Source organism: Salmo salar, chromosome 13 (genome assembly GCF_965601325.2).
Source record: "Salmo salar chromosome 13, fSalSal1, whole genome shotgun sequence".
Taxonomy (NCBI): domain Eukaryota; kingdom Metazoa; phylum Chordata; class Actinopteri; order Salmoniformes; family Salmonidae; genus Salmo; species Salmo salar.
Window position 1 is genome coordinate 22942654 of NC_138303.1, and position 72089 is coordinate 23014742.

At 42.2% G+C, this 72089-nt stretch overlaps 4 protein-coding genes across 12 annotated transcripts in view; 3 read left to right on the forward strand and 1 right to left on the reverse strand.

Annotated features, from left to right (window-relative positions):
* Positions 1-2109, forward strand: part of kctd6b (potassium channel tetramerization domain containing 6b) — a 2422-nt gene extending 313 nt beyond the window's left edge. Inside the window, exons 2-4 of one of the 4 annotated variants that reach the window (XM_014134781.3) lie at positions 104-205; positions 755-874; positions 1118-2109. In XM_014134781.3, the coding sequence (XP_013990256.1) occupies positions 848-874; positions 1118-1804 (714 nt within the window). In that variant the 5' untranslated portion in view covers positions 104-205; positions 755-847 and the 3' untranslated portion in view covers positions 1805-2109. 4 annotated transcript variants of the gene reach the window in all.
* Positions 2110-8824: 6715 nt separating this feature from the next.
* On the forward strand, positions 8825-60355 carry LOC106566658 (coiled-coil domain-containing protein 71). 6 transcript variants are annotated; one of them, XR_001319918.3, is made up of 4 exons: positions 8825-9040; positions 45587-45750; positions 58529-58895; positions 59020-60355. XR_001319918.3 is itself a non-coding variant. In XM_045693033.2 (3 exons), exon 3 carries the CDS (start codon positions 41954-41956, stop codon positions 43004-43006), a length of 1053 nt encoding a protein of 350 aa, XP_045548989.1. In that variant the 5' UTR covers positions 8831-9040; positions 31441-31828; positions 41927-41953; the 3' UTR covers positions 43007-44465. The 6 variants fall into 6 exon arrangements, 3 of the variants coding, with proteins under 3 accessions (XP_045548989.1, XP_013990371.1, XP_013990370.1); XR_006758508.2 differs by lacking the exon at positions 45587-45750 and having other exon boundaries at positions 8828-9040; positions 58529-58866; XM_045693033.2 differs by lacking the exons at positions 45587-45750; positions 58529-58895; positions 59020-60355 and adding exons at positions 31441-31828; positions 41927-44465 and having other exon boundaries at positions 8831-9040.
* A 7852-nt stretch (positions 60356-68207) lies between these two features.
* uqcc5 (ubiquinol-cytochrome c reductase complex assembly factor 5) lies at positions 68208-69564 on the forward strand. The gene is made up of 2 exons (XM_014134894.3): positions 68208-68532; positions 69113-69564. The coding sequence occupies exons 1-2, from the start codon at positions 68376-68378 to the stop codon at positions 69202-69204; spliced, it is 249 nt and encodes an 82-aa protein (XP_013990369.1). The 5' UTR covers positions 68208-68375; the 3' UTR covers positions 69205-69564.
* A 21-nt stretch (positions 69565-69585) lies between these two features.
* The window catches only part of ognb (osteoglycin, paralog b), a 2626-nt gene continuing 122 nt past the window's right edge, over positions 69586-72089 (reverse strand). Inside the window, 6 exon segments of the mRNA NM_001140684.2 lie at positions 69586-70279; positions 70451-70543; positions 70728-70930; positions 71055-71219; positions 71522-71603; positions 72002-72089. The exon segment at positions 72002-72089 is cut by the window's right edge and continues 122 nt beyond it. Coding sequence (NP_001134156.1) covers positions 70109-70279; positions 70451-70543; positions 70728-70930; positions 71055-71219; positions 71522-71603; positions 72002-72089 — 802 coding nt within the window. The 3' untranslated portion in view covers positions 69586-70108.

The following is a 72089-nucleotide window of genomic DNA, read 5'->3' on the forward strand; positions in this document are numbered from 1 at the left end:
TTGCAATGCAATTTCAAACGTTTAACGAGTGTTTAATACAATGCCATAGATCGTTAGCTAACTCTCCAAATCGTTGCTCTTGATGTCTACGTTGCCAATATAGCCTACTAGCAGCTAGCCAGTTGATGATGTGGGGATGCGCATCTGCACCGTGCTCGCGCTGGACGTGTTTTTCTGCATCAATGGCGCCACACTAGTACGTGCGGTAATGGTGCAATGTATTTTACTATTAATATTACACACGGTAATGAGATTATTTGAACTGTGTTCTCATTTCTCTCTGTACTAACAGGTCACATCAACAGTACTGTAGCTAGTTATTCAGCTTTGCAAAACATATTTTAGTTTTTCATGCTCAAAGTCTGTCAGTCTAAGCTTCATTTTGGGAAATCACTAAATTGTCCTCAGTCTGTCCACACATTGATCTGCCCGAAAATCACAACATTATAAATTCCCTGCTAATTCGAAGGTTTAAAGACATCTGTGATGGGTATCTAACAATAACTCTGCTCAGGCTTTGTCCCACCTCAAGCTGATCAATATGTAAGTCGATTCTCTTGTTGAGTGAAGCATGATCTTTGATTCTATGAATAAACTCGTCACAGACCGTTTGGTCTTAAGCAAATCGTGAATTGGCAGATACAGTTTGGAGCTTGTTTTGCAGTCTTTGACCAAGCCAACTCACCTGGCTTTGCTGAACACACCAGTGTCAATATGATGACATTATATCTTGCTTTGTGACTTGTTTTCCCAGGTGATATTGAAGACAAGACATACTGCACTAAGTTTCTGATCATATCAGCAGCCTTTCTGGGTTTGATCTTGAAGTGGGCTTTTCTGTTTACAAATGGAGAATGGAGACTGGGGCCATAGGGTATGTAACACAGGACAACCTGAAGTCAAGGCTACCTTAAAATTCAGGGCAGATTAAGAGTAATGTTGATGGCTACTGAGATGAGTATGTTGACCAGTACCACAGTGGTTAGAATTAAATATGTTTGATGCATTGCCAGATGTTTTTGTTCAACATATCTTGCTGTTGTTTCTTGATTTATTCATATAGCTATATTCATGTTCTTGTCTAATTCCACAATGCTAATGTATTATCACTCTGTAGATGACTAACCCAGTGACCTTGAATGTGGGGGGCCACCTGTACACCACCTCCCTATCAACCCTGCAGCGGTACCCAGACTCCATGCTGGGCGCCATGTTCCGCGGGGATTTTCCCACAACGCGGGACGCCCAGGGAAACTACTTCATCGACCGCGATGGGACGCTCTTCCGGTACGTGCTGAACTTCCTACGTACGTCCGAGCTCACGCTCCCTGTGGACTTCACTGAAACTGACCTCCTGAGGAAGGAGGCGGATTTCTACTTGATCGAACCGTTGATCCATTGCCTCAACGAACCCAAGCCGCTCTACCCTCTGGACATCTTTGAGCAGGTGGTTGAGCTGTCCAGCACACGGAAACTATCCAAGTATTCAAACCCAGTGGCCGTCATTATCACACAGCTCACCATAACAACCAAGGTGCAAGCCCTGCTGGAGGGCATCTGCAAAAATTTCACCAAGTGGAACAAACACATGATGGACACAAGAGACTTCCAGGTGTCCTTCACTTTTGGACCGTGTGACTACCACCAGGAAGTGACCCTCAGGGTTCACCTAATGGACTATATTATGAAGCAGGGCTTCACCATCCGGAACACTCGAGTGCATCACATGAGCGAGCGAGCCAATGAGAATACAGTGGAGCACCACTGGACATTCTGCAGACCGGCTCGCAAAGTAGAAGACTGATGACTGTGCCACAGCTGTAGTAAATGGAGTCACTTCCATACAGTTTCCATCATCATCGCTCTAAAATGGCAACATACTGACATTATTATGGTATTGTTGAAAGAAAAAAAGAAAAGCTGGTTGGTCTGGTTGTAATGAGGTTTCATTGCCATGATGATAAGAAATCACTGTGTATAAGACAATATCCTATAATGGGTTCATCCTTCACAATGGAAGAGAGAAGGTGCAAATAACAAGTGATAAATTCATGCCCTAATACTATAAACACACTTTGATTGTGAAAATAAATAATGCATAATAATCAACAGTTCTTCTGTAAATATATGGATACATCTGTCTTATCTGAATGTTAACAATGTCTGTTTAGGCATAAATTGCATATGGTTACGATATCTGCATGGTGCAATTGAGAATCCAGGCATTATTGCATTTTCAATATGAAGTATTATATTTCAACATTCTTGAGCTCATGTCATCAGTGATGTAGTTTGTCTTAGAGCTGGGGGATATGGACAAAAAAACATACCGCCATAGATTGCATGAATTGATGCGATAATGATAAATAGCTAGATAAGTTTAGAACCATGTGCACCACCATTTAAAAAAAAATATCCTTTAAATTACTACTGCTATTATATTAGCAAACTTATTTCATTTCAATCTTCACATTTCTCTAGTATAGGCTACTTATTTGATCAAATTTGATTTCTTGTAATGAACGATATCAGTAAAATACTTGCGATAAGTGATCGGTATGGTCGGTGTCGATCATTTTCCGTTTATCGTCCCAGCTCTAGTTGGTCTATCCGACAAATAAATCCATTTGTCATAATCTGTTTCATAGATGGGAATATTCTTGGTTTAGCCTACCTTCAATAGTACCCAGGGTAAGCAATTTATTTTTATCTAGTCAAACACCTGATTCACTTAATCAATGGCTTGGTGATTAGTTGGTGAGTTGAATCAGATAGGTAATGCTGTGTTCATAACAGGTGGGGAACTTTAAAGAAACTACTTGTAAACTGGAAGCAACGAGTTGTGTGCGTTCACACCAAATCACATTTCATTGGTCACATACACATATTTAGCAGATCTTATTGCAGGTGTAGTGAAGTGCTTGTGTTCCTAACTCCAACAGTGCCGTAGTATCTAACAATTTACAACAATACACAAATCCAAAAGTAAAATAATGGAATTAAGAAATGTATAAATATTAGGACGAGCAATGCCGTAGTTGCATTGACTAAAATACAGTAGAATAGAATACAGTATATACATATGAGATGAGTAAATCAGTATGCAAACATTATTCAAGTGACGAGTGTTCCATTATTAAAGTGGCCAGTAATTCAGTAATCCATGTCTATGGATATAGGGCAGCGGCCTCTAAGGTGCAGAGTTGAGTAACCGGGTGGTAGCTGGCTATTTAACAGTCTGATGGCCTTGAGATAGAAGCTGTTTTTCAGTCTTTCGGTCCCAGGTTTGATGCACCTGTACTGACTGCGCCTTCTAGATGATAGCGGGGGGAACATGCCGTGGCTTGGGTGGTTGATGTCCTTGATGATCTTTTTGGCCTTCCTGTGACATCGGGTACTGTAGGTGCCCTGGAGGGCAGGCAGTGTACCCCCGGTGATGTGTTGGGCAGACCGCACCACCCTCTAGAGAGTCCTGTGGTTGCGGGCGGTGCAGTTCCCGTACCAGGCGTTGATACAGCCCGACAGGATGCTATCAATTGTGCATCTGTAAAAGTTTGTGAGGGTCTTAGGAGCCAAGCCAAATTTCTTCAGCTTCCTGCGGTTGAAGAGGCGCTGTTGTGCCGCCTTCACCACAGTCTGTGTGGGTGGACCATTTCAGATTGTCAGTGATGTGTATGCCAAGGAACTTGAAGCTTTCCACCTCCACTGCGGTCCCGTTGATGTGGATAGATACATGCTCCCTCTGCTGTTTCCTGAAGTCCACGATCAGCTCCTTCGTTTTGTTGAGGTAGAGGTTATTGTCCTGGCACCACTCTGCCAGGGCCCTCACCTCTTCCCTGTAGGCTGTCTCGTCAATGTTGGTAATCAGGCCTACTACTGTTGTGTCGTCTGCAAACTTGGTGATTGAGTTGGAGGCGTGTGTGGCCACGCAGTCATGGGTGAACAGAGAGTACAGGAGGGGGCTGAGCACACACCCTTGTGGGGCCCCTGTGTTGAGGATCAGTGAAGTGGAGGTGTTGTTTCCTACCTTCACCGCCTGGGGGCAGCCCGTCAGGAAATCCAGGACCCAGTTGCACGGTCATTTAGTTCAGTTACCTTTGCTTTCTTGGGTACAGGAACAATGGTGGACAGCAGACTGGGATAGGGAGAGATTGAATACAGTTGAAGTCAGAAGTTTACATACACCTTAGCCAAATACATTTAAACTCAGTTTTTCACAATTCCTGACATTTAATCCTAGTAATAATTCCCTGTCTTAGGTTAGTTAGGATCACCACTTTATTTTAAGAATGTGAAATGTCAGAATAATAGTAGAGTGATTTATTTCAGTTTTTATTTCTTTCATCACATTCCCAGTGGATGTGAAGTTTACATACACTCAATTAGTATTTGGTAGCATAGCCTTCAAATTGTTTACGGTGTTTAGCTTGTCCAGGAGCAAGATGTTGGTGTCCTGGTTGGTTTTCCTTTTGTAATCCGTGATTGTCTGTAGACCTTGCCACATAAATCTTGTGTCTGTACTGACTTTTTCCCTGTTCGATTGCCTTACTGAGGGAGTAACTACACTGTATTCAACCATATTCCCAGTCAACATGCCATGGTTAAATGCGTTGGTTCACGCTTTCAGTTTTGCACGAATGCAGCCATCTATTATTCTTGGTAAGGTGAACAAAAGGACTTGAGTTTCTGTATGTTATCACACTAAACATGAAATAATGCCTTTCTTCACAGAGAGTTCTTTATTCCTGCCTGCGCAATGTACTGAGAACCCAGCTGGCTGTATGGACAGACAGTATATCCCGAGAGTGCCATGATTCTGTGAAACAGAGTATGTTATGGTCCCTGATGTCTCTCTGGAAGGAGAGATGCTATGAACTTGTTGAGAACGCCAATTGGCTAATGGCAAACAAGCTGCGGCAACCATAACCTAAAAGTACAGCTATCATGCTCGCAAACAGTGTAGCGTTGGGTAAATGCAAATAAACACCATTTACATAATATATTTTTATTTTGCACAAGGGTTTACCCACCTTTTGCGGAAAAATGCATTAAAGTGTTAGGTAGTGTCACTTTATTCACCACGAACGGCGATCAGTTTAACTTTTTTTTTTACCACATCACTGTTCAATGTAACAGTATTGCTTCCGTCCCTCTTCTTTCCCCAACCTGGGCTCGAACCAGGGACCCTCTGAACAACTGCGTCCCACAAAGCATTTACCTACTGTATCGCTCCACAAAAGCTGCCCGATTGAAACACTACTAGCGCGCACCGCTAACTAGCTAGCCATTTCACACCAGTTACACTTGCAAACAAATTGTTTTTTCCCCCTTTTATTTAACTATGCAAGTCAGTTAAGAACAAATTCTTATTTTCAATGACAGCCTAGGAACAGTGCCTTGTTCAGGGGCAAAACAGCTGATTTTTACCTTGTCAGCTCAGGGATTTGAGGTTTTGAAACCACTAGGCTACCTGCCACCCCCATGTGGGACAATTCCGAGCTCAGAGATGATAGACAAGTTTCCCACTAGTAATTACCAGTTAGAGGGGCGTTCAAGTGGATTTTTCCCAGTCATATGCTGGTATTTTCGAATTTACGAGATGTTATGAATGAAGCATTAATGTTGTGCAATAGGGCAATAACAACAGGGAAACACTTGAATCTTGTCAGCTCCATTTACTGTATCTGGAACACTGATTACACCCAATGGTTTATGCCTTGTTTAAAACCTGGGGTTCAATTAGTATTTTATGCAAATAGTGGAAATGTCTACAGCTGACTATAAACAAACTCAACTTCCAAAAACAAACCTTATATGGAAAGATGAGTGAATAGGATTCTGCATGTAGGTTCCAGGGTCAGGCTGACCTCGTGAACAACAAGGGGTATGTCTCCAAATGGGGTTAATTTTCCATTTCCAAATCTGCTCTATTCACATTCTAATCTTTTATGTTCCATCTAACACCCGTCTATAACCCCTCCCACTGCAGTGTTCGGTCTTCTTCAACATTTCACCTTGTTTTTTGTTTTTTTACAAAGTCTTTCTATTAAGTCTAAAACCGACCCTCGGCATTAACCACTATTCAGGACAGTTTTTATGCGACTAGTCATACAATATATTTCTTTAAATCATACAATTATAAATGCGGACAGATAATTTGTTCGTTCTACATGGTGGGAACTTTCTGTCAGTAAAACGTATTATGCGAGAAATGGCGGTGGAAACGCCTTTATGCTAAAATATTGATATAATAACCACCAAATCGAAGTAAACTTCGAGTCAAGCGATATGGTGTGTGGTCCTCCCATTACGACTCGGGAAAGCATGGAGTTTTATGCTAAATCTTAAATAAATTACGAAATTCACAGGGTGGTGAAAGAGCACGGCGATGAGCTTTGCTCCTTTCCAATAAATAAAAAACCTAGCTTTCCATCGAATTGGCGACATATTTTCATGCGGATATTCTAAAATCCACATAAAAACAATATGCCCACCAGAGAGGTCTCCATCTAACTGACTTGTTGCAGGCTGTGCGTGATGACGTAGCGCACATACAAATACCCTTTTCAATTAATCCCATGTATCTAATAAAGAATACAAATGAAATGGGTTTCCATCGAATTTTCAACTCTACTGGTGGTTTCTCAGGTAAAAAAAAAAAAAAGAGAAGCGTTTTGTAGCCAGTGTGCCCACTCTGGTATCGGTACTGTCATCTTCGCGCTGCTGTTTAGAGTGTATGTACAGCCTACATGAGATTACATTTGTGTCAAAGCCAAGCATTGGTGATCATGTCACCAAAATAAGACCCACGATATGTATAGGAAAGCAGCATCAAGCTCATCACCTTGAATTTTCACCACCCTGTGAAGTTCATCATTGATTGAATCTGTGGCCTAATAAACTGCATGGTTTCCTGAGTTGTAAAGGGAGCACCACACGTCATCGCGTGACTCCAAATTATGGTTATTAGGCTATCAATATTGCCACCGACATTTCTTGAATAATTCATTTTACCGACACAAAATTATCCCACCTTGTCTAGTGTGTTTTGCCGACATTTGGAAAGTCTACCTAAACATTTTCTGTTTCCATCAGGCCCGTCTTTACATTTTTTTTATCCGATTTCTACTTTTCGGGCTTAAAAAGGTTGGAGCGAACTCTCCCAATAAATAACGAGGCAGACATGCGAGAACGTTGCGATTCTAAACCAAAGTTTGCAGGCAAAACCTTAAGTGGTTTTGGTGAGGTAGTTGACTCAAACTAGCCACTTGTGAAACGCAGTGATTAAAAATAACCTCCGTGATCTCCATTTTGCTAGCTACTATTTTGCATTTTATTCAAGCGGATAAAGTAGTGACATAGTTACTATGCCAAACTGATGTTATAATACATACAGACGGTGCCGCTTTCAAGACAACTCGGAACTCGGAAAGTCGGAAATGTCCGACTTGGAAACTCGTAGACAAATGAGCTCCGAGTTTTCCGATATTCCGAGTTGTTATGAAAGCATCATTAAGTCAATTGAAAATTGTGGGAGCAACCCGGATGTCTCGAAGACTATCTTTTTATCGGGGGACATCAGCATTACATTTCAGAAACATTACATTTTGTATCAATTTCTAACAACCTCCCAGGCAGCAAGCACTTGGTTGCCTGTGGTAGGATCAAGGTTCTCCTCATTCCTTGGTTTCATTTAAGATATCATTTTCCAGGGAAGCATATGTAGACATTTATGTAAATACATTAAAAAAAATTCAAAACTATTAAAGCACTATGCAGTAATTACACCTCATATTCACAGTCTGTAGCAGCCATTTTGATTATTCTTGGCAGCCATTTTGTGCCATACTGCTCACATCTGTCATCACAGTGGAGAGACGAGAAATGGGGGAGGGGAGGTTTAAAAAAGCCTGGCTTCACAATAACTCTAAACTTTTCAGTGTCGTAACAGTCATTCCTATAACCTTTGGACAAATAATAAGGTGATAACATTGACTACATTAAACCAGAATTTCTTAATCTAAGTCTACTTGTCAGTTTTTTTAAATTTTATTTTACACTGAATGGTTGCATTATATAATTGTGAAATTGAGCTGCTTATTAATGCAGAGGTCCTCTTTCTATTGCTATCACCTAGCTTAATATTTCTGTAAATGGCCGACAAACGAATACAATGCTTTATTATTGCCCCTTCAAAGACTGCATCCTTTAATGCAGCGTTCAGATGCTCGTCGGGAAACCACGACTTGGTGTCATGCAGCGTTCATGTGCTAGTTGGAAACTTTCCGACTTGCTAATTGGTTATAGCTATACACGTGTCACGTTTAACCAGTTAGCAAGTTGGAAATGTCAGAGTTTTCTAGTTCTGATTAGCATCTGAACGCGGCATCATTCATGTGCTTTTTGGTCGGAACCAATTGTTCAATTCTTAAAATAAGCTAGCTAACATTCCATTTTGTTGTATGTCAAAATTAACATACATAAAAAAAACATGTTTAATCGTTATCCCATTCATGAATTTAGAAACATAAATACATATTAATCTAATGGCTAAATTAACACTTAAAATGCAATCATTTAAATTGTCCTTTCAACCCCTCCATTATCTCACAAAGATTGCTAGCTAGCTCACTGCTTACCTTTTTTTCACAAAAGGCATGGGAAGTTCGCCTCCCTTAAATTTGCCCAACCCCTTTCCTGTTCCTGACCACGCCTAAATCACGCCTTCTTTCCCTTTTTTCTGAGCACCGATCGGACACTGATAAGGTCTAATGGGCGTGCTTAGCTTGAAGTGCCGTCCCTATTGCATTCTAAACTCCGCCCCTCTTCTCTTTCAGGTCTTCAAAACGGAAACACCCCCAACGGTTGCCATTTTACTTTGGCCAACGCTTGACTGGAATTGTAGCTGTCAAAGCAATATTCCAAAGAGTGCACTTCCCGTTAATTGCTGTATGAAGAAAGTGTGGCTCTGCTTGTATTTGATTGAAGTTATCGGCGCTGCTGAGTGGTGCAAGGGAGCAGCGGTTCGCACAACAAAAAGGTAGCTACACACATTCAGTACCTATGATGTGAGGGGAAATGATAGCAAGCCATGGTGGCATGGTGTTTAAATGGCTGGCTTTACAACTAGATAACGTTAGTTACTCGCCGGTTTGTCAGTACAGTATTGTGTTATCTCTTGTTCCTCGACTCAGGAATGTGTGTCTGGCCTCAAGAAACGTAGCCAGCTAGTTAACGTTACATCGGCTCTTGTTTCGAATGTTCTTGCCAGCTGAACAATGCTGCTAGCCGGCTAACGTTATCTACTTGGCTTGTTTGCATGTTGATGACTTTGCTCACTTTTAGTGTCTACTAGCAACTCAAATAATCGAACGAGGGTAGGGACGTATACTTAGCGAGTTAGCTATCTGACTGAATTCAAGTCATGTTTACTCTCTATCACAGTAATATTTTTACAATGTTCGATTTTTCTTCTGTCCAATCTTTTTCGATTATTCGGAAGGACATCAAGCACGTCATGCCATTGCATTTCCATAGAGGAAAAGGCAGAAAGGTGCTTTTTAAAATGTCTGTGTGATCAACCAACACTACTTTTGTATTGAGTGAAATGGTGCCTTATATTATAAACTGTCAATTGTAACGTTTAATTATGATCTGTCAGTGGAGGCTCCTCAGAGGAGGAAGGGTAGGACCATCTTTCTCAGCGAATTTCATAAAAATAGTAAATCAATAAAATGATACTTTAAAGAGAACTGTACAAAATATATTCAAGTCACCAAATTGATTAAAACCCACTGTTTTGCAATAAATGTCAGTACCCTACAGAGTGCTGTTGAGGCTCACCATGGTGTAGCTGGAGGACAGCTAGTGTTCCGTCCTCTTCTGTGTACATTGAGTGCAATACAAAACCTAGGAGGTTCATTGTGCTCACCCCCTTCCATAGACTTAGACAGTGATTATGACAAGCTCCGTAAGACAGCTTCCAACCTATCAGAGCTGAAAGGATCAGAGAATGAATCTAGTACTGAAATCATGAGTTACAGCTAGCACTGCAGTGCATAACATGTGGTGAGTAGTTGGCTCAAAGAGAGAGACTAGTTGGACAGTTTTGAACATGTTCATTTCTTCAAAAATGAGAGCGATATAAATAAAAAATATTATATTTCTTAACTTACCTAGCTAGTGAAGCGGCTAGCTAGTTTAGCCTACTCAAACTTCTGGCTCAGAGAGGGATGTTAGCTAGCTGGCTATGGATATCCAACACTGGAACTCTATTTGTTTAATTCATTTATTGCCACCGGGGCCTGCCGGTGTAACTGCTAAACTGCTTACTGTTCACTGTACTGCATGATTGTAGCGGGTTTATTAACACATTAGTTCTAGAAGCTAGCTATGTTGACTATGACGTTAGCTAATATGGTGACAACGATGTAGGATGTGTGAAGATTTGACTTGGAAAGGTTTTTCACCTGGTCACAGACACCTGTTGTATTGTGCACAGAGGTCCACAAGCGAAGGGGAAAGGTGAGAGGAAGAGGGCGCCTAGATGCGAGAAGGAATTATAAATGAGCAAATGATCATGCTGTTTGTATGTGGCTGCTATGAAAGTGAACTGTTTGCAGAGATCAAGGTTCATTTGTTTCAGCGACTCTGAAAAACGTATCTTAACCTCTCTAGGCTAGGCGGGACGAATTCGTCCCACCTACGTAACAGCCACTGCTATCCTGTGGCGCGATTTTCAAAACCTTAAAAATCCTATTACTTCAATTTCTCAAACATATGACTATTTTACAGCCATTTAAAGACAAGACTCTCGTTAATCTAACCACACTGTCCGATTTCAAAAAGGCTTTACAACGAAAGCAAAACATTAGATTATGTCAGCAGAGTACCAAGCCAGAAATAATCAGACACCCATTTTTCAAGCCAGCATATAATGTCACCAAAACCCAGAAGACAGCTAAATGCAGCACTCACCTTTGATGATCTTCATCAGATGACAACCCTAGGACATTATGTTATACAATACATGCATGTTTTGTTCAATCAAGTTCATATTTATATCAAAAACCAGCTTTTTACATTAGCATGTGACGTTCAGAACTAGCATACCCCCCGCAAACTTCCGGGGAATTCGCTAACATTTTACTAAATTACTCACGATAAACGTTCACAAAAAGCATAACAATTATTTTAAGAATTATAGATACAGACCTCCTCTATGCACTCGATATGTCCGATTTTAAAATCGCTTTTTGGTGAAAGCACATTTTGCAATATTCTAAGTACATAGCCCAGGCATCACGGGCTCGCTATTTAGACACCCGGCAAGTTTAGCACTCACCATAATCATATTTACTATTATAAAAGTTTCATTACCTTTTGTTGTCTTCGTCAGAGTGCACACCCAGGACTGCTACTTCAATAACAAATGTTGGTTTGGTCCAAAATAATCCATCGTTATATCCGAATAGCGGCGTTTTGTTCGTGCGTTCCAGACACTATCCGAAATAGTAAAGAAGTGTCACGCGCAATTCGTGACAATAAAATTCTAAGTATTCCATTACCGTACTTCGAAGCATGTCAACTGCTGTTTAAAATCAATTTTTACGACATTTTTCTCGTAGAAAAGCGATAATATTCCGACGGAATCTCCTTTTCGGCAAACAGAGGAAAAAATCCCAAAGGCGGGGGCGGTCGGGGTCACGCGCATAAGCCAGTGTCTCTTGATCGGCCACTTGAGAAAGGCGATAATGTGTTTCAGCCTGGGGCTGGAATGACGACATTCTGTTTTTTCCCGGGCTCTGAGCGCCTATGGACGACGTGGGAAGTGTCACGTTAGAGCAGAGATCCTTAGTAAATGATAGAGATGGAAAAGAAGTTCAACAAATGGTCAGACAGGCCACTTCCTGTAAAGGAATCTCTCAGGTTTTGACCTGCCATTTGAGTTCTGTTATACTCACAGACACCATTCAAACAGTTTTAGAAAATTTAGGGTGTTTTCTATCCATATGTAATAAGTATATGCATATTCTAGTTACTGGGTAGGAGTGGTAACCAGATTAAATCGGGTATGTTTTTTATCCAGCCGTGTCAATGCTGCCCCCTAGCCCTAACAGGTTAAATGGATCGGAACAGGGATGAACATACTTTAATTAGTCCAATAGAAACTCTGGTTTAACTTCTTATGGCTTGAGGGTGCTATTTTCACGTCTGGATGAAAAGTGTGCCCAAAGTATACTTCAGCCTCAGAAGGTAGGATATGCATATAATTGGTCGATTTGGATGGAAAACACTCTGAAGTTTCTAAAACAGTTTGAATGATGTTTGAGTATAACAGAACTTATTTGGCAGGCGAAACCCCGAGGACAAACCATCCAGGATTATTTTTTTTTGAGGTTACTTTTCCATGGTTTTCATTGAGAATCTAGAATTCTAAGCGAGTTGCTTGCAGTTCCTATCGCTTCCACTGGATGTCAACAGTCTTTAGAAATTGGTTGATGTTTTTCCTTTGTGTAATGAAGAAGTAAGGCTGTCCAGAACGAGGCTCGAAGGAAGTGTACTTTTGATAGAGGCGCACGACCTGAAAGCACGCTCCACTTTGTTTTCCTCCGGTATTGAACGCAGTTTATCCAGTCTTAAATTGTATTGATTATTTACATTAAAAATACCGAAAGTTGTATTAGGAAAGTTGTTTGCTGAAAATTGTCAAAGATTACAGGTAACTTCAGAGATTTTCTAGTCATGTTGCGCAAGTTGGAACTGGTGTTTTTCTGGATCAAACGCGCCAAATAAATGGACATTTTGGATATATAACGACGGAATGAGTCGAACAAAAGGACCATTTGTGATGTTTATGGGACATATCGAAGTGCCAACAGAAGAAGCTCGTCAAAGGTAAAGCATGAATTAATTATGTTATTTGAGTTGTGTCGCGCCTGGCGGGATGACATATGATTGTCAGTGTTTGTTTGTTGGGGTGCCATCCCCAGATTATAGCGTAATTTGCTTTCACCGTAAAGCCTTGTTGAAATCTGACACGGTGGCTAGAAATGCAAGAAGTTCAGCTTCAATTTGGTGTATTGCACTTGTGAATGTATGAAAGTTAAATATTTTTAATAATTTTTTAATTTGGCGCTCTGCCATTAACTTCTATGGACTAGGACCTGCGGGACACAGCCAGTGAAATATCAGGGCGGAAAATTCAAAAACAATATATGTTTGAGAAAGTAGAATTATGACAACTATTTTACACCATTTTAACCTGTTGGGGCTAGGGGGCAGTATTTGCACGGCTGGATAAAAAAATGTACCCGATTTAATCTGGTTACTAATCCTACCCAGTAACTAGAATATGCATATACTTATTATATATGGATAGAAAACACCCTAAAGTTTCTAAAACTGTTTGAATGGTGTCTGTGAGTATAACAGAACTCATTTGGCAGGCAAAACCCTGAGACATTTTCTGACAGGAAGTGGATACCTGATGTGTTGTATTACCTTTAAACCTATGCCATTGAAAAACACAGGGGCTGAGGAATATTTTGGCACTTCCTATTGCTTCCACTAGATGTCACCAGCCTTTACAAAGTGTTTTGAGTCTTCTGGAGGGAGATCTGACCGAACAAGAGCCATGGAACGATGATGTCCCATTAGACACCTGGCGCGCGAGTTCATGTTGGGTACCCTCGTTCCAATACGTTATAAAAGAGAATGCATTCGTCCACCTTGAATATTATTCATGTTCTGGTTAAAAAAGGCCCTAATGATTTATGCTATACAACGTTTGACATGTTTGAACGAACGTAAATATATTTTTTCCCCTCGTTCAAGAAGTGAAGTCCGGCGGGCTTAGATCATGTGCTAACAAGACGGAGATTTTTGGACGTAAATTATGAGCTTTTTTGAACAAAACTACATTCGTTATGGACCTGTGATACCTGGAAGTGACATCTGATGACGAGAATCAAAGGTAATGGATTATTTACATAGTATTTTCGATTTTAGATCTCCCCAACATGACGGCTTGTCTGTATCGCAACGCGTATTTTTCTGGGCGCAGTGCTCAGATTATTGCAAAGTGTGATTTCCCAGTAAGGTTATTTTTAAATCTGGCAAGTTGATTGCGTTCAAGAGATGTAAATCTATAATTCTTTAAATGACAATATAATATTTTACCAATGTTTTCTAATTTTAATTATTTAATTTGTGGTGCTGACTTGACTGCCGGTTATTGGAGGGAAACGATTTCCTCAACATCAATGCCATAGTAAAACGCTGTTTTTGGATATAAATATGAACTTGATAGAACTAAAAATGCATGCATTGTCTAACATAATGTCCTAGGAGTGTCATCTGATGGAGATTGTAAAAGGTTAGTGCATCATTTTAGCTGGTTATATGGTTTTGGTGACCCTGTCTTTGAATTGACAAAACATTACACACAGCTATTGTCAATGTACTGTCCTAACATACTCTAAATTTATGCTTTCGCCGTAAAACCTTTTTGAAATCGTAAAACGTGGTTAGATTAAGGAGATGTTTATCTTTCAAAGGGTGTAAGATAGTTGTATGTTTGAAAAATTTGAATTTTGACATTTATTTGGATTCAAATTTGCCGCTCTTGAAATGCACCTGCTGTTGATGGAGTGCACCACGGGTGGGACGCTTGCGTCCCACCTAGCCCATAGAGGTTAAAGAAACTTCTCATTAACCTCTCTGGGGTAGGTGGGACGCAATCGACAGCCAGTGAAAAATCAGAGCGCCAAATTCAAAACCACAAAATGTCATAATTCAAAGTTCTCAAACATAGGACTATTTTACACCATTTTAGATGCACCTCTCCTGAATTGAACCACGTTGTCCGGTTTCAAAAAGGCTTTACAGCGAAAGCAAAACATTAGATTATGTTAGGAGAGTACATAGACACAAATATCCACACAGCCATTTCCAAGCAACTAGCATGCATCACAAATACCCAAAATACAGCTGAAGGAAGCACTAACCTTTGACGATCTTCATCAGATGACACTCCTAGAACATCATGTTACACAATACATGCATTTTTTGTTCGATAAATTTCATATTTATATCTAAAAACAGCATTTTACATTGGCGCGTGACGTTCAGAAAATATTTTGCCTCCAATACTGCCAGGGAATCAGCGCCACAATTTACAGAAATACTTGCCATAAACATTGATACAAAATTAAACTGTCATTCCATGAATTATAGATGAACATCTCCTTTATGCAAACGCTATGAAAGATTTCAAAAAAGCTTCACGAGGAAAGCACTCTTTGCAATAATCTGAGTACGGCGCTCAAAAATACACTAGGCAATACAGATACCTGCCATTGGAGTCATCTAAACGATTAAATAGCATTAGAAATATTCACTCATCTTTGATCTTCATCAGAAGGCACTTCCAGGAATCCCAGGTCCACAATAAATGTTGTTTTGTTCGATGAACTCCATAATTTATGTCCAAATAGCTCCTTGTTGTTTGCGCGTTCAGTTCAGCTACTCCAAATGTAGGAAGCGTGCCAAAAATGTCACGAAGAAAAGTAAAATAAAAAATCTATTTACGTTCGTTCAAACGCTGTAAAACATCAATCTTTAGGGCCTTCAGAACGTGAAGATTCAATAATATTTCAGCCGGGCAGTTCCTGTGTCTTGAAAAAGGTTTTGGAACGGGAGGATCCTCCCTCGTGAACGCGCCCCAAGAAGTGATGTCACCCCCTGCCTCAACAACTTCCCCTCGTCATTCGGGCTTTGTTCATCGTAGCAGCTTAAAACAACTTTGTAAAGACGGTCGACATCTAGTGGAAGCCGTAGGAAGAATTATTACTACGTCACTGTGTATTCAATAGGAAACGACTTGAAGAGAGCCCATGCATCCAGATTCCACTTCCTGGTAGGATTTCTCTCAGGTTTTTGCTTGCCATATGAGTTCTGTTATACTCACAGACACCATTCAAACAGTTTTAGAAACTTCAGTGTTTTCTATCCAAATCTACTAATAATATGCATATCCTAGCTTCTGAGTTTGAGTAGAAGGCAGTTTAATATGGGCACATTTATATTTTCCAAAATTGTCAATACTGCCCCCTAGCCCCAACAGGTTAACGGGATCGGGATCCGGTTTAATGGCAAAGCGCCAAATAAAAAAAATTATTAAAAATATTTAACTTTCATACATTCACAAGTGCAATACACCAAATTGAAGCTGAACTTCTTGCATTTCTAGCCACCGTGTCAGATTTCAACAAGGCTTTACAGTGAAAGCAAATTACGCTATAATCTGGGGATGGCACCTTAACAAACACTGACAATCATATTTTTACATTTTACATTTTAGTCATTTAGCAGACGCTCTTATCCAGAGCGACTTACAAATTGGTGCATACACCTATAATATCCAGTGGAACAACCACTTTACAATAGTGCATCTAAATCTTTTAAGGGGGGGGTTAGAAGGATTACTTTATCCTATCCCAGGTATTCCTTGAAGAGGTGGGGTTTCAGGTGTCTCCGCCAGGCGCGGCACCTCAAATAACATAATTAATTCATGCCTTTGACGAGCTTCTTCTGTTGGCACTCCGATATGTCCCATAAACATCACAAATGGTCCTTTTGTTCGACTCATTCCGTCGTTATATATCCAAAATGTCCATTTATTTGGCGCGTTTGATCCAGAAAAACACCAGTTCCAACTTGCGCAACATGACTAGAAAATCTCTGAAGTTACCTGTAATCTTTGACAATTTTCAGCAAACAACTTTCCTAATACAACTTTCGGTATTTTTAATGTAAATAATCAATACAATTTAAGACTGGATAAACTGCGTTCAATACCGGAGGAAAACAAAGTAGAGCGTGCTTTCAGGTCGCGCGCCTCTATCAAAAGTACACTTCCTTCGAGCCTCGTTCTGGACAGCCTTACTTCTTCATTACACAAAGGAAAAACATCAACCAATTTCTAAAGACTGTTGACATCCAGTGGAAGCGATAGGAACTGCAAGCAACTCGCTTAGAATTCTAGATTCTCAATGAAAACCATGGAAAAGTAACCTCAAAAAAAAATAATCCTGGATGGTTTGTCCTCGGGGTTTCGCCTGCCAAATAAGTTCTGTTATACTCAAACATCATTCAAACTGTTTTAGAAACTTCAGAGTGTTTTCCATCCAAATCGACCAATTATATGCATATCCTACCTTCTGAGGCTGAAGTATACTTTGGGCACACTTTTCATCCAGACGTGAAAATAGCACCCTCAAGCCATAAGAAGTTAAATAAAGGTATTAAAAAAAAAATATATATATATATATATATATATAAAAGTGTGCCCAAAGTATCCTCCATGCTCAGAAGGTAGGATATGCATATAATTGGTCGATTTCGATAGAAAACACTGAAGTTTCTAAAACAGTTTGAATGATGTTATATAAATAAAATCGGGGTCCAAAAATACTGATTTCCGATTGTTATGAAATCGGCCATTCCGATTTAAATCGGTCGACCTCTAGTCCCAGGGTCCTTAGTAAACACCTCCAACTGGATCCTTGCCGACGATTCAACAGTGGTAGGCCTGATCATGAACAACAATGAGACAGCCTATAGGGAGGAAGTCAACCTGGCAGTGTGTTGCCAGGACAACAACCTCTCAACGTGATTGTGGACTACAGGAGAATGAGGGCCGAGCACGCCCCAATTCTCATTGACAGGGCTGTAGTGGAGCAGGTTGAGAGCTTCAAGTTCCTTGGTGTCCACATCACCAACAAACTATCATGGTCCAAACACACCAAGACTGTCGTGAAGAGCACATGACACCAACTTTTCCCCCTCTGGAGACTGGAAAAATTTGGTCATGGCTCCTCAGATCCTCAAAGTTCTATAGCAGCACCATTAAGATTATCCTGACTGGTTGCATCGCCGCCTGGTATGTCAACTGGTCGTCATCCTGCCGCAATTGAGAGTAGTGCATACAGCCTACTACATCACTGGGGCCAAGCTTTCTTCCATCCATGACCTCTATACCAGGCAGGCTCTGAATTGTCAGACTCCAGCCACCCTAGTCATAGACTGTTCTCTCTGCTACTGCATGGCAAGCGGTACCGGAGTGGGAAGTCTAGTTCAGGAAGGCTCCTTAACAGCTTCTAAGACTGCTGAACAGTTAATCAAATGGCTACCCCCCCGTAGTGTACATATTACCTTGGCTAACCTGTACCCACGGACATTGACTCGGTATACAGCCTACATACCCCATCGTTATTGTTTTGTTACTTTGTTTACTTATTAAATATTTTCTTAACCAACAATTCAGTTAAAGGCTTGTAAGTAAGCCTTGTTGTATTCGGCGCGTGTGACAATTTTTTTCTAAAATCACATTGTTTGCACGCTGTTCAAATCGTTCATTTTATTTAGTACCCAGTTAGCAATGAGCACTGAGACCGGCGTCCCTCATTCACGGGACGCCCGCGATAGACTGCTTTGTCAAGCGGCAGTCCTGCTCGTGCCATTCACATGCTGTTTTCCCTCACAGCCCACCCGCCCTTCTCCCGACGCCAGTTACACTACAGCTGCCAGTCGAAGACCACTCTTTTTTTGCCTACTCCCTGTGGCCACTTATTTGTATATTTTTTTTATTTATTCAAGATGCATTTGGAAAAGTACTATAAATTATTTTGTGTACAAAATCTAAGATAACGAGGAGAAATAAAATCCAAATCCAGTGAATTAAATTGTCATGTACTTGCAGGCTTCTTACACAGTGCAATGTATTGCTGACTGAAATGAGTTGCTTATTTGGTCCGTAGGCTGTTGAGCGTATCACAGTGCCATCCGTTTTGTCACCAAAGCCCCATATATGACCCACCACTTCGACCTGTACGCTCTCGTTGGCTGGCCCTCGCTTCATATTCGTTGCCAAACCCACTGGCTCCAGGTCATCTACAAGACCCTGCTAGGTAAAGTCCCCCCTTATCTCAGCTCGCTGGTCACCATAGCAGCACCCACCTGTAGCACGCGCTCCAGCAGGTATATCTCTCTGGTCACCCCCAAGGCCAATTCCTCCTTTGGCCGTCTCCTTCCAGTTCTCTGCTGCCAATGACTAGAACGAACCTCAAAAATCTCTGAAACTGGAAACAATCTCCCTCACTAGCTTTAAGCACCAGCTGTCAGAGCAGCTCACAAATCACTGCACCTGTACATAGCCCATCTATAATTTAGCCCAAACAACTACCTCTTCCCCTACTGTATTTGTTTATTTTGCTCCTTTGCACCCCATTATTTCTACTTTGCACTTTCTTCCACTGCAAATCTACCATTCCAGTGTTTTACTTGCTATATTGTATTTACTTTGCCACCATGGCCTTTTTTGCCTTTACCTCCCTTATCTCACCTCATTTGCTCACATTTTATATAGACTTATTTTTCTACTGTATTATTGACTGTTTGTTTTACTCCTTGTGTTACTAACTCTGTATGTGTCGAACTGCTTTGCTTTATCTTGGCCAGGTCGCAATTGTAAATGAGAACTTGTTCTCAACTTGCCTACCTGGTTAAATAAAGGTGAAATAAAAAAAAAAATATATATATATATATATATATATATATATATATATATATATATATATATATATACATATTTACTTTTGTCCAGGAGGGAACTAATCCATTGTGGAGGCCTAGACTAAAAGACAATTTATGCTTGATCTGAAAATCTGGTCGGTGGCAACATATGGAGGAGGGTGTGACGCAATTGCGGTGCCTCCAGAGGCATGCAGATGCCAAATTGAGCTCTGTACAGCATCGCCATGCGGCTCCCAAATGTTGTAACCATGCGGAGGGCTTTGTATTAGCGCCACATTATCATTGGTAGGTGGGTGCGATACATAAACTCACTTCTTTGACAACAGCTCTGCACTGCTCCGCAATGTACAAGAACTATGAATTCCCTGACTTCTGCAGAGGCCATATCACCGTAAATTCTGTATGGCCAATGCAGACATCAGATTGACCATGCAGCGCCCAGATGCACAATGCACTCCAGAATGTGCGCTCTCCTGCCAATTAGTGCACAGTCATTGTTTCACAACTTAATTGTGTAAATTGTCAGTGTATATCATTTCACCATTGTATTTTGACCCTTTTCACATTTGTTTACATTACAGCTTTATTCTAAAATTGAATTAATTGTTTATTCTCCTCAAACTAAAAACAGGTTTTTAGAAATGGTTTATATTTTTTTAAATAAATTTGCAACTATCACATTTACAAAAGTATTCAGACCCTTTATGCAGTACTTTGTTGAAGCACCTTTGGCAGTGATGGGAGCCTCCAGTCTTCTTGGGTGTGACGCTACATGCTTGGCACACATGTATTTGGGGAGTTTGTCTTATTCTTCTCTGCAGATCCTCTCAAGCTCTCCAGTTGGATGGACAGCTATTTTCAAGTCTCTCGATGTTTGATTGGGTTCAAGTCCAGGCTCTGGCTGGGCCACTCAAGGACTCTCAGAGACTTGTCCCGAAGCCACTCCTGCATTGTCTTGGCTGTGTGCTTAGGGTCGTTGTCCTGAGTGCTCTGGAGCAGGATTTCTTCAAGGATCTCCCTGTACATTCCTCTGTTCATCTTACCCTCAATCCTGACTAGTCTCCCAGTACCTGCCACTGAAAAACATCCCCACAACGTGATGCTGCCACCACCATGCTTCCCCATAGGGATGGTGCCAGGTTTCCTCCAGATGTGATGCTTGGCATTCAGGCCAAAGAGTTCAATCTTGGTTTCATCAGACCAGAGAATCTTGTTTCTCATGGTCTGAGAGTCTTTAGGTGCATTTTGGCGAACTCCAAGCGGGCTGTCATGTGCCTTTTTTACTGAGGAGTGGCTTCCGTCTGGCCACTATCATAAAGGCCTGCTTGGTGGAATGCTGCAGAGATGGTTGTCCTTCGGAAAGGTTCTCCCATCTCCACAGAGGAACTCTGGAGCTCCATCGGAGTGACCATCGGGTTCTTGGTCACTTCCCTGATCAAGGTCATTCTCCCCCTGTTTGACCGGGCGGCCAGCTCTAGGAAGAGTCATGGTGGTTCCAAACTTCTTCCGTTTAAGAATGACGGAGGCAATTGTGTTCTTAAATGCAATTTTGACCTTAATTGCCGCAAACGTTTTTTATTACCCTTCCCCAGATCTGTGCCTCGACACAATCCTGTCTCGGAGCTCTAGGGACCGTTCCTTCGACCTCATGGCTTGAATTTTTTTTAAATTTTTATTATTTTTATTTCTTCCTCTGACATGACTGTCAACTGTGGGTCCTTATATAGACAGGTGTGTGCCTTTTTCTAATCAAGTCCAATCAATTGAATATACGACAGGTGGACTCCAATGAAGTTGTAGAAGCATCTCAAGGATGATTAATGGAAACAAGATGCACCTGAGCTCAATTTCGAGTCTCATAGCAAAGGGTCTGAAGAGTTATGTAAATAAGGTATCTGTTTTTTATTGGTAATAAATTAGTGAGAACTTGTTTTCACTTTCTCCATTATGGGGTTGTGTGGATTGTTGATAATTGTTTTATTTAATCTTTTAGAATAAGACTAGGGTGGAAGAGGTAAAGTGATCTGAATATTTCCCGAAATGCATTGTTTATCATCAGTAGTACATTTACTGTTAATTCCTATTATTTCTAATCTACAATGTTTGTTTGGTTATGGGAATTTCTGTTAATGCATTCAATATTATTCCTTTTACCATTGTTGGAATGGACACATTGTTTGCAGAGTGCACAACCTATGCATGACTTGTGAGAAACAAGTTTTGGTTTATTTCAATCCATTTGAGTTTTGTCAATTCAGTTTAGTCATTGTCTTTTGTTTGGAGTGCTATTGTCAATGTTGTAAGGACCCACACATTATTTATATTTTGATGTAGGCCTATAGGCTTCCTGGCATGTGTTCAAATGTAGGCATATAAATGTGCCCATTTGGGGATCTGATATATTATTTCTGATTTGGCTTAGTACACCTCCACTAATGACCTTCAGAGCTTCTCAAAGTAATGTTTTCTTCACCTCAAACGGCAAGCACATTTTAAGTCTTTTTTACATCACATTGAGGAACTGTCATTCTCAATGATTTGAAAAATCTTTCTAGCTCTCTCCCTTTTTTGATAACCACTCGGCGTGAAAGGGGAAAAATGTCATGCTCTGATCCAGTGGAAACGTCATAAAATAGGCCCACCTGATTTACTTTTTTTGCAGGACTGAAATGGGTTTCTTTACTCATTTTGGGTGATGGTGCAGTTTTATATTTAGGTGCAGGTGCTCCACAATATGTTTGAGCTAATATTCTATAAGAGGAACAGGAGCAAAAGCAGTTGAACCTTGATGTCGGTGCTCTGCTCCGGTGAGCTCCTGCCCAAGTCGAGCACTGATTTCTTATCCTTTGCGCAAATGGCCTACAGCTGTGTCTGTCCCCAGCTCACTGGTGCAGGTAACTTGAGGGGCCCAGAAGATTTTCTACAATGTTTCAAGTTCATTGCAGACAGGCTAAACGTAGCCAATGTGATTTTATAGGATATTTTATTTTTATCTGGGTGTTTTCTACTGGCAGGCTAGTTTTTATTTGTTGGCTCTATGTAGGCTATTTTTACCTAGTTGGCAATAGTTATATTTTAGGTTAGTATCGTTTTTCATTTGGAGAGGAGTTTGATTTATCCACATGACAATGAATTTAAGATGAAGACGTTATTATGAAAACTGCACCACAAAAAAATGTGGGTATGTAAACTAACTGGCACGCAGATCGGTTGAAATGTTAAGATAAATTGGCATTCCACATGAGGTTGCAGGCTCCTCATGTGGCCTTATACCAGCAACTTCAGGAGAGTAATGGCAGAACCTATGAAAGCCAGCAGGAGCTGGGGGAGAGCAGTTGGGTCAGGTTATCTAGCTCTGAGTCATTTTGTGTCTTATTTCATCAAACGGTAAGCTTAAATAGTCAGACAAGCTCAATGTACAGTGCCTTCAGGAAGTATTCAGACCCCTTTTCTTCCACTTTCATGTTACAGCCTTACTCTATAAACAATTTAAGTAGTCCCTCCACATCAATCTATACACAATACCCCATAATGACTGAGCAAAAACATGTTTTTAGAAATGTTAGCACATTTTCTCTATCCCCCCCAGAAATATTACATTTAAGTATTCAGACCCTTTATGCAGTACTCTGTTGAAGCAGTGATTACAGCCTCAAGTCTTCTTGGGTATGAAGCTACAAGCTTGGCACACCTTTATTCGGGGAGTTTCTCCCATCTCTGCAGATCCTCTCAAGCTCTGTCAGGTTGGATGGGGAGTGCCGCTGCACAGCTATTTTCAGGTCTCTCCAGAGATGTTTGATCGGGTTCAATTCCAGGCTCTGGCTGGGCCACTCAATGACTTTCAGAGACTTGTCCTGAAGCCACTCCTGCTTCGTCTTGGCTGTGTGCGTAGGGTCGTTGTCCTGTTGGAAAATGAACCTTCATCCCAGTCTGAGGTCCTGAGTGCTCTGGAGCAGGTTTTCATCAAGGATCTCGCTGTACTTTGCTCCGTTCATCTTACCCTCGATCCTGACTAATCTCCCAGTCCCTGATGCTGAAAAACATCCCCACAGCATGATGCTGCCACCACCATGCTTCACTGTAGAGAGAGTGCCAGGTTTGCTCCAGATGTGATGCTTGGTATTCAGGCCAAAGTGTTGAATCTTGGTTTCATCAGACCAGAATCTTGCTTTCTCATTGTCAGTCCTTTTAGGTGCATTTTGGCTAACTCCAAGCGGGATGTCGTGCTTTTTAACTGATGAATGAGATTGGAGAAATTCCTTGCTTTTGTCTTTAGAATTACCTCCTAGTTAAATGGCTTGCCTAGGGATTATAGCTTTCCTATGAGTGGGGGCTACCCTCAAGATTCTATTGTCTTGAACGGCGAACTCCGCTCTCCCCGCTGGCGGTAGGCGTGTATAGTCTTGGGTGTAGGGAGTTCGGAAAATAGCAAGCCAACACTTTTTGTTGTTGAGTACTGGGTATATGAGCTTTCAGCCTAAATAGTGGATCCTAAGTAATTCCCATGGATTCACTCATTTAAAAAAAAGAGTTAACTTGAAGGCAAAAAAAGGGAAGCAGGATGTAAGATGCGAACCTCTTATTCCAACTCGGTTTAGGTTTCAAATCCCAAGACTAACCACGCCACCACAGCATTTTGATAAATTTACCAAGAGTTTTAATCGTTATTTTTCATGGCTATCCATTTACCACCACAAACCGATGCTGGCGTGAAGACCGCACTCAACGAGCTGTATTAAGCAAACAAAATGCTCATCCAGAGGCGGTGCTCCTAGTGGCCGGGGACTTTAATGCAGGGAAACTTAAAACGCTAGACCACCTTTATGCCACACACAGAGATGGGTTAACCTGTTAGGGCTAGGGGGCAGTATTGACACGGCTGGATTAAAAAAACGTACCCGATTTAAATCTGGTTATTACTCCTGCCCAGTAACTAGAATATGCATATAATTATTGGCTTTGGATAGAAAACACTCCAAAGTTTCTAAAACTGTTTGAATGGTGTCTGTGTATAACAGAACTCATATGACAGGTCAAAACCTGAGAAGATTCTGTACAGGAAGTACCCTGTCTGACCATTTCTTGGCCTTCTTTGCCATCTCTATCCATTACAAAGGATCTCTGCTGTTACGTGACACTTCCTACGGCTCACATGGGCTCTCAGAAGGCGGCAAAAAGCTGAATCGTGGCTTTGCAGGCTCTGGTTGAGAAAAAAAGTAGCGCGTTTGGGTAGTGGCTGGTTACAGTACTGTGAGACTCAGGCGCGTGCCCGTGTCGCCCGAATGCTTTGCTTTGTTTTCTTTCCTCTGTTTACCTAAACGGAGATTCCCGGTCGGAATATTATCGCTATTTTACGAGAAAAATGGCATAAAAATGGATTTTAAACAGCGGTTGACATGCTTCGAAGTACGGTAATGGAATATTTAGAATTTTTTTGTCACGAATTGCGCCATGCTCGCGAACCTGATTTACCATTTCGGATAGTGTCTGGAACGCACGAACAAAACGCCGCTATTTGGATATAATGATGGATTATTTTGGACCAAACCAACATTTGTTATTGAAGTAGCAGTCCTGGGAGTGCATTCTGACAAAGACAACAAGGGTAATCAAACTTTTGTAATAGTAAATCTGACTTTGGTCAGGGCTAAACTTGGTGGGTGTCTAAATGGCTAGCCGTGATGGCTGGGCTATCTACTGAGACTATTGCAAAATGTGCTTTCACCAAAAAGCTATTTTAAAATCGGACAGAGTGCATAGAGGAGTTCTGTATCTATAATTCTTAAAATTATTGTTATGCTTTTTGTGAACGTTTATCGTGAGTAATTTAGTACATTTTTAGTAAATTCACCGGAAGTTTGCGGGGGGTATGCTAGTTCTGAACGTCACATGCTACTATAAAAAGCTGGTTTATGATATAAATATGAACTTGATTGAACAAAACATGCATGTATTGTATAACATAATGTCCTAGGGTTGTCATCTGATGAAGATCATCAAAGGTTAGTGCTGCATTTAGCTGTCTTCTGGGTTTATGTGACATTATATGCTAGCTTGAAAAATGGGTGTCTGTTTCTGGCTGGGTACTCTGCTGACATAATCTAATGTTTTGCTTTCGTTGTAAAGCCTTTTTGAAATCGGACAGTGCGGTTAGATTAACGAGAGTCTTGTCTTTAAAATGCTGTAAAATAGTCATATGTTTGAGAAATTGAAGTAATAGCATTTCTAAGGTATTTGAAAATCGCGCCACGGGATTCAACTGGCTGTTGCGTAGGTGGGACGAATTCGTCCCGCCTAGCCCAGAGAGGTTAAAAATCTCTACCTCGCCCTCCATTTGACAAATCTGACCATAATTATATCCTCCTGCTTACAATCAAAGCAGGAAGTACCAGTGACTTGCTCAATACGGAAGTGGTCAGATGACACAGATGCTAAGCCACAGGACTGTTTTTTTTTTGCTAGCAAAAACTGGAGTATGTTCCGGGGCTTATCCGAAGGCATTGAGGAGTAGATCACATCAGTCACCGGGTTCATCAATAATGTTGTCCCCACAGTGACCGTACGTACATGCCCCAACCAGAAGCTATGGATTACAGGCAACATCCACACTGAGCTAAAAGGTAGCGCTTTCAAGGAACGGGACGCTAACCCGAACGCTTATAAGAAATCCCGCTTTTCTCTCAGACAAACCATCACAGGCAAAGTGTAAATACAGGACCAAGATTGAATCCTACTATACTGGCTCTGACGCTCATCAGATGTGGCAGGGCTTGCAAAGTATTATGTACTACAAAGTGAAGCCCAGCTGTGAGCTGCCCAGTGACACAAGCTTACCCGATGAGCTAAATGACTTCTATGCATGCTTCAATGCAAGCAACACTGAATGCGTAAGAGCACCAGCTGTCCCGGACTGTGTGATCACCCTCGCTGTAGCCAATGTGAGTAAGTCCTTTTAAACAGGTCTACATTCACAAGGCCGCAGGGCCAGATGGATGACCAGGACGTGTAATCCGAGCATGCGCTGACCAACTGGCAAGTGTCTTCACTGACATTTTCAACCTCTCCCTGGATGAGTCTGTAATACCTACATGTTTCAAGTAGACCACCGTAGTCCCTGTGCCCAAGAACACCAAGGTAACCTGCCTACATTTTAGTCATTTAGCAGACGCTCTTATCCAGAGCGACTTACAGTAGTGAATGCATACTTCTTTTTCTCGTACTGGTCCCCCGTGGGAATCAAACCCACAACCCTGGCGTTGCAAACACCATGCTCTACCAACTAAGCCTAAATGACTACCGACCGTAGCGGTCCCGTCTGTAGCCATGAAGTGCTTTGAAAGACTGTTCATGGCTCACAACACCATAATCCCAGCAACCCTAGACCCACTCCAATTTGTATACCAACCCAACAGGTCCACAGATGATGCAATCTCTCTTGCACTCCACACAGCCCTTTCCCACCTGTTCAAAAGGAACACCTACGTGAGAATGCTTTTCATTGACTACAGCTCAGCTTTCAACACCATAGTGCCCTCATAGCTCATTGCTAAGGACCCTGGGACCAAACACCTCCCTCTGCAACTGGATCCTGGACTTCCTGATGGGCTGCCCCCAGGTGGTAAGGGTAGGCAACACATCTGCCACGCTGATCCTCAACACGTTTGGGACCCTTGGGTGCATGCTTAGTCCCCTCCTTTACTGCCTGTTAACTCATGACTGCGTTGGCAGGCACGACTCCAAAGCCATTTGTTTCCAGACGACACTGGTGGTAGGCCTGATCACTGACAACGATGGGACTATAGGGAAGAGGTCAGCGACCTGGCACTGTGGTGCCAGGACCAACTCTTCCGCAATGTGATCAAGACCCGAGGAGATGATCGTGGACTACAGGAAAAGGAAGGCCGAGCACGTTCTGATTCTCATCGACGGGCCTGTAGTGGAGCAGGTTGAGAGCTTCAAGTTCTTTGGCGTCCACATCACCAACAAACTGATGATCCAAACAGACTACGCCAGTCGTGAAGAGCGCATGACAACGCCTATTCCCCCCTCAGGAGACTGAGAAGATTTGCCATGTGTCCTCAGATCCTCAAGGTTCTACAGCTGCGCTATTGAAAACATCCTGACTGGTTGCAGCACTGCCTGGTATGGCAACTGTTCGGCCTCTGACCGCAAGGTACTACAGAGGGTAGTGCGCACGGCCCAGTACATTACTGGGGCAAAGCATCCTGCCATCCTGGACCTCTATACCAGGCGGTGTCAGAGGAAGGCCTTAAATTGTCAGACACCTAGTCATAAACTTCTCTCTATTGCAGGCAAGCGGTACTGGAGGGCCAGGTCTAGGTACAAGAGGCTTCTCAACAGCTTCTACCCCCAAGCCATAAAAGTCCCAAACATCTAATCAAATGGCTACCCAGACTATTTGCATTGCCCCCCTTCCCCTCTTATGCTGCTACTACTCACTATGTATGCATAGTCACTTTAGGTCTACCTACATGTGCATATTCTGTTGACTAACCTGTGCCCCCTGCACATTGACCCTTGTATATAGCCTCAATACTGTTATTTTACTGCTGCTCTTTTAATTATTTTTTACTTTTTCTTAACGGCATTGTTGGTTAACCTGTTGGGGCTAAGGGGCAGTATTTGCACGGACGGATAAAAAACGTACACGATTTAATCTGGTTACTACTCCTGCCCAGAAACTAGAATGTGCATATAATTAGTAGATTTGGATAGAAAACACCCTAAGGTTTCTAAAACTGTTTGAATGGTGTCTGAGTATAACAGAATTCATATGGCAGGCCAAAACCTGAGAAGATTCCATGCAGGAAGTGCCCTGTCTGACAATTTATTGTCCTTCTGTAGCCTCTCTATCGAAAATACAGCATCTGTGCTGTAACGTGACACTTTCTAAGGCTTCCATTGGCTCTCAGAAGGCGCCAGAAAGTGTAATGGGGTGTCTGCAGTCTCTGGGCAAAGAACAGCAGCAGAGTTTGTTACTGGCCTGCCCGGGGACAGTGACACTGGAGATGCACGTTCATGTGAATTCTCCATTTTGTTCTTTCAGTCTTTGAATGAATACAACGTCGCCCGGTTGGAATATTATCGCTATTTTACGAGAAAAATCGCATAAAAATGGATTTTAAACGGCGTTTGACATGCTTCGAAGTACGGTAATGAAATATTTTTAAAAGAAATATCACGCAATGCGCGTCACCCTTCGGATAGTGACCTGAACGCACGAATAAAATGGAGCTATTTCAATATAACTATGGATTATTTTGAACCAAACCAACATTTGTTATTGAAGTAGAAGTCCTGGGAGTGCATTCTGACAAAGAACAGCAAAGGTAATCCAATTCTTCTTATAGTAAATCTGAGTTTGGTGAGCCCCAAACTTGGTTGTTGTCAAATTAGCTAGCCGTGATGGCCGAGCTATCTACTAAGAATATTGCAAAATGTGCTTTTGCCGGAAAGCTATTTTAAAATCTGACACCGCGATTGCATAAAGGAGTTCTGTATCTATAATTATGTATTTTGTGAACGCTAATCGTGAGTAATTAAGTAAATTCACCGGAGGTTTGCGGTGTGTGTGTGTGTATGCTAGTTGCTAGTTCTGAACATCACATGCTAATGTAAAAAGCTGTTTTTTGATATAAATATGAACTTGATTGAACAAAACATGCATGTGTTGTATAACATAATGTCCTAGGAGTGTCATCTGATGAAGATCATCAAAGGTTAGTGCTGCATTTAGCTGTGGTTTTGGTTTTTGTGATATGTATGTATGTATGTATGTATGTATGTATGTATGTATGTATGTATGTATGTATGTATGCTTGCTTTGAAAATGGCTGTGATTATTTTTGGCAGGCTACTCTCCTGACATAATCAAATGTTTTGCTTTCGCTATAAAGCCTTTTTGAAATCGGACAATGTGGTTAGATTAACGAGAGTCTTATCTTTCAAATGGTGTAAAATAGGACTATGTTTGAGAACTTTGAATTATGACATTTTGTGGTTTTAAATTTGGCGCTCTGTCACTGGCTGTTGAATAGTGCGGGATGATTTCGTCCCACCTACCCTAGAGGTTAAGGGCTTGTGAGTAAGCAGTTCACCTGTTGTATTCGGCGCATGTGACAAATTAAAAATTTGAAGAGCGTCTAAAGCTGTCATCAAGGGAAAGGGTGGCTACTTTGACAAATCTAAAATGTATTTTGATTTGTTAAACACTTTTTTAAAATAATTTAAGTTACTACATGATTCCGTATGTTTTGACGTTTTCTACAATGTAGAATAAAAAAAGAACCTTGACTGAGTAGGTGTCAACTTTTGATGGTGTGTGTGTATATATATATGTGTGTGTGTGATATATCTCACACACACAGTGTGTGAGTGGAAAAAGTGTTTTCCCACTGACAAAGAAATGATCAGTCTATAATTTTAATGGTAGGTTTATTTGAACAGTGAGAAAGAATAACAACAAAAAAAGCAGCTTGGTGAGAAGGTGACAACAGTTGGTGCGATTATTCGCAAATGGAAGAAACACAAAAGAACTGTCAATCTCCCTCGCCCTGGGGCTCCATGCAAGACCTCGGAGTTGGAATGATCATGAGAACGGTGAGGAATCAGCCCAGAACTACACGGGAGGATCTTGTCAATGATCTCAAGGCAGCTGGGACCATAGTCACCAAGAAAACAATTGGTAACACACTACGCCATGAAGGACTGAAATCCTGCAGCGCCCGCAAGGTGACCCCTGCTCAAGAATACATATACATGCCCGTCTGAAGTTTGCCAATGAACATCTGAATGACTCAGAGGACAACTGGGTGAAAGTGTTGTGGTCAGATGAGACCAAAATGGAGCTCTTTGACATCAACTCAACTCGCCGTGTTTGGAGGAGGAGGAATGCTGCCTATGACCCCAACAACACCATCTCCACCGTCAAACATGGAGGTGGAAACATTATGCTTTGGGGGTGTTTTTCTGCTAAGGGGACAGGACAACTTCACCGCATCAAATGGACGATGGACGGGGCCATGTACCGGGTCGTGGATGGGTATTCCAGCATGACAATGACCCAAAACACACGGCCAAGGCAACAAAGGAGTGGCTCAAGAAGAAACACATTAAGGTCCTGGAGTGGCCTAGCCAGTCTCCAGACCTTAATCCCATAGAAAATCTGTGGAGGGAGCTGACGGTTCGAGTTGCCAAACGTCAGCCTCAACCTTAATTACTTGGAGAAGATCTACAAAGAGGAGTGGGACAGAATCCCTCCTGAGATGTGTGCAAACCTGGTGGCCAACTACAAGAAACGTCTGACCTCTGACTGCCAACAAGGGTTTTGCCACCAAGTACAAAGTCATGTTTTGTAAAGTGGTCAATAGTTATTTCCCTCATAATGCAAATCATTTTATAATATTTTTGACATGTGTTTTTCTGGAATTTTTTGTTCTGTCTCACTATTAAAATAAACCTACCATAAAAATTATAGACTGATCATTTCTTTGTCAGTGGGCAAACGTACAAAATCAGCAGGGGATCAAATACTTTTCCCCCGTTGTATGTATGTAGATAGAGATCTCTCTATCTCAAAAGGATATTGTAATGTAGATTGTTTCAGGTAGAAAATCCTAGGAAATGTTTTTTTTATTTGACATAAGCTGCCTCATATCAATCAGATTCTGGTTGTGTTTTGTGGGGGGATGGCCTGAGCCAGGGGAAGCGTATCTCCGCGGCTCTTAAATGCACAACCTATTAATCGCAGGCAATACTATTTGTTGATCAGTAATTCTACATCTAAATTTTCACAAGCTGAACCATTTTTATTTCTGTGTCCAGTATGAAGGAAGTTGAGGGCTCCACAGACAATACGCAAACAGGGCTGACTCAGTGTTGCAATCCCAAGATGGAGCTGATCCTTGAGGGCCCATCTACCTGTGGTTCATTGCACCTTGACTCATAATCTCCCCGGGCCTGCTTTATCACCCCTGGCCCCTCTCCCCAACATCCAGGCCCATCTCACCAATACCAACCCACTGGCCAGGTGCTCTCGGCCCTGCAACTCTCGCCCCAGCTCCCATGGTCGGAAGAGGAAGACCGCTGCGGATCCTTTGGCCTCTGGAATTATGCAGATTACTTAAACAATCGGCAGCAGGAGTTTGTTTACGGCGTCATGCTACTATGGATGGTGTCTATTCCTGCTGATCAACATCTCCCGTTTTTTGTGGTGAGACAAACTGTTTTTTTTTTTATTATTCATATGTTAGGGTGGTGTGGATTTTTTTTGTTTATACTCATTTCCTCATCACACTTCACCTGTGTGTTACATTGCACTATTTTCCTGTTGTGATAGTAAATCTTCAAGGTCTGCAAATGTACTTGTGGCAGAAAATATTACTCAGATCATGTACAAAGCAGTAAAAGTTTACTATGTGGATAAGGTTCATGTTTTGGAGGATCTGTCCTTATTGTCTACAGCTGGATACCCATGTACCAAAGCAGGAAAGTCTCCATTGAAAGTCCGCTACACATGACCATCTAGATAACACATCTAGATAACATGAGGTTTATGTCCCGAGGGTCTAGCCTTATCCCCTAAAGGTGGACTGCCATTCGCACCCATTTTGTATAGCAGGAAAGGCCAATACACAAGGTTAACCTCTCCGCGGGACACACTATTCAACAGCCAGTGAAATAGCAGGGTGGCAAATTCAAAACAACAAAAATCTCATAATTCAGATTTCTCAAACATACAACTATATCCCATTTTAAAGATACACTTCTTGTTAATCCAACCACATTGTCCGATTTTCAAAAAGACTTTACGGCGAAAGCATAACGTTAGATTATGTTAGGACAGCGCTGAGACAAGAAAAACCACACAGCCATTTTCCAAGCAAGGAGAGGCGTCACAAACTAGAAATACAGCTAAAATGAATCACTAACCTTTGACGATCTTCATCGGATGACCCTCCCAGGACTCAATGTTACACACTACATGTATGTTTTGTTCGATAAAGTTCATATTTATATCCAGAAACCCTATTTTACATTGGCGCGTGATGTTCAGAAAATGTTTTGCCTCAAACTTCCGGTGAATGAGCACATCAATTTACAAAAATACTCATAAACGTTGATAAAATTTACAACAGTTATTGAAAGAATTATAGATACACTTCTCCTTAATGCAACGGCGAAAGCACATTGAGCTCTGTACTCAGAATATTGAACAGCCATCAAAGCAAGCTACAGTTACCCTCCAAGTTCTGGAGTCAACAAAACTCAGAAATAGTATTATAAATATTCACTTACCTTTGCTGATCTTTGTCGGGATGCACTCCCAGGACTTCCACAAGAAATGTTCGTTTTGTTCGATAAACTCCATATTTATGTCGAAATACCTCCGTTTTCTTTGCGTTCAGATCACTATTCCAAAGGCACAATGCGTGAGCGCAAAACCCTAGACAAAGTCGAAGTTCCATTACCGTTCGTAGAAACATGTCAAACGATGTTTACAATCAATCCTTAGGGTCTTATCATAAATATTCAATAATATTCCAACCGGACAATAGTGTATTCATTACAGAGGAAAAAGAAGGAACGGCGCACCTGCGTGACCGCGCAGTAAACAACTCATTGGCCTCAGGCAGTCCACTTGTTGAGTCAGCTCTTATTCTCTCCCCACTAACAGTAGAAGCACGAAACAATGTTCTAAAGACTGTTGACATCTAGTGGAAGCCTTAGGAAGTGCAAAATGAACCCAAGTCACTGTATAGGCAATCACTGGAAACTACAAACCTCATCCAACCAGGAAGTGTGGAAATATGGCAGGTTTTTGCCTGCCATATGAGTTCTGTTATACTCAGACATTCAAACAGTTTTAAACTTTAGTGTTTTCTATCCAAATCTACTAATAATATGCATATCCTACCTTCTGAGCCTGAGTAACAGGGAGCTTACTACGGGCACGCCTTTCATCCGGACGTCAAAATACTGCCCCCTACCCTGGAGAAGTTAAAATATGAAGGAAAAACTAAAACAAGGATGAAGTGACTGTAATAATAGTGCTCTTTATTGTGAAGTGTGAATAAGAAAAAACGCAAAACCAAGTGTGTAGCTCTCATGACACAAACAGTAATCAACGAGATGAAACCATGAGTGCACATTTTCCCAAACCATATTTACTGTAGGGTGCCATGCATGATAGCATCCTGGAAAGACACTTGACCTGCTAGTGTGAGGATGTAGTCCCTTGAGGTTGTTGCGCACATCCTATAGCAATTGTTTCCCTCTATGCTGACTTGGTTCTGGGAAGCTGGTGTCCCCTTGTATCACTCTTCTGGAAGCAGGTCCCCAGTGGGTGTGGACTGGATCTACCCTTGTTGATGAATCTGTGTTGTCAGTTTGTGGTCGACATTAGTTGTGGAGGGCCACGCAGGCCTTCACAATGGTCTCCGCTTTCTCCTGGGGAACCTCAAGGCCTCGTCCCAGGATCCTCCATCTTGCAGCAAGGATCCCAAAGCAGTTCTCTGAAATTGTTCTGTATTTTGAGTGGCGGTAGTTGTAGATCTTGGCATCATCAAGGCCAGAAGAAACCTTGACTAAAATAAGTGTTTCCATAGCCTTCATGTTCCTGTTTAACCTCTCTAGGGTATGTGGGACGAAATCGTCCCACCTACTCAACAGCCAGTGGAATCCTGTGGCGCGATATTCAAATACCTTAGAAATGCTGTTACTTCAATTTCTCAAACATATGACTATTTTACAAAATTTTAAAGACAAGACTCTTGTTAATCTAACCACACTGTCCGATTTCAAAAAGGCTTTACAACGAAAGCAAAACATTAGATTATGTCAGCAGAGTACCCAGCCAGAAATAATCAGACACCCATTTTTCAAGCTGGCATATGTCACATAAACCCAAACCACAGCTAAATGCAGCACTAACCTTTGATCTTCATCAGATGACACTCCTAGGACATTGTTATACAATACATGCATGTTTTGTTCAATCAAGTTCATATTTATATCAAAAAACAGCTTTTTACATTAGCATGTGACGTTCAGAACTAGCATACCCACCGCAAACTTCCGGTGAATTTACTAAATTACTCACGATAAACGTTCACAAAAAACATAATTATTTTAAGAATTATGCAATCGCGGTGTCCGATTTTTTTAAAATAGCTTTCCGGCAAAAGCACATTTTGCTTAATTCTGAGTAGATAGCTAGCTTATTTTGACACCCACCAAGTTTGGCACTCACCAAACTCAGATTTACTATAAGAAAAATTGGATTACCTTTGCTGTTCTTCGTCAGAATGCACTCCCAGGACTTCTACTTCAATAACAAATGTTGGTTTGGTTCAAAATAATCCATAGTTATGTTCAAATATCCTCTTTTGTTCGTGCGTTCAAGACACTATCCGAAGGGTGACGCGCCCGGCGCATATCGTGACAAATTTTTTTGAAATATTCCATTACCGTACTTCGAAGCATGTCAAACGCTGTTTAAAATCTATTTTTATGCGATTTATTTTATTATAATTTTTTTTTTCTAGTAAAAGGAAACCCTGTTTTCCTTCAGACTAAAAATCTAAAATGGACTCTTCACGTGCACGCGCGCCCCCGTCTCATTGTTTTCAGATCGACCACTTACCACATGCGCTACTGTTTTTCAGCCATGGGCTGCAAAGTCATCCAACGTTCTGCCGCCTTCTGAGAGCCTATGGGAGCCGTAGGAAGTGTCACGTTACAGCAGAGATCCTCAGTTTTCAATAGAGTGTAGAAGGCCAAGAAATGGTCAGAAGGCACTTCCTGTTTGGAATCTTCTCAGGTTTTTGCCTGCCATATGAGTTATGTTATACACAGACACCATTCATACAGTTTTAGAAACGTTAGGGTGTTTTCTATCCAAATCAAACAATTATATGCATATTCTAGTTTCTGGTCAGTAGTAATAACCAGGTTAAATCAGGTACGTTTTTTTTATCCGGCCGTGCAAATACTGCCCCCTACCCTAGAGGTTAATACTATCAAATGTGTACTGTAACAACTGTGTAGCCTATGCTTTGGACATAGGCCCCCATCCTCTTATTGGGATGCCAGATCACTTATGTGAAGCGTATCATTACAACATCTATTGGAATAATGTGTGTATAGTCACATGTATTTAGCGTATCCTACCTGGATATGGTTCGTACCTTGTTACGCAGACTGCTATCAGGACCATTGGCAAAAAGCCGTTGTAGTAATCGCTGCCTGCCTGGGTTTGCCCAATCTCGGAACCGAACATGTTTTCTGTGCAATGATCCTCAATCTGCCCAGTGTGCCACGGAGGGATAAGCAACAAAATCCTCCTTCGGGACATGCCAGATAGCCTGGCACACTTCTGACGATGGCAGTAAATATTTGAGAAACATTCCTAGCTTATGAGTTACAACTCGCAGCAATACTTTGCTGTGTGCTGCCGCTCGCCAAAAACCGAAAGGTCAGACTTTCTGCAGTCCTTACGGGTAAGCTGTGAGTTTTCTTCTGCGAGATGTGAGGGGCAAGCCACTGAAGTAAGTCGTAAAATCTGGCAACAGACATCCGAAAGTAGTGAACACCTTTCAACATGGCGCCGGCAGAGATGGTCGCCTCGCTTCCTGCTCTTAGGAAACTATGCAGTAGTTTTATGTATTATTTCTTACAATGTTACCCCAGGAAATCTTAACCGCTATGGGCTAGGTGGCACGTCACCGTCCCACTCGATTCAACAGCCAGTGGAACAGCGTGGCGCGAAATACAAAAACTTCAAATGCAATAATTTCAAATTTTCAAACATACGACTATTTTACACCATTTTAAAGACGAGACTCTCGTTAATCTAACCACATTGTCCGATTTCCAAAAGGCTTTACAGCGAAAGCAAAACATTACATTATGTTAGGAGAGTACATAAACACAAATAATAACACAGCCATTTTCCAAGCAAGCATATATGTCACAGAAACCCAGAACACAACTAAATGAAGCACTAACCTTTGATCATCAGATGACACTCCTAGGACATTGTTATACAATACATGCATGTTTTGTTCAATCAAGTTCGTATTTATATCCAAAAACAGCTTTTTACATTGGCGTGTGATGTTCAGAAAATGTATCCCCACCGCAAACTTCCGGTGAATTTACTAAATTACATAATTCTTTTAAGAATTATAGATACAGAACTCCTTTATGCAATCGCTATGGCAGATTTTAAAATAGCTTTTCGGCGAAAGCACATTTTGCAATATTCTGAGTAGATAGCTCAGCCATCACGGCCAGCTATTTTGACACCCGCCAACTTCGGGGCTCACTAAACTCAGAATTACTATTAGAAAAATTGTATTACCTTTGCTGATCTTCGTCAGAATGCACTCCCAGGACTGCTACTTCCACAAGAAATGTTTTTGTTCCAAATAATCCATAGTTATGTCCAAATACCTCCGTTTTGTTCGTGCGTTCAGGTCACTATCCAAAGGGTAACGCGCGAGCGCATTTCGAGACAAAAAAAATAAATGTTCCATTACCGTACTTCGAAGCATGTCAAATGCTGTTTAAAATCAATTTTTATGGTATTTTCTTGTAAAATAGCGATAATATTCCAACCGGACAATAGTGTATTCTTTCAAAGAGGAAGAGAAAAAACAGCGTGGTCTCGAACGCGCATATCCAATCTCTTTGTCACCAGGCAGACCACTGAGAAACTGAGGTACCATACTCTGCCCAGAGACAGACGCCTCAATCCGCTTTCTGAAGGCTTTAGAGAGCCAATGGAAGCCTTAAAGTGCTACGTAACCCCAGAGATACTGTAGTTTCGAAAGGGACTAGAAAAAAGAACTACATATTCTCAGACAGGCCACTTCCTGCTTGGAATTCTCAGGTTTTTGCCTGCCATATGAGTTCTGTTATACACAGACACCATTCAAACAGTTTTAAAAACTTCAGTGTTTTCTATCCAAATCTACTAATAACATGCATATTCTCGTTTCTGGGCAAGAGTACTGTAAATTCCGGACTATAAGCCGCAACTTTTTTCATACACTTTGAACCTTGCGGCTTAAACAATGATGTGGCTAATATATGGATTTTTCCCGCATTCAAGTTTTTTTTTCTCCAAAAAAAAACATTCTGTGACGTGCATAGTTTTTTGGCGGCATGAAGCTTTCATTAGACCAATGAAATTTCCTAACGGGTTAAGGTCAAAACTTTTTTGTTTACTGTTTAGATTAAATCGAGCGCGCTCAAACTTCCCATCCTTCTGATTACGGTAGTCATTTTGTCACCCTCATCATGGCAAAGACACGGAGAAATGCATATGATGCAGCTTTCAAGTTGAAGGTGATTTGTTCTGGCTGTTGGAAAAGGAAATAGAGCTGCTGCACGGGAGCTTGGTCTAAATGAGTCGATAAGACGTTGGAAACAGCAGCGTGAGGAATTGACTCAGTGCAAAAAGACAACTCAAGCTTACTGCAATTTTTTTTTTTAAATTTACAAGCCGTGTTTCGTTAAAGCCTGTGTAAAGTTAATTTGTTTCAATGTACCGGTAAGCACCTGCGGCTTATAGACATGTGCAGCTTATGTTCAAAATAATTTAAAAAAATTCAAATTCAGTGGGTGCGGCTTATATTCAGGTGCGCTTAATAGTCCGGAAATTACGGTAGTAACCAGTTTAAATCGAGTACGTTTTTTTTTTATCCGGCCATGAAAATACTGCCCCCTAGCCCAGACAGGTTAAGTCTTATTGCATACAGCCGGGAGGAACTATTGGATATAAGAGCAAAGTCAACTTACCAACATTACGACCAGGAATACAACTTTCCCGAAGTGGATCCTCTGTTTGGACCACCACCCAGGACAATGGATCGGATCCCAATAGGCGACCCAAAACAACGGCGCCGCAGAAGGGGCAGACGGAGTGGTCTTCTGGTCAGGCTCCGTGGACGGGCACATCGCCCACCGCTCCTGAGTATACTACTCGCCAACGTCCAGTAGTTTACGGACATATTCAATCAATCCCTATCCCAGTCTGCTGTTCCCACGTGCTTCAAGAGGGCCACCATTGTTCTTGTTCCCAAGAAAGCTAACTGAGCTAAACGACTATTGCCCCGTAGCACTCACTTCCATTATCATGATGTGCTTTGAGAGACTAGTCAAGAATCACCCTATCAAATTTATTTATAAAGCCCTTCTTACATCAGCTGATGTCACAAAATGCTCTTCAGAAACCCAGCCTAAAAGGCCAGAACCTAGGAAGAAACCTAGAGGAACCAGGCTGAGGGGTGGCCAGTCCTCGTCTGGCTGTGCCAGGTGAAGAGTATAACAGAACATGGCCAAGATGTTCATAGATGACCAGCAGGGTCTTAATAATCGTCATCGTCATCACAGTGGTTGTCCAGTGCAACAGGTCAGCACCTCAGGAGTAAATGTCAGTTGGCTTTTCATAGCCGACTATTCAGAGTATCTCTACTGCTCCTGCTGTCTCTAGAGTTGAAAACAGCAGGTCTGGGACAGGTAGCACGTCCGTTGAACAGGTGACAACCTAGACCCACTCCAACTTGCTTACCGCCCCAATAGGTCCACAAGACGCAATCACACTGCCCTAACCCACCTGGACAAGAGGAATACCTGGACAAGAGGAATACCTGGACAAGAGGAATACCTGGACAAGAGGAATACCTATGTAAGAATGCTATTCATCGATTACAGCTCAGCATTTAACACCATAGTGCCCTCCAAACTCGTCATTAAGCTCGAGACCCTTGATCTCGACCCCGCCCTGTGCAACTGGGTCCTGGACTTTCTGATGGGCTGCCCCCAGGTGGTGGGTGTTGGAAACATCTCCACCCCTCTAATCCTCAACACTGGCCCCACAAGGGTGCGTTCTCAGCCCTCTCCTGTACTCCCTGTTCACCCATGACTACGTGGCCATGCACGCCTCCAACTCAATCATCAAGTTTGCAGATGACACTACAGTGGTAGGCTTGATTACCAACAACGACGAGATGGCCTACAGGGAGGGGGAGAGGGCCCTCGGAGTGTGGTGTCAGGAAAACAACCTTACACCCAACGTCAACAAAACAAAGGAGATGATCGTGGACTTCAGGCAACGGCAGAGGAAGCACCCCCCTATCCACATCGACGGGACAGTAGTGGAGAAGGTGGAAAGCTTCCTCAGCATACACATCGGACAAACTGAAATGGTCCACCCAGACAGTGTGGGGAAGAAAGCGCAACAGCACCTCTTCAACCTCCAGGAGGCTAAAGATATTTGGCTCGCCACCCAAAAACCTGAAACTTTTACAGATGCACAATCGAGAGCATCCTGTCGGGCTGTATCACCGCCTGGTACAGCAACTGCTTCGCCCAAAACGGCAAGGCTCTCCAGAGGGTAGTGAGGTCTGCACAACGCATCACCGGGGGCAAACTACTTGCCCTCCAGGACACCTACACCACCCGATGCCACAGGAAGGCCAAAAAGATCATCAAGGACATCAACCACCCGAGCCACTGCCTGTTCACCCCGCTATCATCCAGAAGGCGAGGTCAGTACAGATTCAACAAAGCTGGGACCGAGAGACTGAAAAACAGCTTCTGTCAAGGCCGTCAGACTGTTAAACAGCGATCACTAACATAGTATGTTGGCAGCAGCCACTCAGACTCAAATCTCTAGCCACTTCAATCATAAGAAATTGGATGTAATAAATGTATCACTAGTCACTTTAAACAATGCCACTTTGTTTACATACCCTACATTACTCATATGGTATAGAGTACAGTATATACATTACTGCATCTTGTCTATGCCACACGGCCATCGCTCATCCATATATTTATATGTACATATTCTTATTCATTCCTTTACACGTGTAAGGTAGTTGTGAAATTGTTAGATATTTCTGCACGGTCGGAACTAGAAGCACAAGCATTTCGCTACACTCGCATTAACATCTGCTAACCATGTGTATGTGACCAATAAAATTAGATTTGAACATGTCGTTCCTCGTCAATGCTTCACCTAGGTTGCACAAGAGACACGTGTTCTCATCGTCCCCTCTCGTGGTCTTCATGGAACGAACTTGCCATTTTCTCAGTCCGTTTTTTCCGTACTCCTGAGTAGTAATAGCATTTCAAGTTTTTGCTGTTCAAGCTCTAGCAATTCCAAAAAATACATGTTTTCTTCTGTGGCTAAAAAGTTGTGTCGTAAAGCATAGAACACAGTCTAGCCTGACATGTGGCTAGCATTTTGTAAACAGGCATATAATGTAACTCTGAATCCGGAAGTTCAAATGTTTTCTGTGGCTAGTCAAATAGAGTGCCTTGGCCCCTCTTGCTTGGTTAGCTACTCTGGCTCCCAAGCCCCCTAGTGGATTTACACTACACAAGGCGGACTTCACCTCTGGGTGGAATGCAACGAAGAGTCCGCTGCCAAAACAAACTCCACTCACGTGCACGCAAGTAGATCATTGGAGTGCAGCTTGTAGAAGCCTTTTTAGAAGTAGTTCTGTGAGCCGATGCAAATTGGCGTTTAAGCTGAGCTAAGTAAGCATTGGCTCGCTAACCTACTTAATGAATTACCTTTTCAATGGAAGCAGTCTGTACGGCAGCGGTACAGCTGCCGCACAAGACGTGCAAACTTGCAGCAATGCAAAGTTATTTTCCTGTTTCTACATTCTGTTTTGACTTGCCGCATCCACCGTAAGTTGAATCAAAAGCTAGCCTACTTTGTTATGTGACAGGTCATACACCTGTCTTTGTGGCAGAGTAGGATCTGTCCGTCAGATCTGAGTGAAAACAATCGAGGGGCAAACTCTCATTCTCCAAATTCTACGTTTTCTCATTAAATATTACTGGAATTTTGTTATCGGTCTTGTGCTTTTTGGAGCTAATTTGAATAAGAGTGCTCGATCTGTAAAAATAAATTCCAGTTGGAATTGTCAATTTATCATTTGTCCTCCAGGTCTATGGTGGATATTGCCTCACTGAATTTTGGCTAATGTTAGTCACCCATGGTTGGTAGATGTTTTGAATCTGTTTAAAATAGGCAAAGCTTTTATTTTTATTTTTTTGATCCTGATGTAACAAGTTTATTTCAGAGTTTGTAGGTCTCCCTCTTCAGGAAGATTATGAATACAGCTTTGTTTGTAGTCACTTTGGTGGTATGTTGAATGTTAGGTTAGCCTACTTGATCAGAAGCTGTAACCTGAGATTTCCCTTATCCATGTTTTTGAATGTCAATGATTTACAGAAGTTGAGTATGAAGTCTACATTTTTATGTTTCTTCTCTTTTTGCCCACAGGGCTGATCTCGGACGTGAGTATCACCAATGCTACAGATTACAGAACAGATGGTATATGCCATGAATTGTAAGGAAGCCACAGAGAAGGTTGTCCAGTCATGGTCACGTTTCAACTCAGCTGGCCAAACTACGCTACTGGAGACTCTGAAAGCGTTCAGTCCTATGTCAAAAGACCTTTTCGATACTGAGAAAGAACTGGCCACTTTTATTGAGGGACTCAAAGATGAAGGTCACAAGCCTACTGTACTTAAAAGCAAAGATGTTTATGGTTACAGGTCTTGTACTGCAGTACTGAGGCCTGTAATAAAGACACAGAGCACACTGGACATTGCTGTTTCAAAGGTTCAAAAGCCTGGCAAAAAGAAGGGTAGAAAACCCCATGGCAAAAAGACTGAAATCAACTATTCTTTGTTAAGTGCAGCAGCGAAAGTCGTCCTGAAGAATCAACCCACAATTCTTTTGACAAATCTGTCAAAGGAGTCTCTCAAACAGACTGTCCTCTCGAAACCACCGGCCTTGGCTGTTGTGCCTGTTCAGATGCAGTCATACATAAGACTGACCAACATGACTGGACCCTCTACAGGCCACACAGCGAGACTGCAGTTCCACACAGGTGTATGGTCAAGAGAGGTGACTGTGCCCAACTCTCATCGACCACTATCTCTAACAGGTACCCAAGTACAGCCTTCGGAAGGTACCGGAAACTCAGCAAAATCTGTCACTTTGAGGAGAGTGAGCTTTTTGCCCTGCCCAGTCAATATCATCGGAGTGCCTGCCATGCTGCAAAACGACCGGGTTTTGAAGGAATGCAACGGAATGCCTTGCTGGAGGGACCAGAAAAGGAAAAGGACTGACGAGGCTGAAGACAAACTCTGTGTGAAGAGGCCCAGAAATGAGGTCTGGTTGGTCAAAGAGCAGTCTGAAGACCTTAGACTGAGTGAGAACAACCTGAGGTTCAAGGTGATCAAGGTTGATGACTCGATCACCGATGAGGAGGTGAGGAGGAAAGCCCAGAAGATCCTGCGAGTTAACCTGTCACCGGTCATAGAGATTCAACCACTTATTGCCTACCCAATGTGACCGGCCGTAATATCTTTGGCTGCGTTTACACAGACAGCCCAATTCTGTATTTTTTTTATTCTTTTTTTATTATTGTTTTTAACCCATTTATTGGCAAAAGATCTGATCAGATTGGCCAAAAGACCAATAATTGTGGGGGAAATATTTTTGAATTGGTCTGTGTGAACACAGCCTTAAAGTCCTTTTGTCCTCCATGTAAATTTCATCGGTTTCAGTTGCATCTCAACAAGGCAATGCTTTGTCTTTCAGCTGTGCTCAGCTTGGGAGTATTGGGATTGTTTGGGATGCTTTTTGGAGATTTGGATAATCCTATTTCTTTGTTAATATGTTTAGATAAGGGGACACTGGGTTGTTGCCTAAACATCCAAAAATATGGTTTAATGTTTTGTTTACACTGCACATACTATAGACTACCCCCTTGACTGTTGAGTGATGGAATGGTGAAGTGTGAGGCACAATGGATGTCCTCATATGAGTTGTACCTGCAGTATATCCTTCTTTACATGTGTGTTTTTGGGACACTGTGAAATTTCATTCATCTGTTTTATAAATGATACAAACATCTGACAATGAAGCCATGTCATGTATAACTATGCAGCATTCATTTGCTAGAATATTACAGATATTTTATATACATCACTTTTTAGTCATGTAATTTCTACTGTATGTTGGCTTAAAGGGGCAATTTAAATGGTGTTATAAAGGTAATCTTTCTTTTTAGACATGACAGTTAAGAGTTCCTAGCTATATGTTAACATTTTATGGCTTTTATTCTCATTTGTACAAAGTTTAAGGCATTTTATTCCATTATCTGAATTTAATTTGTAGAAGAATTGACATGGCCTTAAGAGTTTTCAGTGTTTTTAAAGCCTCTGGAGGAAACACTCTAGCCTATATTGTGTATTATCTGACATTGAGAACTATTCCTAAAGCATTTTCTAGCTTTGAAATTGATATTTAGGCCTTGTTTGTTTCTGTAATTGGAGGAAGTATGCCAGTTGGTTTCTTTTATTCAAGTATCCTACTCTCATTAGGTTCAACTGATTTTGATTTATCCGTCCTTGACCTTTCCATTCTCAATCGAAGGCAGAGTAATGGTTTTTTTGCCTTGGGTTACATTTGCTTGTTTTGATTTTCATGTGCCAAATGTTTGTTTTTGGTGCTTCTCAATTGCACTTTTGTTTCCAACTTAAGGTTGTCTTCATCTGTTAGCTACATATTCTAAATCACACATGCTTTGAACAAAATGTCTGAGGCACTTTTAGATATGTGAAGAGGTAGAGATACAGTTCATGTTCAATGTAGCTTAATTTATACCTATTTAAAATCAACTTTTTATTTTTTAAACTTTTTGTATGAACCACAATGATACTCCTAACAAAGACATCTGTTAACATGTTATGGTCATTGTGTGTTGGGAATTACTGTTGAACTGTAAAATAAAGCATTTTGACCACTTCTTTCTCTGGATTACCTGACATTTACATTTTAATAATGGGTCGTTATACTCATAACCATGTTTGTGTGATTGACTAGTACCCTTTTGTCACTTTTTTTTACTTTTACCCCTTTTTTTGTGATATCCAATTGGTAGTTAGTCTTGTCCCATCGCTGCAACTCCCGTACGAAGGTCGAGAGCCATACGTCCTCGAAACACTACCCTGCCAAGCCGTATAGCTTCTTGACACACTGCTTGCTTAACCCGGAAGCCAGCCGCACCAATGTGTCGGAGGAAACAACTGGCAACCGTGTCAGTGTGCATGTGCCCGGCCCACCACAGGAGTTGCTAGAGCGCAATGGCACAAGGACATCCCAGCCGGCCAAACCCTCCTTTAACCCGGGTGACGCTGGCCCAATTGTGCGTTGCCTCGTGTCTCCCGGTCGCGGCCGGCTGCAACACAGCCCGGAATCAAACCCGGGTCTGTAGTTATGCCTCAAGCACTGCAGTGCTTTAGACTGCTGCGCCACTCGGGAGGCCCAATGACTCGTACTTTTGCCTGAAACCTGAACAGTTACGTTCGTTCAAGCTAAATCCTAGACAGACTTAGGCCTACATAGTGTTGTGACACACAGACATGGGTTCGAACCCAGTTGATCAATAGCATTGTGAAGGAAAATGTTTCCTTTTCTAATAACAATTTGACTGGGTTCATGCAAGTGACTGACTGATCGTGCCTGGGAGGAATCCTCATCAGTATTGGCAATTTGGTAGTACGCCCAGAACATTGTTTTTGAGGACGGAAAGGGATATCTCAGTTTCAAGGTCTAAACTTGGAGAGAAGCCTCATGAGGTATTGGTCGCTCACATGCATGCACCAAAAGTTATTGGTGATTTATGAGTAATGTAAATCATGCAAATATAACTTGTCTGTTTTAAGCAGTATATAAGAACTAACTGGACTGCCCTGATGGAGCTCTTGACTGACACGTAGTGTACTATGGTGCATTGAGTTTGTTGGAACCACTCCAGCATGCTGTTAATAAAGAATGATTCATTTAAGATTGACTTCAGGTGTCCCTGGTGGTGATTTCCCTGACAATTTGGTGTCATAAACTAAATGATTGATTCTGCCTGCGGAGCTTTCCAGTGAGGGTCTGCGAGGGGAAAGCCGGTGGTGCACTTTATGAAGTGTGAGGGGAAATTCCCGTCTGACCAAAAGACAAGGACCAGACCCTTACTGCGAGCTGCCCAGGAGGGGACGCATCATCTGCGGATAATTGAGGGACACTGCAACTGCGTTTCAGTAAGTTAATTAAAAAAAATGAATGTTTTGTTATAAATCTAAACAAAAATGAAGGTACTATTAGTCTTAAGGCTAGAGCTTGTCTCCTAGGCAAGACTAGAGTGAGGGCAAGTAACGGCACCATGGAAAAGCCCCGCTGACAGCTGTCTTGGCATTTATTTGAAGTGTCGACGTGGTCTGCAGCCACTGGTAATTGCACAAGGTGTTTCTGAGATATGTTTTATATTAGTTCTAAGAGATTTGTAATTTAGGTAAGTGGGAAGCTGAGTTCAACAAATAACGTTTGGAATAATACGAGGATGGAATTTTAGATAGTACTTAACAGTAATGAGTGAATGAGAACTGTTGGGACTAGCTCTGCTGTGAAAGAGGTGTGTGTGTGTCTGAATGAATACCCCAACCAGTTCTGTGTGAGCTGAGCTGAGTTTTTCAATCTATAACATTATCTAGGGGTTTTGTTCACCACCACCCGTCGATCTACAGGTAGTGAGCACTGACAGGAGAAGCCATTGAGAAGTTTGAGTCTAACAGCTGAGCTGGGTGAGTGCTGTTTATTGATAACGCAGGACACAGATTTTGTCAAACGTGTACCTCTGACTGGCTGCACTGTGATCATTGCTGGTGGTGTGGATGTGAATACCTAAGTATTGAAGCGGCAAGACTATAGAATCCATTTGGGCAATGGGGGAGACGTGGGAGATTTGGGACGACTGGGGAAGATTTGGAAAACGGGAGAAATGTGAAGAATTTGGAACTTTGGGGAGATTTGGAGGAGTGGGGAGATTTGGGAGAATTGCGAGACTGGAGATATTTGGAAGAATGTGTAAGTGGGTGATTTGGGAGACTGGGGATACTGGCAGATAATGACTGGATACTATTAGATTTGGAAGGCTGGAGAGACTGGGTGATTTTGCGAGACTGGGTGATTTGGCGAGACTGGGAGACGGTTGATTTGGGGAGATTTTGTAAAATGGGAGGATTTGGGAGATTTGCGGAGATTTTGTAAAACGGGAGAAATGGGAAGATTTGGGAGACTTTGAGAGTTGGACTGGGAGGTTTGGCGATTTGGAGGACTGGACATTTCGGAAGTCTGGGGGTTATGGGAGAAATGGGAGAAATGGAAGATTGGGGAGACTGGGAGATTTGGGAAGAATGGGGTGATTTTGGAGACTGGGAGATTTGAGACTGGGGAGAATTGGGATGTCTGGGTAGACTGGGGAGACTAGGAGATTTGAGACTGGAGAGATTTGGGATGTCTGGGTAGACTGGGAGATTTGGGGAGATTTTGGAAGACGGGAGAATTCAGGAGATTTGGGAAGACGGGAGGATTTGGGAAGACTGAGATTTGGGAAGATGGTAGAATTCTGGAGATTTGGGAAGACTGGGGAGATTGGGGAAGACTGGGGAGATTTGGGAGATTTGGAAGACACGTGAGACTGGGGAGATTTTGGAAGACGGGAGAATTCTGGAGATTTGCGAGACTGGAGAGATTTGGGAGGCTTGTAACAGATTTGGGCAAGACTGGGGAGATTTGGGAAGACTGGGGAGATTTGGGAAGACTGGGGAGATTTGGGGCAGACTGGGGAGATTTGGGGCAGACTGGGGAGATTTGGGAGATTTGGAAGACGTGAGAATTCTGGAGATTTGGGGAGATTTGGGAGACTGGGAAGTCAGGGGAAGACTGGGGAGATTTGGGAGACTGGGAAGTCAGGGGAAGACTGGGGAGATTTGGGAGACTGGGAAGTCTGGGGAGATTTGGGAAGACTGGGGAGATTTGGGAGACTGGGAAGTCTGGGGAGATTTGGGAGACTGGGAAGTCTGGGGAGATTTGGGAGACTGGGAAGACTGGGGAGATTTGGGAGACTGGGAAGTCTGGGGAGGTTTGGGAGACTGGGAAGTCTGGGGAGATTTGGGAGACTGGGAAGTCTGGGGAGATGGGGGAGATTTGGGAAGTCGGGGGAGATTTGGGGAGATTTGGAGACTGGGAAGTCAGGGGAGATTTTGGAGAATTCTGGAGACTGGGAAGTCAGGGGAGATTTTGGAGAAATCTGGGGAGATTTTGGAAGACTGGGAGAAATCTGGGGAGATTTTGGAAGACTGGGAGAAATCTGGGGAGATTTTGGAAGACTGGGAGAAATCTGGGGAGATTTTGGAAGACTGGGAGAAATCTGGGGAGATTTTGGAAGACTGGGAGAAATCTGGGGAGATTTTGGAAGACTGGGAGAAATCTGGGGAGATTTTGGAAGACTGGGAGAAATCTGGGGAGATTTTGGAAGACTGGGAGAAATCTGGGGAGATTTTGGAAGACTGGGAGAAATCTGGGGAGATTTTGGAAGACTGGGAGAAATCTGGGGAGATTTTGGAAGACTGGGAGAAATCTGGGGAGATTTTGGAAGACTGGGAGAAATCTGGGGAGATTTTGGAAGACATGGGAAGTCAGGGGAGATTTTGGAGACTGGGAAGTCAGGGGAGAACTGGGGAGATTTTGGAAGACTGGGAGAAATCTGGGGAGATTTTGGAAGACTGGGAAATTTGGGGAGAATTCTGGCGATTTGGGGAGAATTCTGGCGATTTGGGGAGACTTTGGAAATGAGGCAGATTTAGGAAGTCTGGGTCGACTGGGAGATTTGGAAGACTGGGGAGTCGGGATATTTGGGGAGATGTTGTAAAACAGGAGAATTTGGAAGAATTTTGAGAACTGGTGACATTTGGAGAGACTTGGGATACTGGGGAGATTTTGGAAGACGGGAGTACTCTGGAGAATTGGGGAGATTTGGGGAGACTGGAGAGATTTAGGAAGACTGGGGATACTTGGGAGATTTCGGACGTCTGGGGATTATGGGAGACGGTTGATTTAGGGAGACTGGGGAGACTGGTTAGACTGGGGGTCGATTTGGAAGACTGGGAAGTCTGGGGAGATTTGCAGAAATTTTGTAAAACGGGAGAAATGGGAAGGTTTTGGAACACTGCAGAGATTTGGGAGACTTTGAGAGTTGGAGGACTGGGGAGATTTGGAAGACAGGAGATTTCGGGAGGTCTGGGGATTATGGGAGAAATGGAAGACTTGGAGATTTGTGAGACTTGGAGATTTGTGAGACTTGGAGATTTGTGAGACTTGGAGATTTGTGAGACTTGGAGATTTGTGAGACTTGGAGATTTGTGAGACTTGGAGATTTGTGAGACTTGGAGATTTGGGAGTCTGGGAGGTTTGGGAGTCTGGGCAGACTGGGAGATTTGTGAGACTGGGAGATTTGTGAGACTGGGAAGACTGGGCAGACTTGGAGATTTCAGAAGTCTGGGGATTATGGGAGAAATGGAAGACGGGATTATGGGAGAAATGGAAGACTGGGGATTATGGGAGAAATGGAAGACTGGGGATTATGGGAGAAATGGAAGACTGGGGATTATGGGAGAAATGGAAGACTGGGGATTATGGGAGAAATGGAAGACTGGGGATTATGGGAGAAATGGAAGACTGGGGATTATGGGAGAAATGGAAGACTGGGGAGAATGGGGTGATTTGGGAGACTGGGAGATTTGAGAGATTTGGGTAGACTACCTAGAATATTTGGGTAGACTGGGAAGAATAGATAGATTTGGGGAGATTTTGGAACACTAACTAGAATATTTGGGAGATTTGCGAAACTGGAGAGATTTGGGAGGCCGTGTAACAGATTTAGGAGACTGGGGAGATTTGGGAAGACAGAAAGTGAGACTGGGGAGATTTGGAAGACTGGGGAGATTTGGAAGACTAAATCTGGGGAGATTTGGAAGACTGGGGAGATTTGGAAGACTGGAGAGTTCTGGAGATTTGGGAAGACTGGAGAGTTCTGGAGATTTGGGAAGACTGGGGAGATTTAGGAGTGTGTAGACTGGGGTGATTTAGGAGGCTGGGGAGATTTGCGAGACTGGAGTGATTTGCGAGGCTTGTAACAGAGATTTGGGAGACTGGGGAGAATTGCGAGACTGGAGATATTTGGGAGACTAACTGGGAGATTTGGAAGACTCGTGAGACTGAGTCTGGGGAGATTTGTGGAGATTTTGGAAGGCGTGAGAATTCTGGAGATTTGGGAAGACTGGGGAGATTTGGGAAGACTGGGGAGATTTGGGAAGACTGGGGAGATTTGGAAAGACGGGAGATTTGGAAAGAAAGACGGGAGCTTTGGAAAGAAAGACGGGAGCTTTGGAAAGAAAGACGGGAGCTTTGGAAAGAAAGACGGGACATTTGGAAGGAAAGACGGGGGAGTTTTGGAAAGACGGGGGAGTTTTGGAAAGACGGGGGAGTTTTGGAAATTTGTGAGACTGGGAGATTTGTGAGACTGGGGAGACAGAGATTTGTGCGACAGAGATTTGTAAGACTGGGGAGACTGGGAGATTTGTAAGACGGAGATTTGTGCGACTGGGGAGACTGGGAGATTTGTAAGACTGGGGAGACTGGGCACGTCTGGGAGATTTGTGCGACTGGGAGATTTGTGAGACTGGCAGACTTGGAGATTTCAGTAGTCTGGAGATTATGGGAGAAATGGAAGTCTGGGGATTATGGGAGAAATTGAAGACTGGGGAGACTGGGAGATTTGGGAAGACTGGGAGATTTGGAAGACGGGAGATTTCAGAAGTCTGGATTATGGGAGAAATGGAAGTCTGGGGAGAATGGGGTGATTTGGGAGACTAGGAGATTTGAGAAGACTGGGGAGACTGGGAGATTTGTGAGACTGTGGAGTCTGGTCAGACTGGGGACATCTTGGAGACTGGGAGATTTGTAAGACTGGAGAGACCTGGAGATTTGTGAGACCTGGAGATTTGTGAGACTTGGAGATTTGTGAGACTGGGGAGTCTGGGCAGACTGGAAGATTTGTGAGACTGGGAGATTTGTGAGACTGGGCAGACTTGGAGATTTCAGAAGTCTGGGGATTATGGGAGAAATGGAAGACTGGGGATTATGGGAGAAATGGAAGACTGGGGATTATGGGAGAAATGGAAGACTGGGGAGACTGGGAGATTTGTGAAGACTGGGGAGACTGGGAGATTTGGGAAGACTGGGAGATTTGGAAGACGGGAGATTTCATAAATCTGGATTATGGGAGAAATGGAAGACTGGGGAGACGGGGAGAATGGGATGATTTGGGAGATTTGAGAAGACGGGAGACTAGGAGATTTGTGAGACTGGGGAGATTTGGGAAGATTTGGAAAGACTAGGGAGATTTCGGAAACTGTAACTGGGATATTTGGGGAGGCTGGGAAGACGGGAGAGATTTGGGGAAATTTGGAATATGGGACAATTGGGGAGATTTGGGACGACTGGGGAGACTTGGTAAATTTCGGACATCTGGGGATTATGGGAGAAATGGAAGATTTGAGAAGACTGGGAGATTTAGGAGGACGGTTGATCTGGGGAGACTGGTTAGACTGGGGAGATTTTAAAGACTGGGAAGTCTGGGGAGATTTTGGAAAACGGGAGAAATAGAAAGATTCTGGAAGACTGGGATATTTGGAAGACTGGGGAGACTGGGATATTTGGAAGACTGGGGAGACTGGGAGATTTGGACGACTGGTAGATTTGGAAGACTGGGGAGACTAGACGACTATGAAGACTGGGAGACGGAGACTTGGGATGACTGGAGACTTGGGAAGACTGGGGATTGTGGGAGATTTGGGAGAGTTGGGAAGACCGGGGAGATTTGGGAAACTGTAACTGGAATATTTGGGTAGACTGGGAAGAATAGATAGATTTGGGGAGATTTTGGAACACTAACTAGAATATTTGGGAGTTTTGCAAGACTGGAGAGGTTTGGGAGGCTGTGTAACAGAGGTTTAGGAGACTGATAAAATGGGAGATTGGAAGATGGGAGAATTCTGGAGATTTAGGAGACTATGTAGACTTGGGAGATTTGGGTGATTTGCAAGACTGGCGCCATTTGGGAGGCTTTTAACAGAGATTTGGGAGACTGGGGAGATTTGGGAGAATTGCGAGACTGGAGATATTTGGGACTGTAACTGGGAGATTTGGGAGACTGGGGAACAACGACTGGAGACTGTTAGATTTGGGAGACTGTTAGATTTGGGAGACTGTTAGATTTGGGAGACTGTTAGATTTGGGAGGACTGGGAGATTTGGGAAGATTGGGGAGATTTTGGAGGACTGGGGTGATTTGGGAGACTGGGAGATTTGTAAAACGGGACATTTGTAATACTGGGGAGATTTGGATGACTGGGGAGATTTGGGAAACTGTAACTGGGATATTTGGGAAGACTGGAGAGATTTGGGGAAATTTGGAATATGCGTCAATTGGGGAGATTTTGGAACACGGGAGATTTAGGAGACTGGGGAGATTTGGGGAGACAGAAGAATGGGAGGTTTGGGATACAGAGGAGGTTTGGGTTGAATGGGGAGGTTTGGGTTGAATGGGGAGGTTTGGGTTGAATGGGGAGGTTTGGGTTGAATGGGGAGGTTTGGGTTGAATGGGGAGGTTTGGGTTGACTGGTGAGATTTGGAGATACTGAGGTGATATGTGAAGATTGGTAGATGGGGTGAGCTGGAAGACTGACAGACTGGGTGACTGGGAGATTTGGAAGACGGGAGATTTCGGAAGGTGGGAGAATTGGGAGATGGGGAAGATGGGAGATTTTGGAAGTCTGGGGATTATGGGAGATTTGGGAAGACTGGGGAGATTTGGGAAGACTGGAGAGATTTGGGAAGACTGGAGAGATTTGGGAATCTAACTGGGATATTTGGGGAAACTGGGTAGATTGGAGAGATTTTGGGAAATTTGGAATATGGGAGAATTGGGGAGATTATTTAACACTGGGGAGATTTAGGAGACTGGGGAGATTTGGGGAGACTAAGAATGGGAGTTTTGGGTAGACTGGGGAGTTTTGGGTAGACTGGGGAGTTTTGGGTAGACAGAAGAATGGGAGATTTGGGAAGACAGAAGAATGGGAGATTTGGGGAGACTAAGGAGACTAAAGATGTTACTTTCCCCAGTTTCTGTGTTCTGGGTTTGTATGTGTGTGTATTTCAGGAAATGGCTTCCTGGATTCTAAGCAGCTGATTGGAGCTCTGACCCCTCCCTCTCGTCAGGGGATACACCTGTCTCTGCAATCTACGATCACATACTGTTTCACTCCACGGGGAGTTGAGATGTAGCAGGGTGTTTTGTTCCCTCTTCCAAGAGACGTATGTAACATAATGGAGGCTCATCCAGGATTATTAAATCCACAGGACCCCGCTGCTCTGAGCTCTCTGTGATTGGTGATTGAGGCGTGGGGGTAAGGTTGTGAGTTTGGGTGACTTGTTTAATTTACGTGTGTTCAGGAGGCTGCTGTGTACAAAATGGCTGCTTCAGCCGTCTCCAATTTTATTGAAGCGCCATCGGTTAGTGAGGTTGCGTGAAGTAGACCTTTGCGCCATACCTGACCATTATGGCCTCTTCGTCCCTGAGAAAGCCCTAAAGGCTGAGCTTTCTGTGCTAGTCAGGGAGGGTTTAGTGGGAAATCAAACTTTCTCGTTGAAAGATGAGGAGACGGTTAGACTTTCCGATGCCAAGTCGGAGGATGACACGGAGGAAGGGGTTGCTCGTACCCCCTTTACATTTCCCCGATTCGACCCTTTATCTTCTGCTTCGGGTCATTCAGACGGGACCGCTAGGCTAAAAGTGAGGCTGGCCCATTTGGAAATTGAGCTAAAAAATAAAGAGCACGTTAGACAGCTGGAGTTTGATTTAGAAAATGGAAGCAGAAGCCGACAAGGAGGTGAGGATCCAACAACTGGAGATAGACGCTGGCTCCAGTGCAACTCCACAGCCTGCCCGTCATCAAGCCCACTTCGAACTGAGTAAAAATATTGCTTTAGTCCCTCCATTTTGGGAGTTGGAAGATGATTCCTATTTCTTTGCATTTGAGTGTGTGTCCCTACACTGCACTGGCCACTCAAGGTTTGGTCGCTCCTGTTGCAATGTAAATTGTCTGGGAAAGCCCAGGAAGTAGTAGACGCTCTCTCCATGGAAGACAGTTTACAGTACGATATAAGTTAAAACAACCGTGTTGCAGGTTTATGAGTTGGTGCCTGAAGCCTATAGATAGCGCTTCAGGAACCACAAAAAAACCTCTCACTGTACTTTTGTTGAGTTTGCTAGGGACTAAGAGTCTCTGTTTAATCACTGGTGTTCAGCCACCAAAGCTAACATCTTTGCTTATATTTGGGAGTTGATGCTGTTGGAGGATTTTAAAAGCAACCTGCCTGATAGATTTGTAGTTCATTTAAATTAACAGAAAGTGGCAACATTGGCCCAAGCAGCAGTGTTGGCAGGTGAGTATGCTCTGACACACAAGACTGTGTTTGGTGGGCCTCATTTTGAAGGCCGAACAATTACGTCATCTGTGCCTCATTCAGGTCGTTTTCCTCTGCCGATCCTAAGTCTTGGCACAAAATCTGTGAACGTTTTTACTGTCACCAAAAGGGTCACGTGATTGTGGACTGCCCGGTTTTGAAAAATAAACCTAAACAGTTCCTATCACCATCCCCTAAATTAAAAGGCTGGGTTTAGTCCAGTTTGTGGCTCATCTGCTGGACCCACTTATTGATTCAGCATTTGGGAAACTGGATCCTATCCATGCTCCGTTTATCTATGCCGGTTGTGTTTCCTTAACTGGAGAACAAGCTAATCCAAAGCCCATACAAATCTTACGAGACACCGGGGCAGCGCAGTCAGTAATAGTCACTGATGCTTTACCCTGGTCCCCTGAAACGTATTGTGGCTCGCATGTCATATTACAGGGTATAGAGACAGAAACCGTACCTGTACTATTACACTGGGTCCACTTGGTGTCAAGACTTGGTATCAGGACGTTTCCGTGTTGGGGTAGTGTCTACACTGCCAGTAAAAGGAGCCACATTGTTACTTGGGAATGATATCGCTGGTGGTAACATGACTTCTGTGTGAGAAGTAGTAGACAACCCAGAAATCAAAACTGCAGATGATAAATTGGGTCAAGCATTTCCCCATGTTTTTCTGCTTGTGTGTTAACGAGGGCACAATCTCGCAAGCTGGGAGATGTGGTGGATTTGTCTGGTTCCATTTTTGAGAATGTTGAGGTTGAAGACAATGCACAGAGTACTCATTCTGCAAGGCCGACGGTTTTTACCCCCGTAAAAACTAATGCAGGGGAAAATGAAATCGCAGCCCAATTACATAATATTATTTTGTCTGTCACCCCCGAGATGGTGATTGAATGTCAAAAGGGAGACACCAGTCTTCGCAAGTGTTTTGCTTCGGTAATTTCCATTTGAGGAAGCTAAAACTAGGGAGACCGCCTACTTTATGGAAGCAGGAGTTTTGATGCATAAATGGGCAGCTCATAACAGTTAGTGACTAGAGTGAAGTGTTTCAAGTGGTTGTTCCTACACTGTACAGTAGGTGCTGTCACTCACCCATGACAAGGCGTGGTCTGGACATTTAGGGATCACCAAGACTTATAACCGAGTCCTTCAACATTTTTTCTGGCCCGGTTTGAAGTCTGATGTTGTCCAATTTTGTAAACATGTCATGTTTGTCAACTCACTGGGAAGCAAATCAAACAGTTCCTTGTACGCCGCTCTGACTGATTCCTGTGGTGGGGGAACCATTTGAACAAGTGATAATCGATTGTGTAGGTCCGTTGCCAAAAACTAGGTCAGGTAACCAGTTCTTACTAACAATAATGTGCAGTGCTACTCGATACCCAGAGGCTATCCCTCTCTGTACTATAATGATTAAGACTGTGGTGAAGGCACTAGTTAGGTTCTTCTCTACGTTTGGACTCTAAAGTAATCCAATCTTTACAAGGAACTAACTTTATGCCAAAACTGTTCTCAAATGTGTTAAAGACGCTGTGTATTTCCTATCAGGTCTCCAGTCCGTATCATCCGGAGAGTCAAGGGGACCTCAAACGCTGGCATCAGACACTTAAGGCGATGCTACGCAAGTATTGCATGGATGCCAGTACCGATTGGGATGAGGCAGTGCCATTTGTCTTATTTGCTATCAGGGAAACAGTACAAGAGTCCTGAGGGTTCAGCCCTGCTGACCTTGTGTTTGGACACACCCCACGGGGTCCGCTAAAGGTTTTGAAGGAGCATATCCTGTCTCCTACACCTGGTAGCGCCCCTAAAAATGTGTTGGATTATGTCAGTAAGATGCGGGAGAGACTGCACACCACATGCGTGTTTGCCCAAAAGTCTCTCTCCTAGTCTCAAAAACGCATGAAATTACATTATGACAAAGAGGCTGCTGGCCGTTCTTTTGCACCAGGGGATCAAGTTTTAGTTTTTTTGCCAATCCCTGGCTTATCTCTGTCGGCACGTTTTTCTGGGCCATATCTTGTGGAAAAGAAACTCAGTGACACCAATTATGTGATAAAGTTCCCAGATAGTAGGCGTTCTTCCCGTGTGTGTTATGTTAACATGCTGAACGCGTATTATATGTGTGACTCTCCAGACAGCTCCTCAGGTAAGCCGGTCCAGCCCGCCATCTCCAGTGTGGCTGTGGTGGTGCTGAAGCCTGGCTGGGACCTAGATGAGGATAAGGAGGACGGGTTGGAGTTATGCCATACGTTACAGCAGTGTGAACGCTTATGTAATTCGGAGATGCTGAAAAAGTTACCCCCTCAAATGGAACATTTGGATAACGATCAAACGAATGTTCTTATCCTATTGATAAATAGTTTTCTCAATGTGTTTCAGGACGTTCCAAGTCGCACGTCCATCTTGGAACATGATGTGGATGTGGGGAACGCTGCTCGTATTTGTCAGCATTCGTATCGGGTTAACACTAAGAAAAGAGAAGTAATAAAGAGTGAGGTAGCTTATTTATAACAGAATGACATGGCAAAACCCAGTAACAGCTCCTGGAGTTCCCCGTGTATTCTCGTTCCTAAGCCTGACGGTACGTCCCGCTTATGTACGGACTATCGTCACGTAAATTCTGTTACAAAATCTGATTATAGTTTGGGTAACACCAGTGCTTTAAGTAAGAAGTTAACTTCTTTAGGATAGGGGGCAGTATTTTCACGGCCGGATAAAAAATTACCCGATTTAATCTGGTTACTACTCCTGCCCAGAAACTAGAATATGCATATAAGTAGTAGATTTGGATAGAAAACACCCTAAAGTTTCTAAAAGGGAGCTCAAATTAGCCATTTTCAAAGCAAGCATATATGTCACAAAAAACAAAACCACAGCTAAATGCAGCACTAACCTTTGATCTTCATCAGATGACACTCCTAGGACATTGTTATACAATACATGCATGTTTTGTTCAATCAAGTTCATATTTATATCAAAAACCAGCTTTTTACATTAGCATGTGATGTTCAGAACTAGCATACCCACCGCAAACTTCCGGTGAATTTACTAAATTACTCATGATAAACGTTCACAAAAAACATAATTATTTTAAGAATTATAGATACAGAACTCCTTTATGCAATCGCGGTATCAGATTTTAAAATAGCTTTTCGGCGAAAGCACATTTTGCAATATTCTGAGTACATAGCCCGGCCATCACAGGCTAGCTAATTTGACACCCACCAAGTTTGGGGCTCACCAAACTCAGAATTACTATTAGAAAAATTGGATTACCTTTGCTGTTCTTCGTCAGAATGCACTCCCAGGACTTCTACTTCAACAACAAATGTTGTTTTGGTTCCAAATAATCCATAGTTATATCCAAATACCTCCGTTTTGTTCGTGCGTTCAGGTCACTATCCGAAGGGTGATGTGCCGGCGCATTTCGTGACAAGAAATTTCAAAATATTCCATTACCTTAGTTTGAAGCATGTCAAACGCTGTTTAAAATACATTTTTATGCTATTTTTCTCGTAAAATAGCGATAATATTCCAACCGGGTGACGTTATATTCATTCAAAGGCTGAAAGAAAAAAATGGAGAATTCTCGTGAATGCGCCTCTCAGTCTCACTGTTCCCAGGCTGACCACTAACAAATTCTCCTGCTGTTCTTCGCCCAGAGACAGCAGACACCCCATTACACTTTCTGGCGCCTTCTGAGAGCCAATGGAAGCCTTAGAAAGTGTCACGTTACAGCACAGATGCTGTATTTTCAATAAAGATGCTACAGAAGGACAACAAATTGTCAGACAGGGCACTTCCTGCATGGAATCTTCTCAGGTTTTGGCCTGCCATATGAATTCTGTTATACTCAGACACCATTCAAACAGTTTTAGAAACTTTTGTGTTTTCTATCCAAATCTACTAATTATATGCATATTCTAGTTTCTGGGCAGGAATAGTAACCAGATTAAATTGGGTACGTTTTTTTATCCGGCCGTGAAAATACTGCCCCCTATCCCAAACAGGTTAAAGGGTACAGACATTATATTTTCTGAAGTATTTATTGTCAGTGTTTTGGTTACACACGTAAATTCCCTTGATAAGAAATGTACTGAAAAACCAAATGTAAACCTGATACACAAAATGTTTGAATTGTCACTGATTCTGAGATACAGGGAAAGAAAAGGCAAAGAAACACTAACTTAATGGGGTTGAATGACCTCTGACATTGGTTTTGACTTTCTGGTGAGGCCTGATCACCCTCACTAGAAAGTCAAGAGACATTGGGTGAGATTTAAATGTAGTATGTAAACACTGATAATTAGGAAGACGTTTATATTTTCTCAATAGTCTTGTGTGATTTGTACCATGAGTAGTGTTTTTGTTGTTGGTTATTTGGGACACATGAATCACAATATATGTTGTTTTTGTCTTGTTTCAATACAAATCTAACCAGATTGGGTCTGCTGGATGGTCGTGATTTCTGCCTAAGGATTAGCCCTCTAACTCCCTGACCGTGTAACTCTGCAGTGAGATCGCCAAGATGATAGGGGAGTATAAGCCAATTTGCAAAAATGGTTTCAACTGTGTGTTGTCTAAGACAAATGTTAAAGAGAACATTTGTATTAAGAATATTGCTAGTGGGTAATAATTTGTCAGACAATAAATAGTTGGTTTGGATTTCCTGATTCAGAAATGTCCTAAACTGTTCTGGTCTGTACTCTCTCAAGGTTATGGCGAAGGTGACCACATATGGTATCTCGATGCACGGAAGAGAGAATTCAACCAAGAACAGTGAGCCTCACCACCTCTAACCATCTGAAGTAATAGCAACAATGGCGTTCATTGTGGTCCTTCACCTCTTCTTCCTGAGTCCAAGCCAGCAACCTGTACACAGCATCCAGTTGAAGTTATCAACTGACTTTTCTCTCATGCCTTTTCTCTTAGGAGTGCGACATGAGTCCATGTGGAGTGAGCATGGAGAGAGAACCTGTCCAAACTTCTCTCATGCTGCTGGTGTACTTGGTAGGAAAATGGACAAGACATAATGGACCGCAAAGGACAGTGGTGGCTCAAGTGGGTGATTTGTCTGCTTGGGAAACTCTGATTATTCCCCACATATTGAAATTGGGACATTATTAAGGGCCATCCACTTTGAACATGTGCCATTGGGAGGTGTCATGACGTTGGCCTGTGGGTAAGGTTTATGACCCCCCCCCCCATAAATACCTTTCTCCCTTCCCCTCTCTTTCTGACCCTACTGAAGGACTGTTGAATAGCCTTTGTTAAATATAGAGTCTGGGAACATCAAACAAATGGGGAAAAGGAACCATATTTTGGTAATAAAACCAGTTGGAAATATGCTTTGGAACTTAATGAGTATGGATATCAGTTCAGTTGTCATCTGAGACATTATGACTGATGACAGGATGACATAAACTGTACCTGGGGAAAGTATACACCCTCTAGTTATGAGTCACATGGAATTGTTAAGCAATTGAAATGTTTGATATTGAAATTGTTTGTTAAGAGATTAAATGTAATTTTAGCTTCCAATTGAGAGAATTGGGTTTTCATAAGGAAAGTGCCCTGCTTGATCAGTGGCCCACCCCTGTGAAGAGACAGGGGTTATAAACGATGAGAAACACCCTCCTTCCCTCGCCACTATATAAGACAATGACACAATGTAACCGAGTTCCACTACGTGAGGTCTGCAGCCTCTGCGTTACAAGGACACACATGTCAAGTACAGAACTAAGCCAACCTCGACGTGAGCTTTGGTTGTGAATGGTATGAACTTTGAACTTATTCGCTACAGAAGTGATACTTCCTAGCCGTTGAGTTAGCAGCGGCCGCTGTAGACGTGGGCTAGGAAAGGACGGACGACGGATCCAGTCTACCACAGACGAAGATACTACAACGTATCTACTTCACCACCATTGACATTCTTCCGAGGACAGGAAGATCTGTTGGCCAACCCGGCCAGCATCTACGACCAATCTACTGAAGCGCAGCTCAGAGTAAATATTTATTGTATTTTCCTTTTCCAAATGGGCGGTAATTTAGAATGCATAAGATTCTGTATTTACGAAAGCATAGCTGTTTCTGTGTTCCTCAGTCTTCCCGCTCTTTCATTCAAGCCCAACCACCTTTCTTTGTGTAACAAGCCGCCATGTCGGCTCCGTCCACCAGGGACGTTTTCTGTATGATATCATTTGTATTCTGTGTATATGTAATTCTGTGTGATTAGTTAGGTATTTAGTAAATAAATAATTAAACCCAATTTTGTATTGCTGTTTCAACTTGTTAGCCAGGGTTCGTGAAGATAACCAAGAATTTACAACTTTCATTATGAGACTGAAATAAGGTGAGGATTGAGATGACGGCTATCGATGTAAAATATTACTAAGTCTTTTAAGAGTTTATTCGGAAGATAAAGGCTCTATATACGTTCTTCCGTGGTGCCCTGACTTTCTAGTTAACCTCTCTAGGGTATGTGGGATGAAATCGTCCCACCTACTCAACATCCAGTGGAATCGAGTGGCGCGATATTCAAATACCTTCAAAATGCTATCACTTCAATTTCTCAAAGATATGACTATTTTACACCATTTTAAAGACAAGACGCTCCTTTATCTAACCACATTGTCCGATTTCAAGAAGGCTTTACAACGAAAGCAAAACATTAGATTATGTCAGGAGAGTACCCAGCCAGAAATAATCACACACCCATTTTTCAAGCTAGCATATAATGTCACAAAAACAAAAACCACAGCTAAATGCAGCACTAACCTTTGATCTTCATCAGATGACACTCCTAGGACATTGTTATACAATACATGCATGTTTTGTTCAATCAAGTTCATATTTATATCAAAAACCAGCTTTTTACATTAGCATGTGACGTTCAGAACTAGCAAACATACCGAAAACTTCCGGTGAATTTACTAAATTACTCACGATAAACATTCACAAAAAACATAACAATTATTTTAAGAATTATAGATACAGAACTCCTTTATGCAATCGCGGTGTCAGATTTTAAAATAGCTTTTCGGCAAAAGCACATTTTGCAATATTCTGAGAAGATAGCTCGCCATCACGGGCTAGCTAATTTGACACCCACCAAGTTTGGCACTCACCAAACTCAGATTTACTAGAAGAAAAATTGGATTACCTTTGCTGTTCTTTGTCAGAATGCACTCCCAGGACTTCTACTTCATCCACAAATGTTGTTTTGGTTCAAAATAATCCATAGTTATGTTCAAATATCCTCTGTTTTGTTCGTGCGTTCAAGACACTATCCAAATGGTGACGCGCGGACGCATGTCGTGACAAAATGTCAAAATATTCCATTACCGTACTTCGAAGCATGTCAAACGCTGTTTAAAATCAATTTTTATGCGATTTTTTTTTTTTCTCGTAAAATAGCGATAATATTCTGACCGGGAGACGTCTTTTTCGTTCAAAGACTGAAAATGTAAAATGGCCTCTTCAGATCAACCACTATCCAAATGCGCTACTGTTTTTCAGCCTGTGACTGCAAAGTCATCATTCAACGTTCTGGCGCCTTCTGAGAGCCTATGGGAGCCTTAGAAAGTGTCACGTTACAGCAGAGATCCTCTGTTTTCAATAAAGAGAGTATAGAAGGCCAAGAAATGGTCAGAGAGGGCACTTCCTGTACAGAATCTTCTCAGGTTTTGACCTGCCATATGAGTTCTGTTATACTCACAGACACCATTCAAACAGTTTTAGAAACTTTAGGGTGTTTTCTAATTATATGCATATTCTAGTTTCTGGGCAGTAGTAATAACCAGATTAAATCGGGTACGTTTTTCATCCGGATGTGAAAATACTGCCCCCTACCCTAGAGGTTAATTACATTTACATGATTAGCTTAATCAGGTAATATTAATTACAGAGAGAGGATTTTATAGAATAGCATGTCATATCACTTAATCCGGCATAGCCAAAGACACGACAGAGGACAAACTGAAACACTAAAGAAGAAAATGAAGAAACGGCAGAAGAATGAGTGCCGGGGGAGGGGTCAACCATGCTCGTGATTTGATTTAGGCTTATCCGAAAATGTTCATTTGAAATATAAGGTTAATTGTGGAGGTCTGCAAACTGCGAAAAATATATAGTAATTTGAACCAAAAATGCATTGAGATACCGATCTGTCATTAACATACGACTCGCGTCAAAAGCTCCAGCTGAAATGTCATTGCCAAAATCCATAAATGAAATTGTGTAATGAAGCATACAGTGCCTTCGGAAAGTAATCAGACATCTTAACTTTTCCGCATTTTGTTACGTTACAGCCTTATTAAAAAAAAAAAAAAAAATAGTTTTTTAAATCCTCATCAATCTACACACAATACCACATAATAACAAAGCAAAAACAGGTTTATAGACCTTTTTGCAAATGTATATAAAAAAAGATGCCTTATTTAAATAACTTTTCAGACCCTCTACTATGAGACTCAAAATATTGCTCAGGTCCATTGTTTCCATTGATCATCCTTGAGATGTTTAACACCTGTGGTAAATTCAATTGATTGGACATGATTTGGAAAGGCACGCACCTGTCTATATAAGGTCCCACAGTTGACAATGCATGTCAGAGCAAAAACCAAGCCATGAGGTCGAAGGAATTGTCCGATGAGCTCCAAGACAGGATTGTGTCGAGGTACAGATCTGGAGAAGGGTACCAAAACAATTCTGCAGCATTGAAGGTCCCCAAGAACACAGTGGCCTCCATCATTCTTAAATGGAAGAAGTTTTGAACCCACAAGACTCTTCCTAGAGCTGGCCTCTCGGCCAAACTGAGCAATCGGGGGAGAAGGGCCTTGGTCAGGCAGGTGACCAAGAACCTGATGGTCACTCTGACGGAGCTCCAAAGGTCCTCTGTGGAGATGGGAGAACCATCCAGAGTGATAATCATCTCTGCAGCACTCCACCAATCAGGCCTTTGGTAGAGTGGCCAGACAGAAGACCACTCCTCAGTAAAAGGCACATGACAGCCCGCTTGGAGTTTGCCAAAAGGCACCTCAAGACTCAGACAATGAGAAAAAAGATTCTCTGGCCTGATGAAACCAAGATTGAACTCTCTGGCTTAAATGCAAAGCGTCACGTCTGGAGGAAACCTGGCACCATCCCTACGGTGAAGCATGGTGGTGGCAGCATCATGCTGTGGGTTGTTTGTCAGCGGCAGGGACTGGGAGACTAGTCAGGATCGAAGGAAAGATGAAGGGAGTTAAGTACAGAGAAATCCTTGAAAACCTGCTCCAGAGCGCTCAGGACCTCAGACTGGGATGAAGGTTCATCTTCCAACAGGACAATGACCCTAAGCACACAGCCAAGACGAAGCAGGAGAGGTTACGGGACAAGTCTCTGAACGTCCTTGAGTGGCCCAGCCAGAGTGCGGACTTGAACCCAATCAAACATCTCTGGAGTGACCTGGAAATATTTGTGCAGCAACACTCCCCATCCAACCTGACAGCTTGAGAGGATCTGCAGAGAATAATGGGAGAAACTCCCCAAATATATATATATATATATACTGCTCAAAAAAAAGGGAACACTTAAACAACACATCCTAGATCTGAATATAAGAAATAATCTTATTAAATACTTTTTTCTTTACATAGTTGAATGTGCTGACAACAAAATCACACAAAAATAATCAATGGAAATCCAATTTATCAACCCATGGAGGTCTGGATTTGGAGTCACACTCAAAATTAAAGTGGAAAACCACACTACAGGCTGATCCAACTTTGATGTAATGTCCTTAAAACAAGTCAAAATGAGGCTCAGTAGTGTGTGTGGCCTCCACGTGCCTGTATGACCTCCCTACAACGCCTGGGCATGCTTCTGCTGAGGTGGCGGATGGTCTCCTGAGGGATCTCCTCCCAGACCTGGACTAAAGCATCCGCCAACTCCTGGACAGTCTGTGGCGCAACGTGGCGTTGGTGGATGGAGCGAGACATGATGTCCCAGATGTGCTCAATTGGATTCAGGTCTGGGGAACGGGCGGGCCAGTCCATAGCATCAATGCCTTCCTCTTGCAGGAACTGCTGACACACTCCAGCCACATGAGGTCTAGCATTGTCTTGCATTAGGAGGAACGCAGGGACAACCGCACCAGCATATGGTCTCACAAGGGGTCTGAGGATCTCATCTCGGTACCTAATGGCAGTCAGGCTACCTCTGGCGAGCACATGGAGGGCTGTGCGGCCCCCCAAAGAAATGCCACCCCACACCATGACTGACCCACCGCCAAACCGGTCATGCTGGAGGATGTTGCAGGCAGCAGAACGTTCTCCACGGCGTCTCCAGACTCTGTCACATCTGTCACGTGCTCAGTGTGAACCTGCTTTCATCTGTGAAGAGCGCAGGGCGCCAGTGGCGAATTTGCTAATCTTGGTGTTCTCTGGCAAATGTCAAACGTCCTGCACGGTGTTGGGCTGTAAGCACAACCCCCACCTGTGGACGTCGGGCCATCATACCACCCTCATGGAGTCTGTTTCTGACCGTTTGAGCAGACACATGCACATTTGTGGCCTGCTGGAGGTCATTTTGCAGGGCTCTGGCAGTGCTTCTCCTGCTCCTCCTTGCACAAAGGTGGAGGTAGCGGTCCTGCTCCTGGGTTGTTGCCCTCCTACGGCCTCCTCCACGTCTCCTGATGTACTAGCCTGTCTCCTGGTAGCGCCTCCATGCTCTGGACACTACGCTGACAGACCCAGCAAACCTTCTTGCCACAGCTCGCATTGATGTGCCATCCTGGATGAGCTGCACTACCTGAGCCACTTGTGTGGGTTGTAGACTCCGTCTCATGCTACCACTAGAGTGAAAGCACCGCCAGCATTCAAAAGTGACCAAAACATCAGCCAGGAAGCATAGGAACTGAGAAGTGGTCTGTGGTCTCCACCTGCAGAACCATTCCTTTATTGGGGGTGTCTTGCTTATTGCCTATAATTTCCACCTGTTGTCTATTCCATTTGCACAACAGCATGTGAAATTTATTGTCAATCAGTGTTGCTTCCTAAGTGGACAGTTTGATTTCACATTAGTGTGATTGACTTGGAGTTACATTGTGTTGTTTAAGTGTTCCCTTTATTTTTTTGAGCTATATATATATTTATTTATTTATTTATTTATTTATTTATTTATTTATTTATTTATATATTTATTTATATATATATTTATTTATTTATTTATTTTTTCAATCATTTGCAAAAATAAATAAAAATGTTTTGCTTTGTCATTATGGGGTATTGTGTGTAGATTGAGGTGGAAAACGGTTTAATCAATTTTAGAATAAGGCTGTCACGTAACAAAATGTGGAAAAAGTCAAGGGGTCTGAATACTTTCCGAATGCACTGTACGTGTAACTGTATGAAGCGAAGGTCTTAAGTTACCTATAAAAACCATTGCAGTAGAAAGTTGTAAGAGCTATGGAAACAATCTGTCTACAGATCCCTTGTGTGTATTTTACATTGTTCAACCCAGAGTGAATGGGTTTCAAAACATGGTGTCTGGTTTTATGTTTTAATTCCGCTTACTTCATAGAAGAACCTCCTTTTGATAGAAGATATAATACCTTAAAATTTTACGATAATTATCAGAGTAATACGATGAGGGAATGAGGAGGTCCCGTGTGGCTCATTTGGTAGAGCATGGTGTTTGCAACGCCAGGGTTGTTCGATTCCCATGGGGGACCAGTACTGAGAAAAAATGTGTGAAATGTATGCCTTCACTACTGTAAGTCGCTCTGGATAAGAGCGTCTGCTAAATGACTAAAATGTAAATGTGAAGGTAAATGTTTGTGCTTTTCTAATAACCAATTTGGCTGGGTTCATGCAAGTGACTGATTGATCGTGCTGGGAGAAATACCTCACTATCAGTATAGGCAATTTGGCAGTTCGCCCGGAACATTGTTTTGAGGAGGGAAAGGGATATCTGTTTCAAGGTCTAAGCTTGGAGAGAAGAAGCCTCATGAGGTATTGGTCGGTCACATGTATGAACCAAAAGATGATGAATTATGAATAATGTAATTCATGCAAGTATAACTTGTCTGTGTAAGCAGTCTATAAGAACTAACGGGACTGCCCTGATGGAGCTCCTGACTGACGTGTACTATGGTGCATTGAGTTTGTTGGAACCTCTCCAGCTTGCTGTTAATAATGATTCATTTAAGATTGACTGCAGGTGTCCCTGGTGGTAATTTCCACGACAGCAGCAATAACTAATAATGATTTACCTAGTGTCGTTCATGAGCTGTCACTATAAGGATATACTGTGACTGTTAAAGGGGCAATCAGCAGTTGCTACACCCATTTTTGGACATAAATTAATATCTACCTATTGATTCTTGAAGAATATAACTTGTTATTTCAACTGTCTTACCCCATCAGAAACCAATATATAAGCTTGTTTTACTCCAATGTTTGTAAACATAGTAAATGTAAACAAACACTGTATAGCCTCAACATGGTTGAAATTATAATTTTGATATCATAGATGGTCAGTCCTTTTATGATGCCAAAATGCATTTTGAAGTTATCTTAACGTTTATTGCTGACTTGCAAAACATGTTGGTACTATATCAAAAATGGGCTAGGCTAATGAAACGAATAGAAAAATATAGTTTTTTGTGGAGTTTTCCTTTAAGATATTTGGACACGTCTGCTTATTGTCACTTGCTCAGCTGTGTAGGCATACTGTTGCAAGCTAAGTTAGGGTTAAGTTTAGGAGTTAGGTTAAATGGTTAATGTTAGGGGAGAGATTAGCTAAAAGAGTTAAGGGGAAGGGTTAGCTAACATGCTAAGTAGTTGCAACCTTTGGGTTGCTAGATATTCTTGTTATACCCCTACTCATCCACACTGACCAGCCACCCTACTTTAGTGTTTTTTTTAAGTAACCATCTGTCGTATGTAACCACATCAAATGTAAAATGGCATACTATTTTGAGTGTCCTATATTTACATTTACTATGTTACGTCTTGTCTATGAAACCAGGCTGTTAATTTTCGCATGGTGGGCAGTTGTCCGTATGAGTTATGACACTAGGACGCTATATCAACCCTTTCCCTTTTTTTTTGCACATCCCTCTCTAAGGTGTTGAGGTTGGTGATTATAGATCCTCCTCTGGGAAATGAGGAAGGCAACCTTTCTATGTCAGCATACCCCTGAGATACAGATTGGGGACGTGAGGAAGACAACCTGCCTGTGTCAGCATACCCCTGAGATACAGATTGGGGATGTGAGGAAGACAACCTGTCTTTGATATACAACATATTTATATCATAGATAAGTAACAAGGTATTTTGAGAAGATGAAATATTCTGACATTTGGCTAAATACTGTTTTAGTAGTGCCATCTAATTAGAGACAATGAGCCAAGTCACCAGGTGTGCATTATTTGTGACACATTTTAACCTGGATGCTTTAATAATTTGAAGGTAGTGCAGAAGCTTGATATCAGCACAGATTTATTGGCTTTGTATTGCACTACAAGCTTCTTTTTAACTTGTACACTGACCTGTGTTTTCAGTGTTATTATAATTCATACCTTTTTGAAAGCTTGCAAGGATTAATTGTTCTCAGACAAAAATACATTTGTTGGTCTGGTTGATAACTGCTTTAACCAAATATGCTCTTTGAGGTACACTGCACACAAAGGCCAGTAATTTGCATCCTCTGAGGGATGCACAGTCTCCATTGGCAAACCAACCCACCTGAACAGGTGGTATCAGATAAGTTCAATAATTGCTAAAATAAAGAGGAAATTATAACATACTTGAACCTGCTGTCCCCCTGTGTACACCTTATGACAAAAATACATATTACACTCAGGACGAAGGAAAACTGTTTGAACATTTAAAAAACTATATATAGGATATTCATCCATTATTGTATTATGATGTGGTTATAATACATTGTAAGACTTGTCATACGCATGTATAACCAATCATCTCATACATCAAGCTATCTTGATGGTGGTTGATAATCTTTGGTAAGGGGGTAGACAGTTGGATATCTTGTTGGTAGTTGAATATCTTTGGTAAGAGCGTGACGTCACGTGAACCAATGAAAACGCTTAAATATATGACGTCTGCAACGCCATCTTCTCTTTTGCAGCATCGTGGTAAAGGACAAAGTCGCCATGAATGGTATGCAATAAAGTAAGTAACATAAGAGATCATTAACGGCATTTTACTTAGTCGGCATGCTACCTTGCTTGCTACTTAAGTAATTGAAAATACTGTGAGTGTTAACACGAGGAACAGAAGAGAATGTTTCAGAGGAAGAGTCAAAATATCAAGTACTTCCTGAGTCTTGTGCCAGGGAAACGTCGCTTTGGAGTATACAGATTTCTGCCTGTCTTCTTCTGTATTGGAGGTGTGATGGAATGGGTCATGATCAACGTGAGGATAGGAAGGGAGACATTCTGTAAGTATTCAAACCTCTGGCTGACTTTATCTGCACTGTCAAACTAGCGAACACTATTGAAGCATCACTGTATGTGGATGTACGTACAGTAGTAGTACTGCTGCTTTGCCAAGAGAGCCCAGACGTTAGTGCGTGCACTGGCCCTGTACGTTTCTGTTTTAACCCACATTCAGGTTGTTCACTACAGTGGTGGCAACAGTGGGATAGTCCTTCATATCTCAGGCCTTTTAATGGAGATGCATTGTGTGTGGATGCATAGAAGGGAGTGTGCCTATGGCCTCCCAATGTGAGTACTACCTCTGCCACAAGAGCCCAGGCTTGTATGGTGCTTGTCCTGTAACTAAAGGGTCACTCATTCAAACCCTGCTCCAGTTGTTCCTCTGAAATTGACACTGTAGTATAAATTGGATTCAGACAACTTGGGCTACTGCTGAGGTTACAGTCAATACAAGTCCGTCGGTCCTCTTCAAAAAGCTAAGATTGTGCAATTTAGTCAATGGTTGAGCTACTGTAAAGAGTTTAATATATTTTTAATCAGTTAACCCATCCTCTGTTTCATTCATCTCTGTTTCTCCCTCAGATGATGTCTACAGAAGAAAGAAGTCAGAGAGGGAATACCAGCAGAAGATCGAGGATGGATTGATTGTACTTACTAATCCAGTAGCCAAGTGAATTACTGAACCAGTAGCCACTATAATGGAAGTAGAACACTTGAGATGTGATCGGGACACAAACACTGGTGTTTGCAATGCAATGGACTTGAGGCAAACATTTCTGGATGGTTCAAAGGACTGATATTTTATGTATGGAAAAAAAAGTTTATGTACTCTGTGATACGGAGCTTGGATGAAACAATGTTTATTTATGTACTCTGATACGGAGCTTGGATGAAACATTGTTTATTTATGTACTCTGTGATACGGAGCTTGGATGAAACAATGTTTATTTATGTACTCTGTGATACGGATTAAACATTTTTCAGAGGCAAATGTGACAGCGTGGTATTTGTCTAATAAAAGTTACATTACTCAGTGGAGGCATCACAGTGCCGTTAGAATCATTTTATATTGTTTTTATTCTGATAAATGATATAAACATTTACGGCAAATTACATGTTATACCCATTTAAAATATAGGTAAACAGTTTCAAATGTTAGCAAATTGTAGTTACACTTTATGTACATTTATTAGCCATTATTATTTGAAAAGTAGATGAATGCAACTGATGCAATTTCCAGATGTGCTATTGGAAATATAAAACATTGATAAAAAATGGTCAAAAGAGTATTGTGCATATAGTTATGATGTGTAAGAGAACTCCTGCCCTACTTAAGAGGACACCAATCATGGTTGGTAAGATGACCTAAGAGACATTCAATTGTAACTTACAAAACAAACACATTACTCATATTACATAGCTCTGCTCTATATATCGTAACATACCAGTACACACTTCTCATATTACATGCCACTGCTGCGCTATGGTCTATTGACTTGTGTATTACATTAGTTGGCCCTTTTCACAAGTGAACCCCTCACTAGTATTGTGGTCCTCCCTAGACTGTATCCCACTGGTTCAGTGGTACGGTCCAATGGGCAGGGCCCTGAGGCAAACAAAGCTGTTGGGATGCTTGGCCAGCATCAGAGGGTTGCCATCCAGTCTCACCTCCTCCATGTTGGCTCTAATGTACTGAGTGTTGTTGCCTTGGCAGAAGGTCTCATCCGATACCGTGGTGATCTTATTGTTCTGCAAAGGGAGTAGATTAGAAGACAGATGTTGGTTGGTAAAAACGTTTTTGTTTAGTTTTTTACAATTATGCATTTGCCTGCACCTGCATTTATACTCTAAAATGTGTTGTTAGATGAAAGATACATATTTGTCTAAACGTTGCTGTGGGAGGCAAAGTTGTAAACAGACATATAGGTGCACAATGTGGAGACTCTCTGGAAGTTGTGGGATTGCCTCCAGCTCGTTATTGCCAAGGTATAGGTACGCCATCTTGGTGAGTTTCTGAGAAAAGAGATTTGATGTTTTGTTTACATACTACAGGGTATTTCAGGTAAGATTCATGTTTGGCATAGAAATTGTTGAAATTCTATTGACATTCAATGCAGCCATTACTCAGACTAAAATGTTACTGTATGTAAAAAAAATAGTGTTTGCTCTAGAATCTTGGACTGACTTCCTGGCTTACCTTAAAAGCAGTTGACTTTATTCCCTTGGTTTTAAGCTGGTTGTAATTGGCATTGAAGGATATGAGTTTGGCAGGTAACATGGGTAGTTTGGCCAGCTTGTTCTCTGAGAGATTGAGCTCTTCAAGGAGGGCAAGCTTTGAGAAAGCTCCGTCTTCTATCTCAGAGATGAGGTTCCCAGTCAGATCGATTCTTCTCAAAGTTGCTATAAAATGTTAAATACCATAAACTTTAGAGATGTTCACTAAAAAAGTTTGATAAGTGAATAACATCTTAATGTTGGTTTTTTTAAAAGTCCACAGTGTTACAAAGCTACTCTAATCACTAACCAATGTCTGCAAAGTCTTTGTTGGTGATTTTAGTGATTTTGTTGTAGCGTGCGTAGAGATAGGCAGTTTCCTTGGGCAGGGATGGAACTGCTGTCATCTCAGGGGAGACCTCCTCACAGTATACCGACCCAGTCAGACACACACACAGTAGGCACGTGGGCAGCTCTGAAATCCATAGCCATGTCCTTTAAATTCATTCTCCTTCAGCAATGACTTCCAAGTTTTCCTATCGATCAGCCAAGTAATCCCTCCCTGTATTCATCTCTCTTCATTCTTTATAGAAACCTAACATAAACGTGTGCCATAGTAGTCAACAGGGCACTACATGTAACATTCCTGCTGTAATGTGTGGTTGTTTTAATGCATTCACAAAGGGGAAAACAGCTCATTAGACCTAGCATATGGCCTTAATAAATAAGTGATTGTGAACGTCTTTTCTCCAGTGTATCTCGAGAGAATAAACTCACCACCCTCAGCTTTCGGAGCTGCTGCTGGGCTTGTATCTGAGTCTCCAGCGGTGTCATAGTCTGGGATGGTCACAACCTCTTTCTGTGGAATTGTTTAGAAGAAATGTCTCCAGATCACCTCACAAGAGAAGACATAAGCTGGGTATTTTATTTCATACCAACTGAGTTTTACTAACGGTCTGATTATCTGCTAAGCAAGTATTTATAATCTCAGACACCAATGTATAGTCTTCACAGACTAATAATGTAGGTTGAGTCATCATTTAGGCAGGGATAGGGTTTGGCACCTGGTGTGTGGGACTTTTACAACTCTTATATGCAAACTTTAAGCTTTATAGTTGTATGATAGATTCTGCTAATAAAGTTTTTAGAGGTATGGATCCTGCCTCAAAAACACATTTTCATCAACTCTAAACAAAATCAAATAATCAGGAATTTGCCCTAAAACATTTACAAAAGATATGCACTTCCAAAAATTACCTTAGGTTTCCTTGCTTCCATGTATCCATTTCTTGCTGCAGAAGAGAGCATCCACGGTACCAGAATAATGGTGAAAAACAAAGTCCTC

What these genes read in the sequence shown, in the direction of transcription:
- uqcc5 (XM_014134894.3), top strand. Translation starts at nt 68,376, where the DNA reads ATGTTTCAGAGGAAGAGTCAAAATATCAAGTACTTCCTGAGTCTTGTG. An exon ending in GATAGGAAGGGAGACATTCT is followed by an intron (nt 68,533 to 69,112) that starts GTAAGTATTCAA and finishes TTTCTCCCTCAG; the next exon opens with ATGATGTCTACAGAAGAAAG.
- LOC106566658 (XM_045693033.2), top strand. Translation starts at nt 41,954, where the DNA reads ATGCTACAGATTACAGAACAGATGGTATATGCCATGAATTGTAAGGAA.